Below are 72,089 nucleotides of genomic sequence, written 5' to 3' on the forward strand. Positions count from 1 at the left end.
GCCTAAGTTTTCGAATAAGTGAATTTATTATGAGACAATAATTGTGTTTTTTCTGGATGAATGTGATTCCGTTGCGAAAGTGCATATGTTGAAGTTTATGAAAAAAATGTGAATTTTATTATAAGTGTTATTGAGCATAACAAGTGTTTGTGGTTTAGAGTTATGTGTGACACTCTTGAATTGATATGCATGATATATTACTCTGATTTATGTTATATTTTACGCGGGGTTTAGAAGGGTGTTACACATGTTACTTTTGAACTTGATGCTTGTCTATGAGTATTTTAGTTCTCCTTTTTGCATGAATTTTGATCTTTATTTTCTTGACCTCAACCATGATTTTTGGTTTGAATTTTTACCTTTCCTTAAAAAGTAGGGAGTATTCACATGAAGTCGTGGAACTGTAACAAAGTATGAAGTTCATATTGTTTGTGAAGCTATGAAGAAGAAGTAAATGGTGGATGAAGTTTTCAACATAGCTTCATACTTCTTGTACTTTATTCCTGTTAAGTTCGTGACGACGAATCTAAGAAAAAAAGAAAACATTCAACAAGATGCAACAAAAGAGATAATAAAAAACTATCTAACAAGAAGATGGATGAAGAATAATATCTTATGTATGAAGAACAAGAATCACGACTAATGATGAAGAAGAGAAAAAATGAATGCTAGGGTATACCTGCGAAGGATACAACGATACTGTAAAAAATGAGAGTTAATTCTCTTATATATGGGTATACTATTTTACAATGGTTAAAACTATCAACCGTAGCGATATCCCTTTTATTAATTATTTAAAAATAAATAAAAAAATAAAATGCGTGTTTTAACGTTAAAGGAATAAAATATTTGAGAGCGCTAAGGTTCGAACCCTTGAAAGTTTCATTTTATCACCACGGTTAAACGATTTACCTTTATTATATGCTAACATTTTTTAATTAAAAAAATTAAAAAAATTGCTAGCACCTCAGTTTAGATATGTCGCCACGGTATATTGATGAACCGTGGTGACTTTGGCGTTGCCGTATGCGTGTTTTGTAGTAGTGATAGCATTTGCTTTTGGCCTAGTGGTAAGCACTTAATCCTTCACTCACCATCATAATTATTTGAAAAACTTGACACACATGAAATGATATCAAGTTTCAAAATGATAAAGTTGAATTTGATAGAAACATTCTTCATACTAAACAATTGGTATGTACGAGTTCTACTTTACTCAAGGGGAACATATACTCTTATTATGGAGTTTATGGAGTTTGCCATTGTTAAATGTTTTGACATCAAATGTCCGACTTCTCCCACACGTGGAATCATTCAAGTTTATTGGTATTTGTTTAGTCATAATTGGACTAAGTGCAGCACAAATGGAGAATCAAGAGAAAATTTTAAAATATTAACTTATGGTGACATATTTAAGGATAATTTAGGAACAATATTAGGATTTTTTTCAAATAAAATTGGAGTTTGCACCTCCTTTCAAGATGAATTGCATCGAATCCTGCTTGCTATCGAATACGCTAACCTAAAGAATTAAAGAAATATTTGAATGTATACAGACTCAATGCTAGCTATTTGTGCATTTTGTAATGGAATATTGTCCATTGTCACATTTTAAATAAATGAAAAAATATTTTACCGTATACTTTTCTTTATATTTAAGAAATTTTACTTTTTTAGCTAAATCAGCCAATGCATATATTTTTTTTAATTATGATATTTAATGGGATTCCCTTCTTATTTGTGTTTTCAAAGCTTTTGAGAATTAAATTCATTTTTGTAATCATGTCCAAATGCCATTTTTGTTAGTTGTTTGATGAATTAAATTCTATGTCCCATGTACTTTTTGTTTTTTTTTTCAAATTTTTTTTCTTAATTAAAAGTAATAAAACAAACTAATATTACATAAATTATAAAATGTCATAGACTTAGCAATCAAGTTTTACTTGTAGAAATATAACATAAAAATAAGAGTTAAAAGGTAGTGCACTGACAGTGTAAAATAATTTTACACTGTCATCCAATAAAAACTCATAAATGTGTCATGTCATTAAGTTTTTTTAAAATAAAAAAATGCTTTAATTGGATACATGGATGGTGATTGGTTTACACTCTCGGTGCATCACCTATTTTCTCTAAAAATAATCCTCTAAATTGTCGAATCTTATCCTTAGATTCAATTTTTTTTATTTAATATTCTTTTAAAAATTGGCTATTTTGAAAATATCTGTCACATATATTTAATTATTTAATGCGCGCATGTTAACTCGTTAAGAACCGTGGTGAGTGGTAGCTATATGTCAGAAATTATTATAAAAAAGAAGTTGGCATTGGACCCAAGTTTTTTTATTATTCACTGTTTTCTGGCCACAACTATATATGGTCATAAAATTGTCCAACTCCTTGAAAGACTAGTACTTCAATATCTGAAACTGAAAGAACGTACATGTGTTAAATGCGAAATAATATATATATATATATATATATATATATATATATATATATATATATATATATATATAGGGAGCGTATCCGGTGAGAATTAATATTTATATGAAAAACGAGAACTATAAATATCAATCGTTGGATTTTATTAAAGTTTAAGATTAAAAATTTTTAATATGAAGATCACCTCACTGAATGTTATCTATTATGCTCAATATTTAAACTTTCCATAAGAAGAGATTCTTACTGAAAATAATTCTACTTGATGAGTTAATTATTATTAAAATAATTTTTATAAATATACTTAATTTTAGGATATAAAAATAAAATATAATTCAAATATATTTAATATATTTAATTGAAATTAAAATTATCTATATATATATATATATATCGTATGATTAAATCGTATGATTATTATTAAAAGTTCTCAATTTTCATAATAATTAAAGTTCTCATTTATTATTCATTCTCATATAACTTACCCGTTTTTATAAATAAGTTAAAATTTATTTTTATAAATAAGAAAAGTCTACGGTTGATACAATTATTTTTATAAACGATAATAAGTTACAAATATTTTTATAAACGAGAAAAAGTGTATTGTTGATACAATTATCTTTATAAACGGAAATAAGATACAAATATTTTTATAAATGCGAAAAAGTCTATTGTTGATACAATTATTTTATAAACGGGAATAAGTTACAAATGTTTTTAAAAACGAAAAAAAATTTGTTGTTGATACAATTATATAAAAGGGAATAAGTTACAAATATTTTTATAAACACGAAAAATTATATTGTTGATAGAATTAATTTTATAAACGGAAATAAGTTGCAAATATTTTATAACGTACAAACGGATTCTAATCGCTTAAATTGTATCAAATAAGTGTATTTGTGTTACAAATATTTAAAAATACTACTTTGATCAATGCATAATGGTTGATACATATTATTAGTTATATTTGTGATTTTGTGAGTGATTATGATCTGTAAAGCAAATTTCAAAACTAACATATGAGATATTGCGGAATGTAATATGATTTCAGACGGTACCCGTGCGACAACACAAATTTCTCATTGGTAAAAAATAAAATACAGAGATTGAAGGTTCCCGTAAAGTCTTAATAAATGTAATAATGGAAAACAAAAACAAAAATTAATTAAATGCCGTTTCATTTTTTGACAAAGAACTAATTTTTATCAATTATATTTTTAATTAATTTTATGTACGTTAATTAGACAAAATTATTTATAATTTATATTAATAATTGGAAAATAAAATGGTAACCACAATAAAAATTGTATCAATAACTTAAGAGTAATAATTTTTTATATTTTTTCTTAATTTTATTTTATATTTTAATTCATCTCCAAAAACCGTAAAAATTTAAATAAATTGAAGTTTTTTCATTAATATTTTTGTTCGATTATATATTTTTGTTAAAATAAGTTTACAAATAATTAAAAAAACATGAAATAAATTTTTTACTTAAAATAATCTTTATTTATTTCATGTTTAATACACGTCGTATGTTCTTTCATACGGTCTAGATTGGCCCATACTGAAAAAGAGTACTGTCGAGAATGGTCCATACTGAAAACAAGTCGATCTAGATTGGCCCTCCTCTTGTTCCATGCGCTTATGACAGTAAAACTTCATTTTTTTTAAAAATGAAACAAAAAGATTTTACACTTTGAATTAAAATACCAAAATAAAGCATAATTTAAAAAAAAAACAGAATAATTTAAAAAACCTTATAAACAATGTTATAAGTTGTTTAAATAAGTTATCTTAAACAAAGATTATCATAAAACTTGTGCTATTAGATAAACTCGAATAAGTCAATAAAAATAAACAGTTATGGCTCGTTGATCTTTTAAATTATTAGTCTATTTAGCATTAGTTGAATTTCTTATATGCAAAAGTTCAAATAAAGTAGGCTAGTAGGTCAATAACGCATTCGAAAAGCTAAACTCAGGCCTAAAAATAAACATACGATAGACTATAGGTCAGATTTAGGCTTTGAAATTTTTAATATATCAGGCTCATGCTTGATATAGCTTAACTCACCCCAGCGTATTCTCACCCTTAATTGAAAGACATTCTTTATTTCCAAATATCATTTTTTTCATTCTCCATCTCGCAGATTTTTTTTTTAGAGTTATTTAATACAAGTGAATTTACATGATCATTGTTAATTTACAATTAAGTAATTTATTTTAAATTTACATTAATATTTAAATATATTTTATACTGTATCAAATTGAATAATATTCAATAGTGATGCACACAACTAATTTTTTATCTCACCGGTCATTATCAGGACAATATCTATTTATTTTTAATAAAAATATATTTTTATTTAAGAGACAAACTTTTTCTTTTCAAATATCAAAATTTTATTTACTTTCTTTCTCCATCTAACACGTTTTTTTTTAATTTCAATTTTTGTATAATAATTTAATACAATTGAGTTTATATAATCATTATTTTCTTACAATTAAATAATTCATTTTAAATTTATATGTGTATCTAAATATATTTTATAACATATCAAATAAATTTACTTGTACAGACGCAGTGATATCTTACTAGTATGTTAGAAAAGTACTGTCTAGAGGAAACCATACATAAAACACATATGTGTTCTTTATTATTAGCATTTAAACTTCCTCCGCGTGTTACATGCGCATATGTGACAACAAAATTTCATTTTTTAAAATGAAAAGAAAATAATTTAACATATAAATAAATTTTTTATTTTACGGATGGGCACAGACATCAACATAAATATTAATGGAATAGAGGAATTAGTATAAGAGAGGGATAGAGAACAAAAGATTTTTTTTGCTCTAGCGATAATGGCAATTTCCGGCGACGACAACCTCTTTTCCGGTTCTATCTGGTAGTGTACGATGGAGGCTATTCTCAAGGGTTTCATAAATATTTCGTCTTCGGTTTAAACTCCTGTTCTTAGGAACAAGGACCTTGTCGAGGGGGTTATAGTGGGACCTTTGTTTAGGGCTTTTCATCGACATTCGTTAGGTTCTCTTTATCATGTATGGCAGCGCTATTGAAGATGAGGGGAGATGGTCTGCAATGAAATGGAAACATTTTTGGTCTTGGGTCCCTCAATGTGATGTCTTCACCAAGGTCAAGAAGAAGGAGGATGCAAAGGTAGATTCTATTTTCGTTTCTCATTTCCCTAATAGATGTTCGACTAGGGATCTATTTCAGGTGTTTTGTTGTATTGGAGAGATCTCAGAGGTAGCTATCTCTCCCAGGAGGAACAAGCTAGGGAAACGCTTTGGTTTTTCTAGATTTGTAGACGTCGCTGATCCTCGAATGCTAGCTGTGAAGTTGGATAATGTCATGTTCGATGGGGTAAAAATTCACGCTGATATCCCTAGATTTGTGAGGAGAGTTCTTGGTGACATTTCTCGAAGTAAGTCGAAGCAGGATGGTTTTCATCCTGATTTCCAAGGTAGGCAGCGTAAGTCTGAACATCATATGGTTAGGGGGTCTGTCGCGGTGCAGAGGGACTCGCGTTCGTTTGTTGATGTGGTGGCAGAGAGATTTCCAGAGGCAAATAAAATAGTGAAGAAGAATACCGTGGTATTTAACTCTAAGGAGGAGGACATAGTAAGACTTTCTAAGGCTTTTGTGGGGATGTTACGGTATCTAGGGTCTACTGCAGGGATTCAGCATAGCATGGAGAGAGCGGGATTCTTCGCAATTAAGGTGACTACTCTTGGGGCGACAAAATGCTTGTTAGAAGAATCGGAGGCAGGCACTTTGGCTGAGTTTTTGAAGGAGGGTGATGGCTGGATTGGTTCACGAAAATTTCAAATTGGAAGTGTGAAGATGTGTACTCTTTCAGAGCTGTTTGGATACGAGTATATGGCATTCCTTTTGTGGCTTGGAATGATGAGTTCTTCCAAGCTTTGGCAAATCAGTGGGGATCTTTTATTAGTGTAGACGCTATTACTGTTGAACGATCGTCAATGGAAATGGCTAGAATACAGATTAAACAGGAAATGGGAGCTGCAATTCTGGACGCGGTGGAGGTGATGATCGATGGCCATTCCTTTACTTTGGAGATTCGAGAAGACATATCCCATAGCTGTTTGTGCCCAGATAACTCTCAAACCTAACCTGCTGTATCTGAATCTACGGATTCGGTAAATTCTGGTGAATTATGGTCTAAAGAATTTGAAGGAATAGTGGAAGAATCGGTGGATAGTATAGAAGCATACTCGAGTGAGTACGAAGTTGCTGGTGCGATACACGAAAATATTCAGGCGGACAGTAAAGGGGATTTTTCTAGGGCCAGTAGGTATGTTGTTTCTTCAGCAGGCTCGGTTGCAATTTATGGTTCAGCGGTAGAGGAAAATTGGGACTGTGAAAGAATTGTCGAGGCTATTGCTAATGATTTAGATGGGGAAGTTTCTTGCTCCATAGTCCCTGATTCTGCAGGCTGTAACTTGGTGGGATATTTTGACGAAACGGTGAGGTCGATTGGCAAATAGCTTAATTCTAAGAAGGAAGATTCTTTGGGGTCTAAAAGTAAGGAAGTAGACATGAAAATTTATGTAGCTACAGGCGGTTAGGGAGTTAGAAATCAAGATGCTGAGATTAAAGGTGTTGAGGATATTCTGTTTAAAGGGGTTTGTAGAGGTAAAAAGGTGTAAGAAGAGCTTCTAACTTGGTTACAAGAAAAAATGTGCTTTGTCCTAAAAATGTAAAGTTTAGAAACCTAATGGAGTTAGGGAGTGGGGGTTTTGTGAAAAGAAAAAAATGTTTTACAAACAGGGGGAAGAAGAAAGCTAGTGGTGTGTTTTCTAAGAAGTCGAGGGGAGGTACTCTTTCTGAAACGTTGGAGGTATCATCTATGGTGTCGGGGTTAAATCAACATAGGAGGGAGAAAGTTTGTTATGAAAATCTCTCGGAGAATGATTTAATTGAATCAAACAATGCGAAATAGTGGGATTTTGTGAACAAAAGTGTGGGAGTCAAAAAAAGTGGTCGGCTTTTGAAGAATTGGCTATGAGTAATTTGAAGGACCTGATTATCAAGAAGTTGGGGGTGTCGGAGAACGAAGAGCATGGGAGTGAATTTTTAAGGAAGGAGCTTTCTTTATCATCGAAATGATTATAGGATCTTATAATATTAGAGGGGGGAATGCCCTTAAAAGAAGAAGGATTAGTTCTTTTATTAAGAAGGTAGACGCGGATATCGTTTTGATTCAAGAAACGAAAATAATTAAAATGGAGGATGTTATTGCTTGTAGTTTATGGAGTAACACGAATGTAGGGTTCTCTTTTTCTAATTCGATTGGGAGGTCGAGAGGAATTATAAATCTTTGGAGGAAAGATAGGGTGGAAGTTCTTCATAGTTTTAAAGGAGAGGGGCTCTTAGGGATAAAGGTGGGATGGAAGGAGAATGTTTATTATGTTGTGAACATATATTCATCGTGCTTTCTAAATAAGAAGAAGGAATTATGTGACAATTTGCTAATGTTGAAAAAAACTTATTCGGATGGGGAATGGATTATTGGTGGTGATTTTAACGCGACTAAAAGTTCTATTGAAAGGAAAGGGAGGTCGGATAGGGAGATGGAGACGGGGTCGGAGCTTTTTGCTAAGTTCATTGATAATAGTGGTTTGGTGTATGTGTCGTGAAAATGAAAAAAATTTTACTTGGTATAGCGGAGATGGAAGGTCTATGAGTAGGATCGATCGTTTCATTTTGTCGAATGTTATTGTTAATAGATGGGGAGTAGTTGGTCAACTAGTTGGGGAAAGAGACATTTCAGATCATTGTCCAATGTGGTTAGTGGTGGATAAATTAAATTGGGGTCCTAAACCATTTAAATTCAACAATGAATGCTTACTTTTAATTCATTCTTACCTTTCGTTGAAAGGGAATGGAAGAAATTGGTGGTGGAAGGTAGAGGGGACTATGTTCTTAAAGAAAAGCTTAACCGGATTAAAGAGAGATTAAAAGGGTGGAATAAGACGGTTTTCGGAAGAATTGATTTGGAAGTGGAGGATAGTGTGAGAGACATCAACGGTGGGGATTCAAGGTTGGAAGATTCGACGGAGGAAATGCTTGGTGAGTCTCTCAATGGTAGGAAAGAAGCAAATAAGAGGTTTTGGTTGAACTTGAGGATAAAGGAGAATATGCTTGTTCAAAAATCAAGACTTAAATGGCTTAATGAAGGAGATTCAAATAGTAGCTTTTTTCATAAAGTGTTGAAAGAGAGAAGAAGACATAATCACTTAGGTCTTATTGCTACATAAGGGGGATGGTGGAGAAGGTAGAGGAAGTGAGGGAGGAAGTTAGGAAGCATTTTTCTAATAAATTTTTAAAAGAGGACTCGGATAGAATCCTCTTAGATGGAATTCCCTTTAAAAGTATAAGTTCCAATGATGTTGTTTTCTTGAAAGGCCTTTTCAAGTGGAGGAAATTAAAGAGGCTATAGACGGGTGTGGAAACTCTAAGAGTCCAGGTCCGGATGGTTTCTTATTTTTGTTTATAAAGAAGTGTTGGAGTTTCATCAAGGAGGATTTCTTAAATTTTCTTAATTATTTTCATTCCGGTGGCTTTATCTTTAAGGCGATAACTTCTTATTTTTTGTAGTTGGCTCCTAAGTATCCTAGTCCTCTCTCTTTGGATGACTATAGGCCTATTTTTTTGGTGGGTTGTATGTACAATGTAATCTCAAAGATTTTGGCGGGTAGATTAAAAAGGTTCTTCACTTAATTGTTGCTTCGTGTCAAAGTGCTTTTGTTCCGGATAGACATCTGCTTGATGGAGTGTTGGTGGCTAATAAGGTGGTGGATTTTGCGAAGAAAGAAGGGAAATGATGTCTTTTATTCAAGGTGGACTTTGAGAAGGCGTACGATAAAGTTTTTTGGAACTATCTTAGATATATGTTAAAGAGGATGGGGTTCGGGGATAAGTGGCGGAAGTGGATGGAAAGGTTGGTTTTTAATAGTAATATGTCCGTGATGGTTAATGGGTGCCCGACGAAGGAGTTTTATGTTGAGAAAGGATTAAATCAAGGTGACCCTTTATCCCCCTTCCTTTGTGTTTTAATTGCCGAAGGTTTAGCGGGTCTTATTCGGAAGTCGGTTGATAATGGAACTTTTAGAGGTGTGAGAATTAATGAGAGTAATGTAGTGGATATCTTTCAATTTGCGGATGATACACTAATAGTGGGGGAAGGTAGTTGGAACCAAGTTTGGGCTATTAAAGTGGGTTTGAAGGCGTTTGAGATGGTATCGGGTCTTGGAATCAATTACCATAAAAGTAAGTTGATTGGTTTAAATGTGACTAGTAACTTTATTGAAGCCGCCGCTTTTGTTCTCTCTTGCCAAGTGGATGATTGTTTGTTTCTTTTCCTTGGGATTAACATTGGTTGTAATCCTAGGAAATATTCTTCTTGGATCCCTCTTTTATCTAAGATGAAGAAGCGTCTTGCGGGTTGGAAGAATCATTTTCTTAGTTTGGGAGGAAGAATAACTCTCTTGAAATTTATCCTTGGATCGCTTGCTATTTTCACTATGTCTTTTATAAGATGCCTATAAGGGTGGTTAAGGAGATTACTATAATTCAAAGTAATTTTCTTTGGGGAGTGTTGGTGGAGATTAACAAAAGGAGAATTCATTGGGTTAGTTGGAAGAATGTTTGTCTACCGATAGAGAATGGTGGCCTCGCCATAAAAAACATTTCGGATTTCAATTTGGCTCTTCTTAACAAATGGAGGTGGAGAATTCTAAAGGGAGAGGACTCGCTTTGGTATAACTTGTTGAAGGCCCGTTATGGTGATGTCTCCATGAAAAGCTTTTGTGGAGGTATGTCTTTTTCACCCTCTTCTCAAACTCCCTTTTCTCTTCCTTCTTCTTTTACTTCTTCTTTTACTTCTTCTTCCTCTTCTTCTATTTGGTGGAGAGATTTGCTTGCTATAGGCAATAGTGGGGGGGGGGGATCCTATGAGCACACATTGTTTTTTTAAGGTGGGTAACGGGTTCACCACTCCTTTTTGGGAGGCGAAGTGGAGGAACGATAAGAGTTTGAAAGATGAATATCCGGATTTATATTTTTCCTCTTTATTGAAAAAAGTGTCGGTGGCGGGAATGGGAGGATGGAAAAACGGTATTTGGAAGTGGAGAAATTGTGGCATTTTGGAATCTCAACTTACAAATCTTTCTTTAAGGTCGAATTTTGAATCTTTCCGAAATTCTATTTGTGGGTTCGGTCCAAGTTTATTAATGTAACACCCTGGATTTCCGCTTACCCCGTAGGGCTTCCGGCCTACCAAGCATGTCATCAGCTTAATCAATAATCCCCCTAGGTCAGCTTACAGGCTACCCAAGAAATATTGTTTTTGCCTCCCGCAGGAATCGAACCACGTACCTAGGGGTTAAGTACGTATTCATAGCAATTCCTGCTACCAATTGAGCTAGTAGCTCAATTGGTAGCAGGAATTGCTATGAATACGTACTTAACCCCTAGGTACGTGGTTCGATTCCTGCGGGAGGCAAAAACAATATTTCCTGGGTAGCCGGTAAGCGGACCTAGGGGATTATTGATTAAGCTAGTGACATGCTTGGTAGGCCGGAAACCCTACGGGGTAAGCGGAAATCCAGGGTGTTACATTAAAAAGGCGCCTTTTTAATGTAACAGCCCGAGCCTTCGACGTTCCCGGCACTGTCACCTTACGAACTTCTCTACCCCCCTCACTAGTAGAGTTTTTGCCTTTCGTAGGAATCGAACCTTGTACCTTGGGGTTCAAGTACATGTTCATTCCATTCCCACTACCAATTGACAGTGCCGGGAACGCCGAAGGCTCGGGCTGTTACATAAAAAGGATAGCTCAATTGGTAGTGGGAATGGATTGAGCATGTACTTGAACCCCATGGTATATGGTTCGATTCCCACGGAAGGCAAAAACTTTACTAGAGATGGGGGTAAAGGAGATCGTGAGGTGGCAGTGCCGGGAACGCCGAAGGCTCGGGCTGTTACAATTAGGAAAGGATGTTATTAGTTGGAATTTTTCGGTGGATAGCGTTTATTCTATGGCTTCTTACTATAGGCATTATGCCGGTAAGCACATTCCGTTCGGGCCTTTTAAGAAGATCAATGTTGCTTTGTCTTTAATTTGGAAGTTGGAAGTCCCTTTCAAAATCAAAGCTTTTAGGTGGAGACTTTTTGTGAATAGACTTCCATTAAAGGATTTACTTTTGGTTAGAGGTATAGCTTTGTCTGCGGATAATATATAGTGTGTTTTTTGTGGTAGTGATCCGGAAAATCGGGATCACTCTTTTATGATGTGCAACGCGGTGGAGGCGGTGTGGAGGGAGATTTCTCCATGGATCGGTACGCCTCAGGGGGTTTTGGAAGAAGAGTGTATATCGTGTTTCATGGATTGGTACTCTTTTTGTAAAAAAAAAAAAAAGAAGAAGTGAAAGTTGGTACATTAGGAGTGGTGTGGTTAGCGATTGTGTGGAGTATTTGGTTAAGTAGGAATGGGATTTGCTTTCGCAATGAAGTGTGGAATCTGAATAATACGGTTTGGAACATTAAATCTTTGATTTGGAAATGGTCTTTTATAGAAGAAATTATTCATTCCATTTGTAACTTTTACGAATTTAACAAAGATCCTTTGTTATTTTTTTTTCGTAATTTTAATTGGTCTATAATTTCTTTTGTTGGTGGCTTAAACCCGTTTATGTGTAATTGGATTTTGAGAACATTAATTCTCAGTTAATGAAATCTTGCTTAAAAAAAACATAAATATTAATAATATTTAAACTAAAAATCTAAGTATAAACACTAATAGTAATAAATAATTGTTTTTAGATGATAAGATTACTCTTTCCAAGAGTTGTCAAATATTTTAAACTATATATGAACTTTTCTCAAATATATCTCAAAAATAGTTCTTAATTTAAAAATTTAATAGATTGACTTAAAAACATACTGCTTAAATTATAGTCAGTCATCAACTCTGACCTAGTTTCAAGTTTTACGCTAAAGAATCTTCACGTTCATCCAAGGCTATACATTAATATTTTTCATCTAGAAATTGTAAATGTCCGTGACATCCATGATCTTTAAAAAAAGATCCGGAGATTGACTCCCTGAATGGTATGCTACGAAATCCTTTGTATTGATTCTAAGTATTAGCAGAAGGTATTAATAGAATGAGGAATTGGAAAGTATTGTATCGTTATTGTATTCTTGTTGTTACAATAATATAATACAGTGATATATATACAATTCAACTCTAGTTAATTTGAGTACGTAAATCTCCTATAATAAAGCTATAATAAAGTTGTAATAAAACTGAAATCTCCTATAATTACCTAATCATCAAAGAGTATCTCTATAATTTCTCTTAGCACCCTCCCTCAAACTCTAGTTGGTATGGTGGATGCCAAATGGAGTTTGCTTGATAAATCTTTGAAGCGCGTCGGATGATGTGTTTTGGTGAAGATATCAGTCGGTTGATCCACAGAAGGAATAGAAATCAACCGTATGGTGCCATTATAAATTTGATGGCGTATAAGGTGACAATCAATTTCAATGTGTTTTGTGCGTTCATGAAAAACATCATTATGGGAAATTTGGATAGCACTTCTATTATCACAATGAAGCATAGTAGCAGAAGATTGTGTAACGCCCATATCATTTAACAACCATCGTAACCAAAGTAACTCAGAAGTAGCATCAACAAGAGCGCGATATTCGGATTATGTGCTTGATCGGGAAACAATTGTTTGCTTTTTGCTACGCCAGGAAAGAAGATAGCTTCCTAAGAAGAAACAATACCTTGTTGTTTGCTTTTTACAGTCTGTGATGCATGATCGTCTACTCGAGAAAGCAAGTTAGAGGCATACTTGGCTTGGGAAAGATAATATCCTTCGAGTCTTGGGAAACTTCAAGTCCTAAAAATAACTAAGGGAACCAAGGTCTTTCATTTCAAAATGTTGACTAAGATATTATTGCAATGCTGAGATTCCAGTCTTGTCATCTCTGGTTATGATCATATCATCTACATGAATAAGCAGGATTAAAATACCACTATCATTTCTTCGAGTGAATAATGCATAATCATGTAGACTAGAGATAAAACCAAATTATGTTAGAGTAGAACTGAAATTTGCAAACCAGGCTCTGGGAGCTTGTTTCAACCCATATAAGGCTTTCAAAAGCTTACAGACTTTATGAGGAGAATGATAGCCTAGAGGAGGGTGCATATATACTTCCTCAATCAAATCACCGTGAAGAAAGGCATTTTTGACATCCATCTGAAAAAGCTTCCATTTACGAACTGCAGCAATGGCCAAGAGGCTACGAACAAATGTTATTCGAGCTACCGGAGCAAATGTCTCTTTATAGTTTATCCTATACTCTTGAGTGTATCTTTTGGCTACTAGGCGAGCTTTATAACGTTCTACAGTTCCATCAGAGCCATTTTTAGTTTTATAGATCCATTTGCATCCGATAGGAATCTTATTTGGAGGAAGATCAACTAATTCCCAAGTATGTGTCTTTTCTAAAGCTTGAGTTTCTTCTATCACAGCTTGCTTCCAAATGGGGTTAGTACTTGCCTCTTGATAAGAACAAGGCTCATGAAGAGTTTTAATAGCAGAGTAACAATGGTAATCATTAAGATGAGTAGGTGGATTACTTACTCGGGTGGAATGACAAGGTGCAGGTACAATATCAATACCCGAAACAGATTCAGTAGGAGCAGGTGAAGGTTGACGAGTATTGAGCTCAACCTTGGGAATAAGTTCAGTAGGAGCAGGTGAGGGCGGACGAGTATTAAGTTCATTAGAATTATTTTTATTAGAGCTTGGAAACAACTCAACTAAGGGATAAGTGAAATAAAATGAGTCAGTGCTAAGAGAATGATGAAATGTAGAAGAATAGGAGAACATAGTGTTTTCCCAAAAGGTAACATGATGTGAGATGCGTAATCTGTTGGAAATCGGGTCCCAACAACGATATCCTTTGTGTTTTGTGCCATAACCAAGAAAGCAACACAAGCGAGCACGCGGTTGTAATTTTGTGTGCTGATGATGCTGCAAGAGAACAAAACAAGCACATCCAAAAGGTTTAAGAATGGAATATTCAGGAGACTTACCAAACAATTTTTCAAAAGGAGATAAGTTTTGAAGATTTATGGTGGGAAGTCGATTAATTGTATAGACAACATTAAGAGTTGCTTCCCCCCAAGACATCTATGGACATGAGGCTGAGAGGAGAAGAGCACGAATAGAGTCAGTGATGTGACAATGTTTTCGTTCAGCCCGACCATTTTGTTGGGAGGTGTGAGGACATGTACATTGAACCATAGTGCCTTGCTGACTGAGAAACAGAAGCAGGGAAGATTCACGATATTCCATCGCATTGTATGTGCGAAGAATTTAATATCACAAGAAACCTGTGTTTCAACCATACGCGAAAACAAAATGTAAATTGTAGGTAATTCAGATCAAATTTTCAAAAAAATATATCCATGTAAAACGAGAAAAATCATCAATAAACAATACAAAATAACGAAAACCATTTATTGAAGGAACTGGAGAAAGCCCCCGAATATCTGAATGAATCAAATCAAAAGGACTATCTGAAATAGAAAAATTACGATTAAAGGAAAATGCAGGCTGTTTTGCAAGTTTACAATGTAAACCATCAAAAGACTCAAACTTTATGGATCCTAATAACCCACGGATATTAGAGGTTGAATTTTGCTTGCGAAGGCGTGACCTAGTCGAAGATGCCATTGATGAATTCGAGAATTCACAATACTAGCAGAGATATGATCTTTAGGAAGGTGAAGAGATTGTAGCTCAAATAACCAACCCACCCTACGACCCGTCCGAATGATCTGCTTCGTCTGTGGATCCTGTACATGAACACTAGAGGGAGAAAAAAACATTTAGTCCTTGTTCACACAATTGACCAATAGAAATCAGATTAAGTTTTAAGTTAGGAATGTAATATGTGTCGGTAAGGGTGAGATTTAAAGGGGATACATGACCGGTATGAGTGATGTTCATTGTATTGCCACTGGCTGTGTGGATTGGTGGCAGAGATGAAACAAATGTCGCAGAAGGCAATGATTTAATATCAGTGGTCATATGATTACTACATGCAGAATAAAAAAACCAACGAGAATTATCGTGAGTAGCAGACATGGAAGTATAGGTATTGGAAGACATAACCTGTTTGATTAAAGCTTCAATATCACTCATAAGAATAACAGTCGAACCCTCAGTGGCAGCAGCAGAGATGGAGGAAGATCTAGACTTTGGAACATTCTTGGACTTGGTGAAGCCGTGATTTTGTTTTGGAGGTCGTGTGGGACAATGTTCAAGAATATGACCAATACCATGGTAGTACCTGCACTCTATAGTAGGACAGTTAGCAAATATATGACTGGTGCGATTGCAATTCTTACATGGATGATGATTAGATTTATGGTGTGAGAATCGAGTAGTTACAAGAGCAGCATCCATTTTAGGAGTTTTGTCTAAATTCAGACGCTTTTCTTCAAAAATGATTTCTTGAATAGCAGTGTCCATCGATGGAAGTGGATTTTGATGCAACAGTGAGGCTCGTACGGCTTCATATTCGGGCTGAAGAGCCATAAGGACTTAAATGAGATGAAAATGGTCTTCACTAATTTTGGCCAGAGATATTTGATGCCAAATTGGTTGGACTTGAGCAAGAAAATCATTAACTGATTAATCAGGTTCTTGCTTGGTATTGTAAGGTGTGGTCCATAACTGATAATAGTGTGCAAGTCCAGTGGTTTGGTAGCGGTTTTTCAAGAAATCCCAAATTTCTTTTGCAGATTCATAGTTATTAAACTGAATGGGCAAAATACCCTTTTTGGTCCCATATATTATCCTCGGGGTTCATTTTGGTCCCATAATTTTAAAAAGTTTCATATTGGTCCCTTAACTCTTCAAAAGGTGTCATTTTAGTCCTTTTTGTCATATTAACGACCGATTTAGCGACCAATTTTTCATTTTTTTCGTCGCTAATATGACAAAAAGGACCAAAATGACACCTTTTGAAAAGTTATGAGACCAATATGGAACTTTTTGAAGTTAAGGGACCAAAATGAACATCGAGATTAACATACGGGACCAAAAAGGGTATTTTGTCAACTGAATGTGAATAGATGGTACATACGTGTTGCACAACCACATGATGATCTGGTGATTTTTACTATCCCAATCCTCAAGGAGTTCAACAAATTTTGTAGCAGATTCATCTTTTTCTTGAGTTGGCTTGACAACATCTCCGGTGACTATGCGCCAAAGCTTGCGTCCGAGCAGAAAGCTTTTCATTCCTTGAACCCAAAGATTGTAGTTTGGTCCGGTCAAGGTGGTTGCAATGGGTTTAACAATCTCAAATTTCTCCATGATGCAGAGATGAACATAACAAATCTGCACAGAAGAAAAAAAACAGGCATAACAAAGACAGATAGACAAGCAGATGTTGCAGAAACAGAAAAAAATGAGGATCGATGACCTATGCTCTGTATACCATATTAACATAAGGTATTAACATAATGGAGAATTAGAAAATACTGTATCGTTATTGTATTTTCTTGTTGTTACAATAATACAATATGGTGATATATATACAACTTAGCTCTAGTTAATTTCAGTATGTAAATCTCCTATAATAAAGCTATAATAAAGCTGTAATAAAATTGAAATATCCTATAATTACTCTATCATCAAAGAGTATCCCTATAATTTCTCTTAACACTAAGAATCCAATACTGAGCCATTATTTTCTAAACCAAGAACCTTTATCGTTATCAAAGTTGCATTCCTTGTTTGAATCTAAAAACTTTAACTACTTGTGATTTTTGAATGGTTGCAGTTGCAAAATATCAATTTTCAATTATGTTTAAGCTTCCTTTGTAACATAGTACTCTTGCTCATAAATTTTATTCATAACTTTTTAAAAAAGTTTCTTGATGAGATGATTCATTTTGTGAGGAACACTAAAATATGGTTTTTCTTTCAATATAAAATAGCAAAATAATTAGTATATCAAATTAAAAATAAATAATAATAGTTTTTATTGAAAATAAAAAATGACAATGTTAATGTGACAATTTTTTTAAAGTTAAATATGTTTAAAGTCCCTTTAAACTTAGATATTTTCATGTATAGTGATTTCAAAAAAATTCGTTAAAGATTGGTCTTCCTAATTTTTGTCGTGTATACTCATGGTCCTCCTATAACTTAGCGACGGTTTTTGCAATTTACCAATAAAATTAGCGAAAGTACTTAGCAACAATTTACTACTTAGCAGTTGAATTAACGACGATTTTAGCGACAATTTTAATAGGAGAACCCAAATATGGACGAGAAAATTATGAGAACCATTCATTAATGAAATTTTTTAAAGGGGCAGAAAGTAAAAATAACTTGTTTTAAGTGAATCCGATGAAGATCCGACTTTGAAACACTCTGACCTTCGAGCTTTTTCACATGAGCTTGACCCTCTGGTTAGACGAAGACATTCTTGACGGTGAATAGATAAGGAGAATTGATAGCATTGATACGGTGTCCAAGCAAAATGGAGAAACTCGTTCCTGGAAACCTGTTAAAATCGATAATGACGTCCTTATGATGATGCTTGGACCAGATGATATTATCTTTATGGTTGTAATCTCATAGTTATGATGATGTGTTTAGTCATTTTATTTGTTTATTGTGTTGTTGTTGTATGCGTGGTTGTCTTTATTTTGTTGTACCCGAATATTGTCTTGAATATGAAATGAAAGTTGAATTTAAATTGAAATTTATTTGTTACAACAAATAAATTACATATCAAGACTGACATATAAAAATTATATTGCAGACAACTTATCATTTTGTTTTCTATATCCATTTCGGTTTGAATAAATGTGTTTTTAGGACGACCACTTTTCTTCCTTCGTACTTGCTCATTGTGCCAGATAATGTCCCCTTAATAAGCAGGCCAATAATCCTCCTTTGCTACCATCGAGAAGGTATTGATGTACACATTTAATACGTTTTCGACTTGGAAAACGGGGGATAGATGTCTTCTAGGGTCTAGGAAAGTATGTGAACATGCCACTACGACATGAAAGCAAAGCATACGAAAGGCTTGAAACTTTATGCAATTGCACCAAACTCTACCTAGTTCGACCAGATAGTATCCCCTTGTTCTTCCTTCATTATGATCAGTTGCCTTCTCTACACTGAACCAACCTTTAATACGATCAAACACTGTAACACCATGTGTGTCAGCTTTGGCACTTTCCTCCTGAATAAATTTCATAGAGCTTTCACTAAACAATTTCTCTGATTGTAATATTGACATCCATTTTGAACCTATGATATCGAACAGTGACCCTAACCTAAAATATGTTGCTCTCACCAATGTGGTTATCAGTAGGTTTCTTATGCCTTTGAAGACAAAGTTCATTGATTCCATTAGATTTGTTTTCATGTGGCCCCATCGTTGACCTTTGTCAAATGCCCGGGTCCACTTCTCCCCTGGAATATTATCTATCCACCTTAACGCATCCTAAGAGATTTCGTTGCCATGTGCACGAATATGTCCTACACGACGAACATATTGAACCGTATTTACGACATGTCAATTGTGGTCCTTTACTCACTTTACTCAATATAATCAATTACCATGTTGGTTATAAATTTATTCTCGCATTGGTGGAAAGGTGGAGACCCGAAACACACATATTTCATCTTCCATGCAGCAAATGTATCGTCGCCCTAGAGAACGTGGACATGTTATTGGTTCTACCTATCAATGGTAAGGTTGTTAATGATTGAGTCAACAAAGACAACACCATATGCGAGAAACTTTTGGGTGCCCCTTTATTTGAAGAAGGGTTAAGTGCCAAGGTATTAATCTCAAGTCCCTTAAACAACATTATTCAAGAATTATATTAACAGAAAATTCTACCGAGCAAGAAAAAATAATGAAAGCCCTGTGTTATATTGTGATATTATTTGGTCACTTTTTACTACATTATTCAATTTACTTATTTTATACTATAAACGATATTTAATTTATTTTCACTATTTTCGGTAGAGGTGGTCAGTTCCAGAGATGAACTACAACAAACTCCTAGAAACACAATAGTAGTCTATCGAAATCTTTTGGATCATATTGGACCTGATTTGGTATTACATAGAGACACCTTATTAATTTAGTTTAATATTACCATGAGAATAGCTTAATTTTCCTATACATTTTGTCTGGAGGTCGTATATGGGTCTCAACCATGAGATTAATCCTGAGGATGCTGAAGTTTGGACTACAAAAACAATAATAATCGGGTTCACTACCATGGAGATGCACTAGAGTGACCATGTGAAGCTGTAGTTCGACATGCAACAAGGTATCTTAGATCCCCTATGTGTTTGGGAGAATGGCACCAATTAAGAGTAGATGACCAATGGAGATTTAATTATTTGAGAGACTTCTCTAGATATGCATGTCATCAATGGAGACACCGACGTGAACTGGTCATAAATGAACCAATCTTGCAGCATGATGTTAGACCAACTCGCCGTTATATAAATTGGTATACATCGATTTCATCAAATTTGTTTATATCTCCGCATACCTATTTGATCGACCCACGCTAAAGAGCTTCATCATACACCCAACAACAACCACAACAATACCAAACCCAACAACATTATCAACCCACCCAAACCCAACAACCTTAAACCACCATATCCACCTCAACCCGCCAAAATTTCATGCCACACTCACAAACACATAGAGACACCTCATTAATTTAGTTTAATATTACCATGAGAATAGTTTATTTTTCCTCTACATTTTTTCTGGAGGTCGTATCTAGGTCTCAACCATGAGATTAATCCCGAGGATGCTGAAGTTTGGACTACAAAAACAACAATCATCGAGTTCACTATTATGGAGATCCACCAGAGTGACTGTGTGAAGTTGTAGTTTGGCATGCAGCAAGGTATCCCAGATTCCCCGACGTGCTTGGAAGAATGGCATCAATAAGAGTAGATGACCAATGGAGATTTGATTATTTGAGAGACATCTCTAGAGATACATGTCGTCAATGGAGGCACCGACGTGAACTGCTCATAAATGACCCAATCTTGCAGCATGATGTTAGACCAACTCGCCATTATATGAATTGGTATACATCGATTTCAACATATTTGTTTCTGTCTCCGCAGACATATTTGATCGACCCACGCCAAAGAGCTTAATCATACGCCTAAGAACCAACCCCGCAATAATAAAAATCCCAACAACATCGTCAACCCACCCAAACCCAACAACCTTACACCACCACATCCACCAAAATCCGCCAACAATTCATGCCACACACACAAACACAAAACTAAGAGCATGACTCGGACCGCCACCAACAATATGCTGCCACCACATCTTACCACAACACCGATGACACATATGATACCTTATCATCCTACTATAGCATTCAACCAATGTACAGCCTAAAATCACACCACAGAAGCACCCAACCATCACATGTCTTTCAATCACCACAAGAACCATTATTTCATTTCCAAAACGATTCATCAACCCAATTCTACCAACCAGCCCACCATACGTAACCCAACCAACAAGACCCAACTTCAACAACATGGATACCGATCTCTTTTGGAAGTACCAAACACTAGGGAGAAATGGTCGAGGAGTTGTATGATCTGACTGTTGTCCCGAGACCATCGCTTCAAGCACATTTGTCTGTCTCATACGAATCAGAGCAGACCCCAAACACCTAAGGAAAATCAGAATCAGAGACCTGGAAGGCAAATACAGGGGTATTATTGTTTTACTGGTGGGCATTTGGGTGGAGGGGGTTGGTAAAATATATCCAATCGTTGTGTAATTTCTTTTTTCTAGTAATATGATAATATATTTTTATTTATATTTATTTATTTATTTATTTATTTTTGTTAAAATAAATTAAAAAATAAAGAAAACCAAAACAACTAAGAAGCCACACTAGATGGCGCCTCCCCTTTACAGTCATAGTACATGCGTCACACTACATGACATAATAAAGGTGTATGTGCTATGCAGTATGACACCTCTCCTTTATTTGGAATGCATGCACCACACATAGTGGCCTCTTTGTGAAAAAAAAAAATTAGTTTGAAAAGTGGTTGATTTAATATATTTTCTGAAATAGTGGTTATTTGGAATTTTTTTTGAAAAATGTAGTTATTTGTAAAAAAAAATTATATATTTGTTCAATGATAATATTATTTAAATCCTTGAATTTAAGTTCATATTAAATATATGTGATTCATATCTATTTCTAGTATGCACAGAGTTCTCTCAAGAACTGTTATCAAATATGTTTAAGAAAAATGCTATATTAACACCAAATTTTTACACTATTTTACTAACGAATATGACGAAACATGACATTCATAATTTTGGTTAATGTCTGTAAAAATTTGGTTAATATAATATATAGTTTAATTAATTTGTTTTGATATTAAAAATCGAATAAATAAAATTGGTTAATCGAGTATAATTAACTGATTAATATATGTCATAACACAACAAGAAAATCTTAAATTAGCTAGGGCAAATACACTAGCTAATTCGTAGCTAATCTCTATCAAACAAAAATAGTTGGAGATTTGTTGGGGATTAACTACAATATATGCCCTAGCATGGATTGAGTGGCTAATTATCTTGGCAAAATATTTCTAGCAAAATTCAAGCTGATATTAAATTATTCCTAGCTAAACCACAACAAAGCAGTAGCAAAATTTCGAAGTTGAATTTATACTTCCCAACTAAACAGCTACAATATGACTACGAAAATATCATAACAAATCTCAAGCTAAATATTTAAAACAATTTTACAACTTTTTTTATTTTCTTTTTTAAATAAATCTTAATTAGACTAATTCATACTTTTTATAATTATTTAAATAAAAACTAATTATACTATTTGTAAAAATTAATTTTTAAAAGTATTAAAATTATTGATATTTATTTAAATTAATTAATTTAATTTTTAAATATAATATAATTTTTACTTTATTACTAAAATGAAAATACACTAATAATTAAATAACCCAAAAAATTAATTTTTTTAATATATTTAACAACACTTAAACAATATACATCACAATAATATTCAAAAATCAAGTTTTTAATATATTTAACAACACTAAAACATTATACATTACAATAATATTCTATTTTATTTCCAATTCAGAAATCACAACTCAGGTTCCATATTAACTCCGGTTTTCGAAATAGATTGGAAAACATTCTTTCACCTTGTATCTCCATGAGTTTTTTCAGGTACTTCACTTTGCATGGGTGCTTTTGGCATGGATTGAATCAATGAAAGGATTGGCTCCAACATCGGCGCCAAATGTGTTTGGACAAAAGAGGTCATTGCCTTATCCATAGCTTTCTTAATATCTTCCTCCATGGTTCTGGAATGACTAGTGACATCAACAAATCGGGCAGACATAGTTCTTCTAACATCTAAGCTACGATCCATAAATGTATGCCTTGTCTTTTTCTGGCCAGAAACTTCTACCCACACTTTCGGATCAATCATCGGATGAGTGGAAGAGTTTTCTCCATACTTTTCCACTATAGCCGTGTCATATGACTCCTAAAAACGAATACGAAGAATATATTAATTATGTAACCTACATTCATGTTAAACATTACACATTTAATTTTTAAATTTTAATAACTTACAACAAATAACTTCGACCTTGAAAGACATATTCTCCATCTTTTTTCTTAAGAACTCGAGCATACACGTCTCTAAACGAAACTGTATGTTTCAACTCCTCCTCCTGCAATTCACATTTAAAAAGATCCAATCATGTGTTATATTTAGACAATATCTCTCTAAAACAAACAATACTGCTTACAGTATTTATAAACCACAATTTACATTATAGAGTCCACAGCCTAAACATAAACAAAGGAATATATCAAGTATCAAAAAGTGCTTACACATTTATTTCCATTCAAACCTAAATCCAACATATTAATTTATTTAAGATTTAGCAAACAAAAAAGTAACACAAAAGAAGAACATTATATTATGGGTTCTGCCTAACTAGTCAGTATTGCCAAATTAAGGTCACTTAATAGTGAGAACATATCAAAATATGAAGATTGAATGCTAATTACAGTATGAGAAGCAACTAATAGTTTTAACCCTACCATTCTCACGTATATAACTCAGCTTGAAGGCAAGCTTATTTGACATAGGGACAGTAGTTTATCTACTTAACGAGCTGTATGAAGTACTATTGATCATAAGTGGAAATACCATTAACTAACCTAATACTGAGATCAAGGAAACACTTGAATACAATAACAAGTCATCAACTTTGAATAACTTCAGTTCCTTCTCCCTCAGTCAGCATAACAAATAAACTAAATTTAGTAGCAGATCAGAGATCCAGAGAACCACTAATGAAAATCATATCATAATACACCAATGCTTCATAAGACTGAATGGTGATTACAATCAGAAGAGTTCCAAATAATTTTCAAGGACTCCGAAAACTTAAAGACATCCAAAATATTCTAAATTGGCAGCTCATGGCAAATATGCGTTTAAAGAATTGAAATAGATATTGCTTCGAAACATTTTAAGATGATAAACAGGACAACTATAAACACATAAAATCTCATCAGAACTTACCATCCTTTTCTTATGTTCACCTAAGTTAATAGAACCTCATGTGTGCAACACTGCATCAGGTAAGGCAGCCCTGTTACAACGATTTGCATCGGATTTCTTCTTCCACTCTGGTTTCAACCAAATGTCAACCAAACCGTCCCATACCTCTGCCTTCATTCCTTTGGGACCATGACCCTTAGTGTCGACCACAAACATCGGACACAAACACATCTTTTAATGAAATATAGTTTCTAACATGACAAAGTTCAAGTATATAACAATTTTCTGCTGAAGAAAAGGCAAGAAACTTGAGGGATAACCTCTGTTAAATTTGATGAAAACTCAGTTAAATATGCTCTCAAATTCTCTATCAAGCTCTGGCTATTATATACTGTTGGAAATTAAACAGAAGAGAACTGTTTATAGAATTTCAAGATTCTTTTTCCCTTTAAAGACACATCTTAGTGACTTGACCAATGTGGTTCAAGTTTTGTGGAAGAGATACCTAAGACAGGTCCAGCAATGTAGATATATTAAATTAGATAGTGCTACTGGAAACAACTTTAGCACTAAACAAATAATATTTAGACTACACCGAAAAAGTATACATGATGAATGTATTGTCATGGTGCAACTTTATGACATTAATGATAAACAAGTCGCAGTAGAGAAATACCTCTGCAGAATTGTGCACGTGGAGGTGGTGGTGCTGGACTAGTGCAAGACTGAGAAGGTTCTGGTCGGTCATTACGCTCTCTCCCTTGATTGTATATAATTCTTCTACTAGATTGTCCCATATTGTTGGAAATTTCAAAACTCACTCCTTTACCTTCTTTTACATTATATGCATCAATTTTTTGGCGCTTGAGTAATTGTCGTTGATAATTTCTCTTCTTGATTAATTGCGTCTCTTCATCTTCAATATCATCATAGAGATCTTCAAAATCATAAGTGAATTTATGCTTATGCTTTAATGCATCAACCATCCCTAACCTTTGCCTTTTGTTCCGGTCAATATGCACACCTATATGCATAGAGTTGTATTAAAAATATAATGCAATAAATCTGATCCCATTAATATAGTAATCTTACACTAAAATTAGAATTGTATTAAAGAACCGGATTTCGTCCCATTAATATACCTCGCAAAGGTGAAGAGTGAAGTTGATTGCGACCACTCTCTTGACTCCGTCTACGTACCTCCTCTACCTCGGATTGTCATACTAAGATATCTATAATAGCAGTAATATCAATGCATATTTTCAAAAACTCAGTCACCCACAGTTGAAACTTACTACAGTATTCAAAACATCACAACGGGTAAAATATTCCTTCATATATTCACATCATAGCAATCAATAAGTAAATGCCAATACAAATTTCAAAACTCCACACAAAATTTAATTAGCAAAATAGATTATTCTCAGAACTAAAGATTTGTTAGCATCAAACATCTTAGTATTAGGCAACAGCCATAGATTACTCTCAGAACTTCTCTGTTCATTTTCACCATGCAATTAACCCTATTATTTGAAAAAGAGCAAACAATAAGGAGCTGTATATGTATAATAGCAATAAACAATAACAATTAACCCTCTTATTTGAAAAAGAAAAAAGTTACAAGCTACTATTTGAATCTAAATCATATGATTCTTCATCTTCATCTTCATCTAAGAATTCTTCATTTTCACTAGAATCATTCTCATTTATGAATTGATTAGTAAATGGAACTTTGGTTGACATATATATATCATTTATGTCCACTTCTTCCATTGGGGAATTGGTATCAAATAAGGAAAAATCTTTTGCATTTCGTATCATTTTCCCATCAAATGTTTACTAAGAGGATTAAATCCTAAAGTAAATAGATAAATATACACGAATATAAGCATCTAAGTACAAACATTTCAACTATTTTCTAAACTCATTTTACAAAGAGGAAAATTTTACTTTTGATTAGTAAATTGAAAACTAATGAAACAAATAGCAGTTATCCCTTTCTTATCTACTTTGTGGTATATGATTTTATCTTGTCGCTAACTTTCATGCAAATATATGAAAATGACACTAAAACTTTGTCAATCATTTTCTAGGCAGTAGAGTATAATATATTCACTTCTATAATAGTTTTGATACTTTTCCATCTATGCAAGTTTTACTTTTCACTTTGTATATTGAAATTGTTAGTCTTGTTGTACTCTTCACAAAAACATGTGAATTAAGTAAGTAGTTTCACTATCTTTCACACTTAATGTCTCCGAAATTAAATTCACCTAGCTTGAAAAAAAAGCGGTAATATTAATAACCACTTTTTTTAACAATCACAGTGGGTTTGGTTTTGTGACTTTATGCGCAAAAACAATGTTAATGTTATATGGTGTATAGATTTATAAATAGTAGAAGCATCCAATTTATGATATAAACTAATCCAGTCAAAGAAAGCAAAAGTATAGTGAGTAAAAGCAGAAACACCCAAATCCGAATTGTCATGATGCGAATACGAATTCTGTACAAATTAAAGAAATTAAAATAAAGAAATAAGGAAACCATGCAATGGGATCGGTCTTACCAGGCTAAGGAAAAATGCACTGATCCCTGAGAAAAGCTTACGGTTTCTGTCGACAAAGTCAGCGATTAACAACAATGGCCTTGACTTGCTCACTTGTGTCCAAGGTACCTGCATGATAATATTTGATTAAACCATAATTTTCCAATAATACCTTGTTGATAAAATATCAAACCAAATTTAACGACGCAAACACCATCCACCAAAACCTTGGCCCATTTCATAGACTTGACTACATTGATCAAACACCATAATGATATCCTATTATTATAAGTCATGTTTAATGACAGACCATTTAAATCCATTTCTTTGGGTTAAAGGTTTAGCTAAACATAATATGATTTATTAGGAGTAAATTCCTCAAGAGCCTCTAAATTTTTTAAAACTAAGGTATTCTAAGGTATTAAAAGGCAGCATTTATCGAACAGCATAAACATGTGCACATGGATGTAGTTTATACAATATGATATAAAACTAAGGTATTGTAAATCATGACAGGAACAACTATTATCCAGAAACTGAGTAGTTTATGCATCAGTTTTAGATGGCTCGCTTTGTATAGGAATTTCATGAATCAATTAAACAGGTGGCTCAATTTCTTCTCTACTTTGTGGTGTAAATACAGTATTTGCATTTTTTGGTAAACAATCAACACCAACAATAACAACAAGAACAAAGAGAAAAAACAAAGTTGCTTACCTAAAATGAAGAGATTTTGCCCCAAAGTTTCTTTAATCAAGTTAGATAACTTTCAAAATCAAGTATTGTCAAAATCAATACTTTCAAAATCAAGTTAGAAAACCTAAAACAAATAATCATGAAACAGATTAAAAGTATAACTAGCATTTCAATACAATTAAAAAACAAATAATCAGGAAACCTGATAATAGATAGAAGAGGGTAAAATAAGAGATTCATGAATTTGCAAAGAAAAACACCTCGACGAGAACGTGGAAATCAGAAACGTGGAAATCAGAAACGTGGAAATCAGAAACGTGGAAATCGAAGCGAGAGACAATGGATGCATACCTTGACGAGAACGTGTTATCGAGAGTGAGAACGAGATCCAAAGAGAGAGAGAAATCGAGATCGGAAGCGAGATCCAAATTGAGAGGGAAACGAGATCGGGAGAGAGATCGAGAGAGAGCAAAACCTAGAATCGAGAGAGAGATCGGTAGAAAACGCAGTGTGTTTTATTTTTGGGAGAAGCTGAACGCAAACTTTGATCTGCGACTTTTTTCTTTCCAAATAAAATTAAAATTTTGATATAATAACTAAAACTAAACTAATAAAATATTAAATGAAGTCATATAACAAGTTATTAGTTTGAGATTAGCTACCATTTTATTCCGTAGTAAAATTATGGTAGCAAATCTTATATTTTCTTGTAGTGTAACTTGGTTATTGATTGACCAACCATTAAAAAAAGTAAATCAGCTATAGTTTTTTTTGTTTTTTGAATGAGCTCTCATATATTGAAAAAGGAAAACAGGAAAGAGAAGAAAGTCAATATCCTAAAAAAAGCAAGGGACAAACCCCACTCCATCAATGAGATGTGTACTTATAACAAGACATACCTAATCTATTATTTACAGTTATATTTAAACCTAAAGGAATGGAAATCAGCTATAATTAATTACATATATAAAATTGGTTTATATATATATATATATATATATATATATATATATAATTATATCATAATTTATATTTTATGAGTTTTTAATGTAAAATCATCTTAATTAATAAAATAAAATTGGTTAATAAAATGTAAAAATTAGTTAAGATATTTTATAATTTAATATCTAAAAATGGCTAATGAAATAGAAAAAGTGGTTAGTAAATTATAAAAATAAATAAATGAATAATATACATTTTTATGATTAATGCAATTGTGAAATTAGTTAATGATATTATCTTATATTTGTGTTATAAAATAATTTTTTTAAAAATAATTTCTAAATAATAAATTTTTTTATTTTAAATAAAAAAACACTTTTCAACGCAGTGTTTAGTATAAATATTAATGTCATTTTTGGGAAAAAAAATTAAAATAACCATGTTTGATAAAAAATATACAAGAAAAACCATGTTTTCAGGTAAATTACCAAACTGTCTAGGTTTGGGACTGACTAGAAGTGAATGCGCCAGACCATTTGGCGCATATATACACAACTAGCCAATCCATTTGGCGTAAACCCTAAAAAAATTAGGGCAAATGGGAGTAGCCAATCCAATTGGCGCATGCACTCCTATAACAACACATAGGCGCCATTTCATTTGGCTACTATGTGTTGTGTCTTTTTTTTTAAAAATTTTACTTGTTTCCGGTATTTTCGCACACCGGTTCGGGTATATATCTGATAAATCGATTCTGGAAAGGGTCTGAAAAATATATTTTGGAAAAACAGAAGAATATGTCTGAATAATGTTTGCCTTGGCAATTTCGGTTATTCACTAAAGCACAATTTATTGATGAAAAACGGAGGCAAGGTTACAAGAGGCGGTAAGCGAAACTGATACGTTGCATTAAAAAAAAAATACAGATTATACTAAACTTGCGACGTTGTCGAGCCACGATTAGGGCATCTTTTGATATTGTGCCCCACCTGACGGCAAATGCTGCATTTTCGTTCCATTTTGTCGCGGACGTCCATTTCGGTTCTAATCCGTGTACTATTGGGACGCCCTTTTTTCTTTCGCCGCATTGCGTCGTTGTGCCAAACTACCTCTCCTTCATACTCAGGCCAGTAATCCTCCTTGGCCACCACAGGAAACGCAACACTGTAAACTCTGAGCAATGTCTGAGTCTTGTAAATCGGAGACAGTAGTGATATAGCGTCGCGGTGGGCATACGCACATGCAGCTATGACGTGTGAGCAAGGCATACGAAAAGCTTGAAACCTTCCACAGTCGCACCAATCTTTGTCAAGAAGAACCCTATATTGTTGCATTGGCAGTCCCTCATTGTGGTCAATTGTCTCGCGCACACTGAACGTGCGATTGAATCGGTCGAAAGAAGTCACCTGATGAGTGTTCGCTTTTGCCGATTGCTGTTGCATAAATTTCATGCAACTATCGCTTAATAGTTGACCAGCTTGCCTAACATCACCCCATCTCCTGCCTCTTGTTGAGAAGAGTGAAGCCATCCTAAAGTATGTGGCCTCCACAAGTGCTGTGATTGGAAGGTTACGGATGCCTTTGAAAACGCCATTCATGGATTCCACAAGATTAGTTGTCATATGGCCCCATCGCACGCCATTGTCGTATGCCCTTGTCCATTTGTCCCTGGAAAGATTATCTACCCAAGTACCTGCCTCTGGATTTGTCATTACAATCTCACTCCTATAATGCTGGAACGTGGGTTGGGTCAATGCATAACCAGCATTGACTAGGGCCTTTCTTAGATGTCTGTCCTTGATCTCTCGCATGAAGTTTTGGGCGATGTGGCGAATACAATAGACGTGTTTTGAAGGGGGGTCATGCCATCCGTTCGCTGGATTATTGTAAGCACTCTCTATGGAAGCGTGCCTATCAGAGATTAAACATATGTCAGGCTGGGGAGCAACATGTTCTCGGAGGTTCCTTAGAAAGAAACTCCAAGCCCCCGCAGTTTCACCTTCGACGATAGCAAACGCCACTGGAAATATGTTGCTGTTCCCGTCTTGTGCAACCGCCATGAGCATTGTTCCTTTGTATTTGCCGTATAACCATGTCCCATCAATTTGAAGTATGGGTTTACAGTGTGCAAAACCTCGGACGCAAGGTTTGAACGCCCAAAAAAGCCGATGGAATATTCCGTTTCCTTGGACAGGGTTTCCATCCGGTGCATGCGCGGGCAGTGTCTCTAGAATAGTAACAGTGCCAGGTGCGTAACTGTGTAGCGCATTGAGGTATCGGGGAAGAATTTTGTATGACTCCTCCCAGTTGCCGTAGACTGTCTCAATTGCCTTTGTTTTTGCAACCCACGCCTTTCTGTAAGATGGAGTGTAGTTGAAGGTTGTAACGATGTGTGATATTATATTTTTAACCTTCAGAGACGGATCAGAGCTTACGAGAGGCAAGATCTCCTGACATATAAGATCGGCACTGAGTTTTGTATGATCCTGGGAATTGTTAGGGTTGACACATGTGTGTTTCTGCGTAATCGACCCTATTTTCCATGCATTACTTCTCTTCCTATAAGAGGCCAACAGTCTGAACCCACACTCTGGATTTTTACAAGTGATTACATACCGTTCCAGGTTTGAACGGTCTACTTCAAAATCAACGTTGTTCGCCATGTGCCATTTTTTTATTCTTCTCAGACATGCCTCCTTAGAAGGAAACTTGTCTCCTTCCTTTAATTCTTCGTCATTTTGTATGTAGGGTGTGAAGAAGATGTCTGATGATGGTTCGTCACCTTGGAGGTTCAAGTTACTCATATGTGCTGGAGGTGCGTACGCATGAGCTGGAGGCACCAACGTTTGCTGCTCGTCGTCGGATTCCTCGTTGACCATGTCGTCAAATTCAGTTTCCAGATCGTCTTCTTCCTCGTCAATGACGTCAACCTCGTCTTGCTCGTTGACTGGTGGGTCAATAACTTGTGACTGGACAACATTAGTTTCTTGTGTCTCAACCTGAAGAGTAACGTACAGCTCGATGGAATCCAACCCAGAGTATTCGTGGGTGGTAAACATATCTTGCAAGTCTTCGTCATTGGCAATTTCCATCTCGTAAAACTTGACGGTGTTGTCTTCATTGAAATTGGGACATTGGTAAAAAACGCTTGCAATAGGACCCATTGCAATCTTAGAGTATAGTCGCTGAATGAAGTGCGAAAATGTTGCTCTTTTGCTCAACAACAATGGTACAACCTGAGTGTTTCTCATCACAAAACCGGCTATCTCATGAGAGTAGGTCTCACCGTTCAGATGGGCATGCACAAGGTACTGGGTTGATGAAGTCATTTTGACTGGGAAAGTGTTTGAATGTTCCAAAACAACACCTGCATAGGAGGTTTGACGGCAGAGAAAATGACGTATCCAGTCCTTCGACGATAGTCCGGTTGATAGTCGAAACGCCTTACAGGGGGTGGAGGCTCTGTAGTCCGGTGCGAGCTATCTGGCCTTATTCGGGATCTCATTTTTTGCTTGTGTGTACTAATGCACACAGTAAACCCTAATTTATAGAGGGTCTGAAGTCTTGCCTTAGGTCTGGATCACAATTAGGGTTTCGTATACAAGGCATACACGTAAACCCTAATTATGAAAAAAAAAATAGGGCCTTCTAATGCGCCAAATGGAATGGCGCATTAGTTAAAAAATTCAACTGCAAGTCGCCAAATGGTTTGGCGCATAAGAAGGAATTTTAGGAGAATAAGCCAAATCATTTGGCGCATATGTATTATGTGTGGACCCCCAGGGACCCACCTGGTCCCACATGGTCCCACCTGCATGTTCTGAAACGATTCCAGGAGTTACTGTAAACCAGCATGGAGTTACTGTTAACAAGCATGCGACTGCAAAAATTTCTGATAAGATTCCTGATCAGCTTCCTGCCAGGATTCCTCCTACTCCTGCATGCATGCTACTCGAGCTGTCACCTAGACATGAGCTGCATGCATCCCACCATGCCTTGTCACCGATAGTTTGACTGCATGCATGCCAACACATCCTGCAGAAGAAACACCAAACACTTATGGCTGTGTTGACATGTCAAGCATGCATGATGTTACCGTTTTTTTCCTCATCAATATATAAAGCACTTGGGATTCTGGAGATACATCACCATTATCACTCATCTACTCTTAGAACAATCCTTTTGCAATCAGCTTACGAATTTTCAGCCTTCAACCATGTCTCTCCTAACCATGGGCGAAACACACAGAGGAACCCCCCAGAACATCGCAACCTTCGTAAGTGTATCAGTATTACTTTAAAATCATGCAACTGTCCCTGATAAACTAACTGATTTTTTTGGGCATGCTTACTCTTTTCAGAACGTTCAACGTTTTCGCACTCGTAGTAAACATACCATCGCTCCGGACGACCGCATTATACCATACCTGAACATTGCTGGTTTCGGTCCGATTAGCAGGATCGCCGAGTCTTCTATTGACCACAAGTTTGTTCTTGCTTTGCTAGAACGCTGGAGGCCCGAGACACACACCTTCCATCTTCCAACAGGGGAGTGCACCATCACCCTTGAAGATGTTCATATGCTACTCGGCCTTCCTGTTGATGGTAAGGCAATTAATGGTTGTGTTATGCAGGCGAATAGCTTATGCCAAGAGGCAATTGGAATAGACTTGATAGAAGGAGCCGTTGGTGCTAGGGGGCAAGGTGTTAACCTCAAGAGGTTAAAGGAGCATTATAAAAATTTTCACTTGAATGATGCGTCTCCCCAAGAGACCATACTGCAGAAAACCAGGTGTTATGTATTGTTGCTTATTGGAAACGTTTTGTTCCCGGATAGCACGGGTAACACGGTTAACTTTATGTATCTTCGTTTGCTAATGGATTTTAGTAGAGTAGGTCTGTACAGCTGGGGGTCTGCGGTACTGGCTACCTTGTACCAGTCACTATGCAAAAACGCGGTTGCTGAGTCCTGCACATTCTATGGATGCGCCCTGTTGGTGCAGGTGTGGGGGTGGTGGAGGATGCCCATACTGGCCCCGGTTAACAATGGAAGTTGGGACTTTCCGTATGCCTTGAGGTAATTTTTTACTATACCATTTTCTCCTTACACATTCTACTCCATTCTAACTAAATCATTATTTTTTTGTTGTAGATATTGTGTGAAAAAAATGGACTTCACACGTAATCCGCGGTCAAATATCACAATGTACCGCTCGCTAATTGATCACCTTGGACCCCATCAAGTATTATCTCTAATTCTTTTCTTCTTTTTTATAAGTATTTTCCTTAAAAAAAATTTCCCGAAGTAATGTATAAATCTCATGCATCCAGTTCATATGGCGACCGTATCTCGAGTGTGAGTATGAGCCTAGAGCTCAGGATGCAGAAATCTGGACGACAAAATGCTGCTTAATCCGGTACAACATAATAGGAATGCATCAAAGTGACCGGGTGATGCTTCAATTTGGGATGCGTCAACGGATACCCGACCCTCCTGTTGACTTGGGAGTGTGGCACCTAAAAAGAGTGAACCATCAATGGACACACCAAAACTGGAAGGATTTTGCACCCGATCATCGCCAGATGTGGAAGAACCGTCGCCATTATGTCCTAAACTTCCCCGTTAGTGACCATGAAATGAAACCTTCTCCTGAGTACATGAGTTGGTATCGTACAGCCACAACCCCTAACCTGTTTCTTGCAGCTCCATTCTATTTGAATGATCCCCGTGCACAGAACTACATCTTGCCACAACAACAACAACCGGAAGAAGAACCACAACAACAACAAGAACAACAACAACTCCGGCAACAACAACGACTTCAGCAGCGACAACAACAAAGCCTGCAACACCGCCAACAACAACTCCTACAACAGCAACGACAACAACAACTCCAGGAACAACAACAAATCCAGCAACAACAACAAAATATTTTCAGTACTCCATCCCGTTCCGCACGCAACATCCGCCAATCAAATATGTTCCAATCCCAATCTCAACCATTACAAGGGTATGAAGACCACCATCCTTCCTCGGACCAATATCAGACCCACTCACAACCATTCGGATTTACAACATTTGCTGGGTCCTCAAGGGGATTCGGCCAAAACCTAACTCCCGGTTCATCTAGCCTTCATCTTAGTCCCGACGATGGTCCTCATGGTGAATCCTCTTACCGTGGCGCCCCCTCCGGCTACGCAACACCTACAAACCAATTCGGCTTTAACCAAGGTAGTTCTAGTGCTGCGGGATGCTATGCGCCGGAGGTCTTTTCCCACCCCACTCCACCACCACGAATAAACACATTTGAGGGAATGGGTAGCCGACTTTACAACAGCGGTTTTCCGGATAATTATGGGGGCGTCGACGAATTCATAGACAGCGATCCACGCGACATCCCAGTACCAGCCCCCGTGACACAAACCCAACAAGAAGCACAAAGGGGCAGGGGTAGGGGTAGAGCTAGGGAAAGAGGCGGTGTCAATATTCGCGGCGGAATCAACGATCGCGGTAAACGTGTCATTACAAGACCAGGTTGCGGAACGGATGGCTATCTTGGTGATGGACGTCATTGATCATGTTGTTGTATTTTTCATTAATCTTTGGTATCGTTTCTGAAATTAATTGTAACCGATGTTTAGTTTTTAAATTATATTGTAATCGATGTTTAGTTCTTAAATTATATTGTAATCGATGTTACAATTTTGATTTTCGTTTTCTGCATTACATTTATAAGGCGAAAAAAATATTTTACAAATTTATTTCTGTAAATATCATAACAAATAAAATAAAATAAAAAATTTAAGTTTAATATATTCAACTAAAATGAATTAAAAAAAAATGAAAAAAAAAAATGAAAAAAAAAAAGCCCTAGAACTAAGGCGCCAAATGGTTTGGCTTCTAGGGCAAAAACCCTAGACTTATGCGCCATTCCATTTGGCGCAAACATATTGGATTTTAGGGCATGCCAATTCATTTGGCGCATGCACCCAAAATTTACACTTATACGCCATTTCATTTGGCGCATTCAGTATTCTGATATCCCAAACCTAGACACTTTGGTAAATACCCCGAAAACATGGTTTTTTTCGTATTTTTTTTATCAAACCTGGTTATTTAAATTTTTTTTTCCATTTTTGGAGGTTGGTATATTCTTAATTATATGTGAGAGAAAAAGTAAACCCTGGTGCATATAAATATATGAGAAACCAAGGATCCTCTCACTCATAACTTGCTATCAAAATTTCACAGTACGTACAATGGCTTTTTATCGCACAAACCTTCCCACTTGTTTGTTAGCCCTTGTTTCAGTCATCTTTATTATGTTAGCCACAAATATAAACTCAGTTCAAGCACTGTCTTTCAGTTTCACCAAATTCTACCCTGGAAATTCTGCCATCACCCTCCAAGGCGATGCCCAGATTTTATCCAATGGTGTCTTGGCACTGACCAACAGTACACCACTTCCTCCATCTATAACTCTTCCAACTACCGGTCGTACCTTATATACAACACCTTTAACCCTTTGGGACAGTGTTACTGGCAATGTTGCCAGCTTTGTCACTTCCTTTTCTTTCGCCATAGCGACCGCGGAAGGACGTGCCGCAACCGATGGACTGGTCTTTTTCATTGCACCACAAGACACTGTGATTCCCGACAACTCAGACAGTTTATATCTTGGAGTAGTTGATAGTAAAACTTCAATCAACCGGTTTGTTGGTGTCGAGTTTGACCTTTATGCCAATTCTTTTGATCCCTATAAGAGACATATCGGAATCGACATCAACTCCTTAATTTCCACCAAGACAGTGAGATGGAACTGGGTGAGTGGTTCATTGACTAAAGCAACTATAATCTATGACTCTCCTTCTAACGCATTGACTGTAGTTGTCACTTATGCAAATGGTAAAATTTCTACCATTTCACAAGCGGTTGATTTGAAAGCTGTGCTTCCCAACATTGTTAGGATTGGTTTTTCTGCTACTTCAATAAATGGTGCAGCACACAACATCCATTCATGGTCATTTACATCAAACTTGGTAACAACAACAAGCAGTGTCTCAGACATATGAATAATGTTGTTGCAAGTTATGCTTATTAGCAGCTTGTAATAACTATCTACTATTTCTAAATAAAAACCCTGCTTACTAGCTAGCAGCTTGTGTGATTTTCTTTATTTTAAGCAGTATGTGTGACCTCTATGTACGTGTTTTCTTTTAAAATAAAGACCATGTTTCTATTAATGTTTCTTAATCTACCTTCTCCATTTTCTTTTGTCTTAATTAAGCAACTTGTCATCACTATCAAGGATCCAGGACCTTGAGTACTCAAGCTGGTAAATTAAGTTATATTACAGTTTTTATTTAATTAAATCAATTGACAAAAGATTTTTCAACAATAAAAGATCCTTACAAGTCAAGTTTACATAAAATTTATTTTTAAAAATATATTTACATATTAACTTGAGCAAGCTGCACACAACCATTGAAAAATCATTATAAGAAAAAATAATTTGTTCTAAACCATTGTATTTTATTGACTCTGTGAAACCTACAGACATGGAATTAATTAGTGTTCGTTATATATTCGACTTTTTTTACATGAGACATGGAATTAATTAATGTTCGGTAAATAGTTGAATTTTCTTACATGAATCTGACAGGTAAGAATTGTAAATATTCATTATGTTGAGAATGCTTCTTTAACACAAGATCTTTTATTTTCGTTGGTTAATTAATTACCAAACTAATCACCTTTTAGACTTAATCCTTTTCCTTTTGCAAATTTCAACAGCAGCTATTAGGATGAAAATTATACTTATATTATTAAAAAAAAATACACACAACTGGTAAGATAAAAACACCCAACATACAATATGAACACGAGAATGCGTAATTATCCACTAAAATAAACGGTTACGATGGCAGATACATATACTTTATGATAGGAGGTGCAATTAGATATTTTAATTAGTAATATAATGTTAGTTATTATTGTATTTTGAATGTTTGGTAGAATTGGGCTTTTAGTAGTGTTTGAGTCTTTAAAGTTTAGTATCATTAGAAGTACTATATATTGTAGTCTCATTGAGACATTAGGTATCAAGAATCAAATGAAAAAGTCTTTTACTTTCCTTTATTTTATTTAGTCAATTTTATTGTTCTCCCCTTTTATTTTAGAAAACCCTAGTTCAATAGATCTTGGTAGGGAAATCTTCCTATCAATTGGTGCTTTCATTTTCGATCTCATTCTTCCAATTTAAATGGCCATTCCAGTGTTTAGCGGCGAGGATGATGCTTATGGATGGGTGCTTGACATTGACAAATTCTTTGCTGAAACGGGAATATCATCAGCGTCAAAATTGTTAATGGCTGTCTCTGCGTTGCAAGGTCCTCCTCTACAATGGTGGCTTCAATGGTCTCACCTTCATCTAATGGCAAGCTGGGAATCATTTATTCATCCTTTTCTTTGGCACTTCAAACCTGAATGGCGAGAAATTTTACCACTTTTGGATGAGGAAGAGGAACCGATTGAAGAGTCATCATCTTTTATGAAGCAAAGTGTAGATGCAGATTTCTCAAATTTTTTTGAGGAGTTTGACAACTCACAGAACAAAACATCTCTACAAGAATCTCAAATTTTGTTCTCAGAGGAGTCGGTATTTCCTACAACTACTGAGGTAGAACCAGTACTTGCAAAATCTAATTTCACAGATTTCCTTCAAAAATCATCGTTAACGGAGAAACCATCAAGTTTCGATCACACAACTCAACTCACATCAGTCTTTGATTCTTCATCAATGTTCATGGCCAATGCCCCCTTCAAGGTAAATGCGTTTCGGGATGATGCAAACTTTTCAGTTCCCCCAAAACCTCCAGACGCTGATTCAACAATGAAATCTCCCCCTTCTCTAACGTCTTCCGTCATGTTGAAAGAGAAGAAATCACCCTTAGCACCGCTGACGTCGACAAAACCAGCATCTTCCATGGTTGAACCAAATTTCAAGGATTGGGGTTTTATCCGGGACTGTGATTTGGAGATTACGCCAAAATCCCTAGACTGCGATTCAAAGAAGATAATCTCAAGTGCCCTTCTACAAATTGGTACTGCACCCTCCATTTGTAGCATACAACGTGAGAGCTTCATCTTCATGAAAGAAGATACGAAATTCAGCAATCATGCTTTCAATCCTCCACCGCAGCCGCCGCCGAAACCACCTGATCGAAGTGTTTACACAGAAATCATAGATGTTGAATCTTTAATACCTTTTGTGGGAGAGCCTCAAATCAACGACAGAGGGTTTCATGATGATGCTGATTTTGCGATTCCGCCGAAACCACCGGATCATATTTTTGCTGGGTTTTTGTATTGTGGAGAAAGTAAATTCCAAAGGTACGCCAATAATTTGTTCTCAATTGTCGCCCTCCACTTGTTTGTTAAAATGCCTTCATCTATTTTGCAAAGTCATGAGATGAGAAACTACACATGGAACCTTTTGCCTCCCTCTCTCAGAACTCTTCGACTGATTATAATGCATACAGAAAATCTGGGGATTCCACCAAAACCGCCAGATTCTAAAGTGATAACTAATGAATTGCGGCGGCCAGTGGAAATCCGACTCCGTCCGCTATTGCTTGCAGAAAACTTGCGTCACATGCTCATATCTCCGCCCTCCTGTGCAATTCCAATTCCGTTTAACTCATTGGGTTTTCTTGTTTCCAATTCATTCCTAGCATCAGGTAAGGGGAGTGCAACAGAGACTCTCTACGGTCAAGTTTTTGGAGCTGGACAGATTCAATTGTTGGGTGTTTATATGCAACGTTCGCGGATAATTTTAATTGTGACGAGTTTATTTCTATTGCCGATATATATTTTTGCTACTACGGTTTTGAAACTTCTTGGCAAACAGAAAGATATGATTGATCTTGCTAGAAGTTTTGCATTTTTAGTAATTCCTCAATTTCTTTCACTTTACTTCAATTTTCCAACACAGAAGTTCCTTCAATCTCAAATAATTGCTGTTGATTCCATCACTATATGCATGAAATACAATGGATGGGAAGTCATGATCTTCATCCTATCTTCGGAAATAAGGATGAAGATATTTATAGGAGCTGCTAGAGGATTGTATTTTTTGCATACTGCGGAAAAGTCTGTTATTTATAGGGACTTCAAATCCTCCAACATTTTGCTTGATGGGGATGTCAATGGTAATTCACATGTAACCAAAAGGATCATGGGGACTTATGGTTATGCAGCCCCTGAGTACATGGCTATAAGTCATCTTTATGTGAAAAGTGATATGTATGGATTTGGTGTTGTTCTTTTAGAAATGTTAACAGGTCTACTGCAGAAATGTTATGCAGCCCCAACTAGGCTAGCAAATGAGATGAATTTGGTAGAATTCACAAAGGGATCTCTACATGACAAAAAGAAGCTCAAAAAGATAATGGATCCAATATTGGATCAACAATATCCATTAGGAGCAGCATTTCTTATCACACAACTTATACTCCAATGTTTAGAAGCTGAACCAAAAAAAAAAAAAGTCTTCTATGGAACAAATAGTGTTATAAGTCCTATTGAGTTCCTATTGTTAGTTAATGTAGCATTTTAGAACCTTGAGGACAAGGTTCAAGTGAATCCCGCGGCAATGATAGGAGGTGCAATTAGATATTTTAATTAGTAATATAATGTTAGTTATTATTGTATTTTGAATGTTTGGTAGAATTGGGCTTTTAGTAGTGTTTGAGTCTTTAAAGTTTAGTATCATTAGAAGTACTATATATTGTAGTCTCATTGAGACATTAGGTATCAAGAATCAAATGAAAAAGTCTTTTACTTTCCTTTATTTTATTTAGTCAATTTTATTGTTCTCCCCTTTTATTTTAGAAAACCCTAGTTCAATAGATCTTGGTAGGGAAATCTTCCTATCACTTTAGTACACACCCAATCTCATATCCATACAATATATATTTATATATTTTAATTTATATTATCACATAAAAAATGTATGTCTATCTCTTTAAAACAATACATTACAATTAAACTATTATACATATATGTGATAGTTTATTTCATAATTCAACAGTAAATTTTTGTAATTTTATATTAATTTTATTAAAAATTTAAAATGATAAGATATTTTTTAGGTTTTTTCTAGGTTGCCTTGACAAAAAGACGAGTAAATTATCCATTATGACGTGGAACCATTTATAAATAGACATGTGTAAATGGAAAAATAAAATTTTACTCTTGAATTAATAAAACGATATTAAATAGTCGTGTGTGTAAGATTAAGACCTTATTTAATGTATGTATTATTGAAATATATGTGTCGTAATTTGATTGGATATATATTTTTTATGAGGTAACCTAGGCCTCACCTATTTTTTAATTAATAGATTTATTTTTATTAGAGTGGCGAGTAATGTGTACCCATACGGGTATTAGATACTTATAGAGTACAAATATAAGTATAAAGTTTGATGTCCACTCGAGTATGAAATTAGATATGAATTTGATTGGAAGAGCGTACACGGGTGTTTTCAAGGACTCAAGGGACGCGCCTGAGATTAAGCGTATATTCCTGGAGGAAGGCATTTTCTCTATCAGAGTTACGCTGCTTGGCCCAAACCTTTGTTTGCTTGAAGATCTTGTTTTTGGTGAGGTGGAGGTTTTCTTTTCAGAAAGAAGATGTTGGTGGGAGCGTTGGTTCAACAGCTTAAAACCTTGGGAACCGAAGGATGTTGATGAGGATAGATGGGCTTGGCTAAATATCTCAGGCATACCGTGCCATGCTTGGGGGTTCAAGTTTTTCAACCTTGTGGCAGATTCTTTCGGCTCTTTTATGAAGAATGATATTCAGACTATCAACAAAGTTAGAATGAACAAAGCAAGGATCCTCATCAAAACTAAGAAGCTTTCTCTCATCAACGAAGAAATCCATGTGTTGATTGACGGTAGTTCTTTCAGAATTTTCGTGAGGGAGTTTCACTCCTTCTTTTTGGACTCAGACGGGGTGAAGGTTAGCAGAGATGATGACGGAGGGTCTGAGTTATCTTCCCCGACGGAGGGTTCCTTTTTCGGCGGCGAAGATGAAGAGACGTGTGCTATACCTGTAGGCCAGTTACCTAAGAAGTCTTCGATAGCGACTGGTGAGGGGGAAGGAGAGAGTAGTCGTGCAGAGGTTGGGGTGTCAGACCTGAAATCTAGAAGCACCAAGGAGAATATCACGAAAGAGGCGTTAAAGGTTAACTATGTCGCTTTTGATAAGGGCGCTAAGATGGCTAACGTGTTTAATGCTACCCATGCATTAAATGCTAGAAATGATGCTTCTGCGAATAACAAGGAACGTTTAAACAAGGTTTTTGTTTTAAGTGATAGCCAGTCAGCAAATTGTGTGGATGCGGGGCCCGCTAAATTGATTTTGCTGGATGGATCTAATGTTGGGCTGGGGGAAGAAGTGGGTACAACTAACGGCCCACCTTCTTTTGATCTGGCTTGTAGAAAAGCCGTGTCAACCAAAAACAAAAAAGGGGACAAGAAGATAAATACAAGGAAAAAAGACTTGTGAAGGATCTGGGGAAGAAAGTGGAACTTCAGCCATTTTATTACGCGTGTATAGCACCAAGGAAGACTTCCACACCTTCCGCTCAACCGCCGGCGATTAATCAGGCAGAAGATGACGACGAAACCTCTAACGGTACGTTTCAGCATTGTATTTCCCATACTGATTCCGAAGTGATACGATGCAATAAGAGATTAGGGAATCCTTCCTTTTCGGAGGTGGGCAAACATCTTTGGAATTCTGTGGTCAAATTAGGAGTATCGGGAGTGAGGGATGACGGCGAGAGTATAAAAAAGATGTCTCTGTTGGAGAGTAGAGGTTGTGAGGAAGCGAAGGGGATGGGGGTAGACACTGCTGTGGAGCCATGAATTTTTTATCTTACAATATAAGAGGAGGAGGGTTGGCTTCTAAGAGAAGAAGGATTGGTTTCTTACTGAATTCGAGCAAAATTGACATCTGCTTCCTGCAGGAAACAAAATTGCCCAGCTTCAATGATGGGATTGCGAATTCGTTGTGGGGTGGATCTGACTTAGAGTGGACTGTTTGTAACTCGATAGGGGCGGCGGGTGGCATGGCTATTCTTTGGAAGAAAGGTTCCTTGGAAACCATTTTCAGTTTCAAGGGAAGCGGCTATGTAGGCTTAAGAGTCTTGTGGAAAGGTATAAATATTAACTTAGTAAACATTTACGCTCCGTGCAGCGCTTCAGCAAGGAGAGATTTATGGAGGTCGTTGATTGTATTACGAGATAGAAGCCCGAATGTTGAATGGTGCCTTGGTGGAGATTTTAATGAAGTCACGGGGAGTGCGGAGAGATTAGGGGGAGGAGGTTCTTTCAATAGGAGAGGCATGGAGGATTTTCGTGAGTTTATTGGTCGTATGGAGGTTGAAGACATTCCGTGTGTGGGCGGTAAATTCTCTTGGTTCAAGGACAATGGGAAAGCTATGAGTCGGCTTGATCGATTCTTGGTGTCAAAACCTTTGGTAGATGTTTGGGGAGTGGTGGATCAAAGGATAGGAAAGAGGGATATCTCGGACCATGCGCCTATCCTATTGAACTCCGGTTGGATCGACTGGGGACCTAAACCTTTCAAATTCAACAATGCTTGGTTCAAACATGACGACTTTTTAGCCTTCATTAGAGAGGAATGGCCGAAGATGGAGGTTAAAGGTCGGGGGGACTTTGTGTTATATGAGAAGCTAAAAAGATTAAAAGCTAGCCTAAAAGTGTGGAATAGGGAGGTTTTCGGTTGGATAGACCTTAAAGTGGATAAAGATGCGGACATTATAAACGATATGGATGTTTTGTTGGCGGACCGTTTTGGGGGCAGCATTGACGACTTGGTTGAGACAAGAAGGAAAGCTTCTTGTGATTTGCGGAAGGCGTTAAGTTTGAAAGAGAGTATGTTAAGACTTAAGTCTAGACAAACGTGGTTGAAGGACGGGGACAAAAACACTCGTTTTTTCCATAATTTCATCAAAAGGCGGTATAGAAAAAATGCTATTTCGGTGTTGGAAGGGAGTAAAGGCAAGGTCGAAGGAGTTGATGAGGTGAAAGAGGAAGTGAAAAATCACTTTGAGAATTTTTTCAAAGAGGATGACTTCTTTAGGGCGATTCCGGATGGTTTGAATCTTAGATGCCTAAGCGAAGAAGATAGGAAGTGGCTGGAAAGGGATCCTTTGGAGGATGAGATTAAGGAGGCGGTTTGGGATTGTGATGGGAGTAAGAGCCCGGGACCGGATGGATTCACTCTTGAGTTCTTTCAACTACGTTGGGAAACGGTTAAGGGAGATGTTTTCACTTTCGTGAAAGATTTCTTCCTTAAAGCAAGACTTATTAAAGGTTGTACATCTTCCTTCTTAACTCTTATTCCTAAAGTCCAAAAACCTCAATCCCTCTCAGAGTATAGGCCTATTTGTCTTGTGGGGAGTATGTATAAGATTCTAGCAAAAATTCTAGCCATTAGATTGAGGAATGTTGTTGGAAAGTTGGTTTCTTGTAATCAAACGGCCTTTGTGCCGGGTAGAAGTATAGCGGATGGGGTTTTAGTTGTGAATGAGGTTCTTGACTTTGCTAAAAGAAGCAAAATGGATTGTGTGGTGTTAAAGGTGGATTTTGAAAAAGCCTATGATCGCGTAAGTTGGAAGTTCTTAGCTTATGTGCTAACCAGAATGGGTTTCGGCAACATTTGGTTAAGATGGATGGAAGGAACCGTTTTTTCTAGCGCTATATCCGTTCTCATCAACGGAAGCACCACGAAGGATTTCATGGTGGAGAAAGGCTTGCGACAAGGGGACCCTCTATCCCCTTTTTTGTTCGTTCTAGTGATGGAGGTACTCACGGCTTTGATGAACAAGGCTATTTCTTAAGGAGATTTCCAAGCCTTCAAAGTTAATGAAACGGAGGAGGTTAGCATGCTTCAATTCGCGGATGACACCGTAATTATTGGGGAAGGGGACACTTCAAATTTATGGAGCATGAAAACGATTCTTAGGGGTTTTGAAATAATGTCGGGAATGAGAATCAACTTTCACAAGAGTAGCTTATACGGAGTGAATGTTAGAGAAGGGTATCTTGAAGCGGCTTCCATTTTTCTTTCGTGTAAGGTGGATAAGTTACCCTTTAAGTTTCTCGGCGTTAGAGTGGGTGATAGTCCGAGGAAGCTTTCCATGTGGAGGGAGTTGATCAAGGCTTTGAAGAATAGATTGACGGCTTGGAAAGGAATCCATTTAAATATGGCCGGTAGGGTGTGTTTGATTAATGCTGTGCTAAATGCCTTACCGATCTACTCTCTTTCTTTTTACAAAGCTGCTTCGAAGGTTGTTAACAAAATTACCGCCATCCAAAGAAAATTCCTTTGGAGTGGAAGTGATTTCAAAAGGTCTATTAATTGGGTGAGATGGGAGATAGTTTGTAAGCCAATTGATGAAGGAGGCCTAGGAGTGAAAAATGTGGAGGTTTTGAACGTAGCGCTTCTTAGTAAATGGAAGTGGAGGATCCTTACGGATGAGAATGTTGTTTGGAAGGGTATTCTCGAAACTAGATACGGAAATGTGAGGAAGAAGGTGTTAATTGGCGATACTTCCGTTATCAAGAACTCGGACTCAATATGGTGGCGAGATCTCATTATTTTTGACAACTTTGATCTATTGCTTTTTCAAAATTTCACAGGTGCTGTTAAGTGCAATATTGGAGACGGAAAGGACGTACCGTTCTGGTACGGTTGTTGGGTTGACTCACGGCCCTTGATGGTGCTATTTCCAGAATTATTTGCGATGGATAGGGATGACGGAAAGTCGGTGGCAGCAGCTGGAAGATTTACGGAAACAGGCTGGCAGTGGGATTTGAACTCCCTATCGGCTGGCAGCATCAGTAGCAGCGCAGCCAGGAAGCAGCTGGAGCTCACGGAATTTATTGAGCAAGTTACTCCTAGGAGGGGTGTCAAGGATTCTTACAAATGGAACATTAACAACGACGAAGTTTTCACGATAAAGTCTTGTTTTATCTGGTTTTTCTCTAAACTGTCTGGGCCTTCTCTTAGTGAGGAAGTGATAAAGGCAGCAGCTTTCATTTGGAACCTTAATGCCCCCTCAAACTTCTTGTTCTTTGGTTGGAGAATAATCCATGATAGAATTGCTACCAAGGATAATTTGATTAAAAGGGGCATTTTAGATGCTAATGACTCTCTATGTGTGTTCTGTTCGAATTCGGAGGAATCTTTATTTCATTTACAAGGGGGCTGCAGTGTGGTGTTTGAAATATGGTCGAAGGTGTTCTTTTGGATAGGAACCATCTCTGATTTTTCTATGGAAGAATTTGTGTCTTTTCCTTTCTACTACTGTAAAGTGAAGAATTCAGTTCAAAGGAGAATTGTGGGTGTCATAAGGCTTGCGAAGTGTTGGAGCATTTGGATGAGCCGTAATAATATCATATTCCAAAGCGGGAGTTTTAGCTTTCTCGATTGTATGACGGTGTTAGTTTCCCGATCTTGGACTTGGTTACTTACAAGCCTTAAGTTAGTTCCTTCTTGTAATTTTCATGAATGGCATCTAATGCCGTTATGTTGTTTTGAATAGCGGCTTTTTAGCCTTGTATTTGGGAGGAGCATCCCTTTTGCTCTATATCAATACCATTGCCTATTAAAAAAAAATGAATACGGAGACAAGTATTATAGTACCCTATTCATACCATATCCATTATCACCTCTAATCGCTACCAATATTTTTTATACTACATAAATTAATTAATTAATTAATTGACTTCATATAATCTATACACAATTTTATATTACATAATAAAATATTCAAGAAGGTAGCATCAACTGCATGCCACTACTACAAAAAAACACATTTAACCTTGGAAGCGAAGGGGATTTAACCTCAGTTACAGAGGCGAAGTAACGAAGGACATCATGAAATTTTTTCACTCTACCCCTCCGTTTTTGAATAACCGATATGAGATTTGAAATAATCAATGGTTCATTCCCCATCAATAACTATTTTATATTTTCAAAACTAATGTCAAATACCTATTGGTTTATGACCAAATTCGAGGGAAAAAATAATTTTTTTACATACAAATTACATTGTTTATACATAATATTAATAAATTAATTTGTTTGCATAGAATATTACATTGTTTACACAGAATATTAAAGTAAAAATATATAACAAATTTTGAATCTGATTTATCGCCATCTCTATTAGTAAAGATCAGATTTTGGATCTTCATTTCATTGAATGTTGGAAAAGAACAAATGTTGGATCCAAGTATATTCTCAATGGCTTTTGCAAGCATTTGTTTCAGATATAAAACAAAAGAAAGGTTAGATAAATAAAATTAATATTAAGTTATATGACTATTTAAGATCACAAACCTTGGAGTTGTCCTTGGAAGAGTTTATGGCCTTCTTTTATCACGGGGAGAAAGTGACGTGCAAAATGAAAAGGACTATTATTGCCGTAATTTGGCTAGTAACGGCTTGAAGTCTATGGCTGCACTATAACAGCGCCATTTTTAAGGGAGTCGTCTTCAAATTTGATGAATGTATGTCGGCAATAGCCCTTGGATCTTGGAACTGGTTATACTCTTTTTGTAAAACTGCCGTAATTTTGGTTTAAGGATTATTTGATCTAAGTCGTGTTTAGGTTCGAGATTAGCATGTGGTAAAATCTCTTTAGGATCTTGGTCAGTCTGTGATAAAACAAATATTAGATTAAATCTTATTCCGTGGCAAAAGCTTGTATAAGGTTTGAGATTAGACCGATATTAAAATCTCACAAGTTATTGGTTAGCCCGTACAAAACCAAAATTTAAGGTTCATGAGCTCAACGCATGATAAAAGCTTGCAATATTTAAAAACTTGAAGACTAATTACACCAAGATTATTGTTTGTGGAAAGAAGACTAAACTCTTCAATCTATCGTGTGTAGAAGAGACTAACCTTTTCGATATGGCGTTAGGAAGAGATCACTCAAACCGCCATATTGCGAAGTCTTGTATTTTTTGGTTGGAGGTCAACCATCTTTTCTTGTATATGAGGGTTTGTGAGTACATCCTATTAAAAGCTCTTAAGTTTAGTGAAAACTCTCAAGATATGTTCTTTGGGAAAAGAGTAGGTTATTCTGTTTTGACTGAATCTCTATAACTCTCGATGTTCTACTTTTTCCTATCATTTTAATTTCTGCATTTTATTTCCACCGTTAAGAGTTTAAAAATATTTTTAAACTCTAATTTTACTCTACCAAGTTTTTCAAAATTATTTTTTTATGAACCACACAATTTAGTGGAAAGGTTTAAACCTGGTGATTTGTCTGAGTGTTTTTTGTTGTTGTAAGGAATGGCTTTTTTTTCTCCTTTGGTGGAGACTCTTCTAAAGAAGATGAAGAAGGAAACGTCCTTTTTGTTATAAAAGCGCATATGCAATGCTGAAATATATTATAGAGTTGATCCTTGTGTTTGAATTTTTTTATTGTAATTCAGTTTCTTTAGTGATTAAACAATATGACTCTTTAGAATGAGGAGGAGAAGAAGATTGAAAGATATGTGGGTATCTCCTTTTCTTGATTGACACATCTGTAACTAAATTATTAAACTGACCTGCAAAAGACGTTACCTAACTCTTTCAATATAATATCAAGTAATCAAAATCCAAAAAGAACAAATTGGCATAGTTCTCTAGTCGTAGTTCGTTATAAATAAAAAAGGAAATAAACACATATGTAGAAATGTCTTAAATTTGGCGTTATTCCAAAGTTAGCTATAATGCATCTCTTATGGTAGAAATTTGTCTCTTTTCTCGTGGATATGCATGCTTAAATGTACAATCCATTTTAGTGATAAGGACTCATGAACTTTAGAAATTTTTGGATTCATTCAAGTGTATTTGATATGTAGCAACACATGCGGAATGTATAAGATTTTAAAAGCAACAAGACAAACATGTCATTTTAACCAAAGGGAACATGTCTCCTATATATTTATAAACATCACAATATTACCGATGTTACTAGTAACTAATCAAAATAGATAACTCAAACAATTCTTGTTTAAATAAATTTTCTCCGACCTTAAACAAAACAATTCTTGTTTAGTCATTTTATTTGTTTATTGTGTTGTTGTTGTATGCGTTGTTGTCTTTATTTTATTGTACTCGAATGTTGTCTTGAATATGAAATGAAAGTTGAATTTAAATTGAAATTTCTTTGTTACAACAAATAAATTACATATCAAGGCTGACATATAAAAATTATATTGCAGTGCTGTAGCGGGGAAAATCTGATATCGAAGCCATGGGATTGACTCGAATCAATATTCCGTTTTGAAATCGCCACCGCGCTTTATTTTTTCAAAGGAAAAGGGAAAAGAACGTAAAACCCAAAGTTTTGTTTTTTAAAACAAGAAAGAGAACTCAGGTTCGGGTGTTGATTATATGAGGGGAAGGTTTAAAGCACCCCTCATATCCGTGGTACTCCACGGGAACCTTTTTGAAAATCTGTGTTGTGTGTGTGCTAAAAAACGGTTTGTTTTATTTTCAAAATAAGCTCGGCAAAGCGTTAAGCTTTGGGCCTACATACCTCCTCGGTGCAATGGAGAAGTCAGAGCTAATGTAGTTCCGCTTTTGGGAAAAACGTTTTTAAAACGAATAAACATTTTGTTGTCGTTAGAGAGAAATACTCAGCCATTGATCTTGAGCATGAGAACAAACAAGTTCTTTGCATCGCCAATGAAAGAAGGGCTCCAACTCGGATAAAATCAACGAGTATGCCACTAGCTCTCTCACGCGGAAAAGATCTCGTTATTATCAATCAATTTCAAAATCGTGGGGTATAACCACTCGTTTCGACAATTAACGGTGTCTAAACTTTTGAAGAAAAGCCACTAAGGGCGAAAGATATTTTTAAGAAAAAGGTTTTGAAAAGATTTGCAAACATAAGAATATTTTGGAAAAAGGGAGAAGATTTTGAAAATTTAAGAATGGGAGGAGATGAAGAGGCTAACCTAATTGCATAAAATAAAAGCTAAGGAAAGAAACGGTCTAACCGAATAAGAAGCCAACACTTGACATTAAGAGCCAAGGTAGTTTTCCCATCCTTTGGATTTATCAATACCAACACATTAACACTTAGGGATCCAGATGAACTTGTTGTCTTAGCACCATTTTTCATTAAGCACATTAAGATTCTGACGAAAATTGGGCAGAGTAACGGCTGTTTTCGGGTAAAATCCTTATATCAATGCCTTGGAATTAACCATCAAAGGCTTTCAAGGAAATACCTGCACACATAAACATACAACAGAACAATGCCAGACAGACAGAACAATCACAGGATAGTAATAGAATGAGTCCAGAGGTACTAGGTCCATAAGTCCGAATCTCCAAAGCGCTAGGGATAGTAACCGATAGTCCAAAGAGAGCCTTATGTATTTTTTAGATTTTGGTTATTTATTAGTGTTTTAGCGGAAAAATAAAGTATGGTCCAAGTGGACAAAAGAAAAATAACAGAAGCATAAACATATGTCCAAGTGGACAAAGAGAAAATGACGGAAAGTAAATATGATGAAATGATAAAGTAAAGCAATAAAGCGAGAAATATAAAGAGCGGTATAGTAAAGGTGCGGAAATTAAAGTTAGTTGTTAAGTGTTAAAGATAACCATCTTGAAACTTGTCAAGTATGTTATCAAAGTTGGTAGGAAGATCTATGGTGAGTGAATGATGTACTCGGATTTAAATTCAATGGGGTTTATCAGAAGCTTGATAGAATCATAGCGACTACACGATAAAAACCTCCACAAGTCTTAAATCAACCGCATACAATTCTCTTCCATATTTGATCTTTTTTATTCGGGACACGAAATATTGCGCTATGTTAAGCAGATCGCCAAGTGATTTATGTAGAAATCACCCTACAACGAGGCCGGTCAAAACTTTATGTGCTAATGCATGCGAGAAGAACGATATGTAGATCGCCTTCCGAAAGCAATACCGCACGAAAAGAAAATAGGTAACGATCTAGTCTTTACTAAGAATCCATAAGAATTCTCAAAGTATTAAGACTTTCATCGATCAAAAGAAAAAAAGGAGAAGGAGAAGATAAAATGCATAAAGATAATCAACTCACACTATCATTAATATCATTCATCTAATATTATGGATTATGTTCTTTCAAACCTATCAACATCCTAGATCCAATGATATTAATGAAATGGAGGAAGAAGAATAAAATTCATAAAAGATAATCAACTCACACTATCATTAATATCATTCATCTAATATTATGGATTAGGTCATTTCAAACCTATCAACATCCTAGATCCAATGATATTAATGAAGTGGAGGAAGTAGGAAGCCAAAACAAGCATAAAAAAGGCAAAAAACACATTCTGCCTTACTGGAAATCGATTTACCCCTGTAGGAAATCGATTTCCTGAATGCAGAGTTCAGTTCTGGGCGCAAAAAACAGAGTGGAAATTGATTTCCCTCTGTAGGAAATCGATTTCCTGCGCACAGTTTTCAAAAAAACAACATTATGAACTTTGAAACTTGATTTAGGCAAACATACAAACACCTTATGATCACATATCCATAGGAGCACGAATTTTCCATCAAATCACCATCAAATAGCACCAATATAGCATCAAAGATGCATTGAACACAAGCAACAAAGATCTACATCTTAGAATTGAGAAATTTACCAATTCTTGAATTAAAGTGTTGAAGTAGCTTCAAGAACAAGCACAAAGTGTAGATCCTTCAAGTATGGAGATGAACAATCAAAGAAAAGAGTGAAATGTAGGAGGCTTAGTTCAAAATTAGCAAGATTCAATGTGAATCTTACTAATCTTATGAAAATGAACTTTGGGTGAGGGTTTTGGAAAGGGTGAGAAATGAATTTGCAAGCAATTTTTTGGCTCTCCAAGCTTGAGAAATGAGAGAGTAGAGGGCTCTATTTATAGAGTTGGAGCAAGAGTAGTGGCAAATTGGTCTTTTTGTGTTTGGTGATTAACTTGTGTTTAATTGGTGATTAAAGTGGCAATTAAATGGTAAAGAGTGGTAAAATGGGGTTAAAGAGGGTTTAATGAATGAGTTAATTTTGATGAGGTGGAAAATTGATAAAATGATCAAATAAAAAGGTGCCAAAATGATTTCAAGCTTCCCTCTTATATTTTTTTGAATTTTGCGCACAGGAAATCGATTTCCCACAGGGGTAAATCGATTTCCACCTTCAAATTTTCAAAAATTGTTTTCTTGCACTGTTTTGATTTTTGCCCGATCTTTCACCTGTAAAATATAAACAAAAGAGACAAAACATATATTTTTGATTTTTTTGGTTAGTATAAACAAATAAAAAACTATAAATGCTCGATAATTCCCCTCAGAGATAATCACAGTATCAAAGATAAAGCTTCACAATGGTGCTCTTGATTGATGATTGAATGCAATTGATGTATGATCTTAGGGTCAAAAATTGGGGTATGACAGATGCCCCTATTTAAGTTTCTTCGATTTGGAGATACGATGATTGGAAATCTTCGTTTTGACAAAAATCGAAGAGACTTAAATATATAAAACACAATTTTTGAGCCTAAGATGCAATGCAATGTTAATGAATGCATGTGATGATAATAAAGCATGACAACACTGGGGGAATAACAAGTGATCCACTGGGGAAAACAAATGTCTTGCTATAACTCCGCTTGGGGAAGCAAATGTCTTAGAAGTTCCACTGGGGAAGGCAAGACTTTGTTGGAGAGACGGAACTTTGGTGGGAAAAGAAACTTCTCTGGGGAAAACACTTCGTGTCAGAGAGGTTATAGCATCCTCTTTCACTGGGGATGAGAAAAAGGGAACATCCTCTTTCACTAGGGATGAGAAAGTATGCATCCTGAATTAGAATGCCAATCTTCCGTTAACAGAAATCACACCATCGTACCACTGATGATTGAAGAGATGTACCGCCGTACCACTGACGATAACACATACCCACGTTCCACTGTAGGCATGAAGAGAGATATACCACCGTACCACTGATGACATGAAGAGAAATATACCACCGTACCACTGATGATATGAAGAGAGATATACCACCGTACCACTGATGATATGAAGAGAAATATACCACCGTACCACTGATGATATGAAGAGAAATACATCGACGTACCACTGACGATGAAGATAACAAAATACACCAACGTTCCACTGAAGGTGAACTACCAACGTCCCACTGGAGGTAGAAAGAGATGTATCGCCGTACCATTAACGATAACACATACCCACGTTCCACTGAAGGTATGAAGAAGAAATACATCGACGTACCACTGACGATGAAGATAACAAAACACACCAACGTTCCACTGAAGGTGAAGAGAAATACATCGACGTACCACTGACGACGAAAATAACAAAATACACCAACGTTCCACTGAAGGTGAACTACCAACGTCCCACTGGAGGTAGAAAGAGATGTATCGCCGTACCATTAACGATAACACATACCCACGTTCCACTGAAGGTATGAAGAAGAAATACATCGACGTACCACTGACGATGAAGATAACAAAACACACCAACGTTCCACTGAAGGTGAAGAGAAATACATCGACGTACCACTGACGACGAAAGAGGTGTACCGCCGTACCACTGACGATGGAGATAACAAAATACACCAATGTTCCACTGAAGGTGAACTACCAACGTTCCACTGGAGGTAGAAAGAGATGTATCGCCGTACCATTAACGATAACACATACCCATGTTCCACTGAAGGTATTGAAGAGAAATACATCGACGTACCACTGACGATGAAGATAACAAAATACACCAACGTTCCACTGAAGGTGAACTACCAACGTTCCACTGAAGGTAGAAAGATATACATCGACGTACCACTGACGATGAAGATAACAAAATACACCAACGTTCCACTGAAGGTGAACTACCAACGTTCCACTGAAGGTAGAAAGAGATGGTGTACGAAGATGACATAATCAGGCATGTCCCAAGCTGAACACCAAAGCAGAAACTGCTAGCAATCTTTCGATGGCTTCAGAATATATGCTACCCAACACTAGGGAACATTGAAGCTGAGAGAACACCATAGTTGAGTTCTAAACCAAACTCGAACCAGGCCAAAGGTGTATTGAGTGTAATACGTTCTTCTGCATATGAATACATCAACATATCCATTCCTTGTAATGCACTCATGAATCAAAGTAAAATTCTTTTATAATTTTCAAAAGGATTTTGTTGAAATCAATTATCTCTTTGTTTCAAAAATTACTATCAACAATAAATGACATTTTGAGAGATATGAAAGAAATAAGATTGCCAATAAAAGATAAAGGCTCAAACTTTTTTAATGGAATGGTAGCCTGCAAAAGGCAAGACCCCATGGATTATTACAAAGTTTGGAAAGTGATAATTTTGTGGAAAAGGTACATTGAAATGTAATGACCCCATCCTCTCTCTCAACTGGGAATTCCTGAGCAAAGGCTTCTGTTGAAAAGTGTTGAACTTCTTCATGATAACAGATGACTGCTGATGATCAAGTCTTGTCTGATGTAGTTACTTGCCATGAATCCCTAACTTTTGCCTGGACCGCCCTTTCGGGTTTTCAGTCCACCGGGTATTTTATTCTGTTTATGTCTCTAATTTTTGCCTGGATCGCCCTTTCGGGTTTTCAATCCACCGAGACGCTCTTTTTTGCCTAAGCCGCCCTTTCGGGTTTTCAACTTAGCGAGCTGTTCTTTTATTATTTAGGCGAAGTATTTCTTGACTACATCAGCATTCACGGGACGTGGGAGCTCTTCTCCATCCATAGTTGCAAGAATTAATGCACCGCCAGAGAAGGCTTTCTTAACAACATATGGTCCTTCAAAATTAGGAGTCCACTTGCCCCTTGAATCGGAGGTGAAAGACAAGATCCTTTTGAGCACGAGGTCGCCTTCTCTGAATACACGAGGTCGAACCTTCTTATCAAATGCTTTCTTCATTCTTTTCTGGTATAACTGACCATGGCATAAAGCCGTCATTCTCTTTTCTTCTATCAAATTCAATTGATCAAACCTGCTCTGACACCACTCAGCCTCAGATAACTTGGTTTCCATTAAAATTCTCAATGATGGAATCTCAACCTCAATAGGGAGCACTGCTTCCATGCCATAAACCAAAGAAAAGGGAGTTGCCCCTGTTGAAGTACGAAAAGATGTACGGTACCCATGCAAAGCAAATGGGAGCATCTCATGCCAGTCCTTGTACGTAACAACCATCTTTTGCACAATTTTCTTAATGTTCTTATTTGCTGCTTCAACAGCTCCATTCATCTTTGGCCTATAAGGCGAAGAGTTGTGATGTTCAATCTTGAAACTTTCACACAATTCTCTCATCATGCTATTGTTCAGATTCGAGCCATTATCAGTGATGATCTTGCTCGGTACACCATATCTGCAGATGATGTTGTTCTTGATAAATCTGACCACAACTTGCTTTGTCACATTAACATATGAAGCAGCTTCTACCCACTTGGTGAAGTAATCGATTGCTACCAGGATGAATCGATGTCCATTCGAAGCCTTGGGTTCAATCATGCCAATCATATCAATACCCCACATAGAGAAAGGCCAAGGGGAAGAAATAACATTGAGAAGTGTCGGAGGCACATGAATCTTGTCAGCATACACTTGACACTTGTGACACTTCTTTACAAATTTGTAGCAATCAGATTCCATTGTCAACCAATAGTAACCTGCTCTAAGCATCTTTTTAGCCATCGAATGTCCATTGGCATGGGTACCAAAAGAACCTTCATGAATTTCATGCATCAACATGTCTGCTTCGTGTCTATCCACGCATCTGAGCAAGACCATGTCATAATTCTTTTTATACAAAACATCAGCATTGATGAATAAACTGCCAGCCAATCTCCTCAAAGTTTTCTTATCTTTATTTGATGCCCCAAGTGGGTACTCTTGAGTCTGGAGGAAGTGCTTAATATCGAAATACCAAGGCTTTTCATCTGTTGCCTCCTCAACTGCAAATACATGGGCAGGTCTATCGAGACGCCTGATTGTAATTTGAGGTTCCTCATTATGGAAATTCACTTTGTACATGGAAGACAACGTGGCTAAAGCATCAGCCATCTGATTCTCATCTCGAGGGATGTGGTGGAATTCAACTTTGTTGAAGAATGTCAATAACCTTCTGGCGTAATGTTTGTAAGGAATTAAACCAGGATGACGAGTTTCCCATTCTCCTTTAATCTGATTAATCACAAGCGCAGAATCTCCATAAACATCAAGAATCTTAATTCTCAGATTAATGGCCTCTTCAAGTCCCATGATGCAAGCTTCATACTCAGCAATATTGTTTGTACAGTCAAAACATATCCTTGCAGTGAAAGGTACATGTGAACCTTGCGGAGTGACAATAATAGCGCCAACTCCATGGCCATGAACATTAGAAGCTCCATCAAAAATTAAACCCCATTTGGATTCAGGATCAGGCCCTTCTTCTGGCAACGGTTCATCCCAATATTGAGATCTCAAATACATTATATCTTCATCTGGGAAGTCCATCCTGATAGATTGATGATCATCAATTGGTTGGTGAGCGAGTTACTCTGCCAACACACTTCCTTTCACAGCTTTTTGAGCTCGGTATTCAATATCATATTCTGATAGCAACATTTGCCAGCGAGCAATCCTTCCAGTTAATGCAGGTTTCTCAAATACATACTTAATTGGATCCATTTTGGAAATCAATAGGGTGGTGTGGTTCAACATATACTGTCTCAGTCGGCGAGCAGCCCACACCAAAGCACAGCAAGTTTTCTCAAGCAGCGAGTATCTTGTTTCGCACTCGGTAAACTTTTTGCTAAGGTAGTATATTGCATACTCTTTTCGACCAGACTCGTCATGCTGACCCAACACACATCCCATTGAGTTTTCAAGCACTGTGAGGTACATAATCAAAGGTCTTCCCTCAACTGGAGGGAGCAAAATGGGAGGTTCAAGCAGATATTCTTTGATGTTGTCAAAAGCTTTCTGAAAATCTTCATTCCACACACATCCCTGATTTTTCTTTAACAGCTTGAAGATCGGCTCACAGGTAGCAGTCATATTGGAAATGAACCTGGAGATATAATTCAGACGTCCGAGGAAACCTCTCACTTGTTTTTCAGTCTTTGGTGCTGGCATTTCCTGAATTGCTTTGACTTTATCAGGATCTACTTCAATTCCTCTCTGACTGACAACAAAACCCAATAACTTTCCAGAACGGACACCAAAAGTGCATTTGTTTGGGTTTAAGCGGAGACGATACCTTCTCAAACGCTGAAACAACTTTAACAGGTCTTCCATGTGCCCCTCTTCTGATTGGGACTTGGCAATCATATCATCCACATAAACCTCAATTTCTTTGTGCATCATATCATGGAAAAGAGTAGTCATGGCCCTCTGATATGTCGCACCAGCATTCTTCAACCCAAAAGGCATCACTTTGTAACAGAATGTCCCCCATGGTGTGATAAAGGTTGTCTTTTCCATATCTTCAGGTGCCATCTTAATCTGATTGTATCCTGAAAAACCATCCATAAAGGAGAAAACTTCAAACTTTGCAGTGCTATCTACCAACATATCAATGTGAGGTAGAGGAAAATCATCTTTCGGACTGGCTTTATTCAAATCTCTATAATCAACGCACATGCGAACTTTTCCGTCTTTCTTTGGAACAGGCACAATATTGGCAATCCATTGAGGATATACAGAAGTGACAAGGAAACCTGCGTCTATCTGCTTCAAGACCTCATTCTTAATCTTTTCTGCCATATCAGGATGACTCCTTCTTAACTTTTGCTTGACAGGAGGACATTCTGGTTTCAACGGCAAACGATGCTCCACAATATCTGTGTCCAGTCCAGGCATATCTTGGTAGGACCACGCAAAAATGTCAACATACTCTTTAAGAAGCTCTACCATCCTCTTCTTAACATCTTGACCAAGCAGTGCCCCAATCTTGACTTCTTTCTTATCCTCTTCAGAACCCAAGTTGATGACTTCTAATGGCTCTTTATACGGCTGAATGGTGTCTTCCTCGTGCTCAAGCAGTCGGGAAATCTCATCAGGAATACATTCATAACTCTCTTCTTCCGCCTTATACACAGGACACTCGAAGTTAGGAGAGGGCGCAGGGTCATTACTTTCAACGGTTTTATTGATTAATCTGCACAAATGATTATTATTTCAGGAAAAGGAAAGATATATGCAAACATGTAATCGTGCAGATTATGGAAAATGAAAACATTTTTTTAAGGTTTTTTGTGTTACCACTTTCCAGAAAAAGCAAAAAGATAAAAAGCATTTATATGCAGAAACAAAATGACTTTTATTGATGATTTTAATGTTTAAAACAAACAGAAAACAGCCCCAACAACTTCACTTTCATCTTGGGCAGAATGAAAGGATTTTGAAAAACATAAAAGCAAATTACTTTGAGACATGAGTACACTCAGGAATGTCAATGGTGATCCAGTTCTTAATCATCTTTCCATGGGTCACAAAGTTTGGCACCTCTGGCTCTGATTCACCTTCAACAATAGCGTTCACCTCTGGAAGAGTCTTCCCAGGACATTTATACACCATGTTCACAGCAGACGCTTCATGAGTTGGCAACGGATTGTTCTGCACATTTGGACCAATATCACGGAAAGAGAGCATTCCAGAACGGACGAATCTCTGAACTTCATTCTTCAGGGCCCAACATTTTTCCAAATCATGCCCAGGAGCATTCTGATGAAAAGCACAAGTGGCATCAGCCTTGTACCACCAAGGGAGTTTCTCTGGAACAGGGGGTGGTGACCTTGGTTGAACCAGCTTTTTATGAATTAGAGCAGGATACAGTTCAGTGTATGTCATAGGGATAGGATCAACATTAACTCGAGGGTACGGATTCCGCCTTGCTGGTTGTTGATTAACAGGAGCTACAGGCACTGAATTCACAACAGGAGTTACTGACGCCACTTGTTGAGATTGATTCCTGAATCGACTATTCCTCCCATGAGAAACAGCATTGGCATCTGATTCTTTCTTCTTCTGGAATGAAGAACCATACTTCTTCGCACCACCAGATGAATTGTCATTTCGAACCAAACGACCTTCTCGCACAGCTTCTTCCAATCTGACACCCATACCCACCATTTCAGTGAAGTCTACAGGAGCACTAGCAATCATCTTCTCATAATAAAACGGACCAAGAGTCTTCAGAAAAATCTTAGTCATCTCTTTTTCTTCCACCGGAGGAATCACTTGGGCGGAAACCTCACGCCATCTTTGAGCATATTCCTTGAAGGATTCCTTCTCTTTCTGCATCATAGCTCGCAATTGATCCCTATCAGGAGCCATGTCCACATTATACTTGTATTTCTTCACAAACGCTTCAGCTAAGTCATTAAAAGTGTGGATATGGGTGCTATCAAGGCCCATATACCACTTAGAAGCAGCTCCAGTCAGACTGTCTTGGAAATAGTGAATCAACAGACGTTGATCATCAGTGTGAGTGGACATCTTCCTTATATACATCACCAGGTGTGCCTGAGGACATGAATTTCCTTTGTACTTCTCAAATTCAGGCAGCTTGAACTTAACAGGTACTTTCACATTGGGAACAAGGCAAAGATCATGCACATTCTTTCCAAATAGTTCTTTCCCACGCAAGGCTTTCATCTCTTTCTGCAGTTCTTCAAACTGATCTTGGAAACCATCCATTCTGTCATGAATTTCACTTGGAGCAGCATCATAAATGGGCTCTGGGACAAAAGGACCAGTATGAACAATAGGAGAGGTGTTGACCATAACAGGAGTCAACGGGCGAGTCATCTCAGGAACAGACAAATAACCTTCAGGCATGCCCCAGGGGTATCCATTAGGCATACGTTGCTGAGTAGCACCAACAGGAATAGCAGGAATGGTTGTGGCAGCAATTTCAGAAATCACAGTGGTCTGACCCTGGGCTTGGGCATTGGGGGGAGGAACTTGATTCTGATTCTGATTCTGAGCAGCCATCAATGTCTCAACCAGAGCAGTGAGACGATCCACACCAGATCTCAAAGTAACAACCTCTTCACGTAGCTCACGATTCTCTTGTTCAAGACCTTCCATCTTCTTCTTGCAGTTAGCTCGAGTATTATACCGGTGAGACAGCTTGATTCTGTATGAAGAACACTGAATAAGACCTCGGGAATACTTTCGGAAGCAGGACCAAAATGCAGAATGATGCATGAAATGCAATGCAAATGTTTTTATTTTGGTTTTCAAGGAACTTTTAAGACATTAATTGCAAACATTAGCAAAAACATCATAAAACATAATAATATTCTTTCATTAATCATGGAAAAGCATACAAAAGGATTCAAAGATCCAGAATTACAAAACAAAGGAAAAATCTAAAAACTAGAAGGGAACACTTCTGATGAAGATCCAACTCCTCTCTGCAGCTTCCTACGGAGCTTCTCCAATTCATCTTCATAAAAGGCCTTCAAATGAGCATTCTCGACCATCAGCTTATCAACAACTTCCTTCCATGCAACTGACTCTTCTTGTGGTCTCTTTCGCTTTTCACCATGTTGTTGAAGCAACTCTTCTTGATGACGAATCTGATCTTCCTTTTCCATCAACCAACCATCTTGGATATCAAGCATTTCATCTTTTTCTTTCAAGTGTATCTTCAACTCTTTGTTCTCAAACTCCAAAGCATCTCTTTCCGCTCTCAACTTAGCCACGAGCTCTAGATGTTCTTCACTACTTTCAACAGGAGTAGTGGAAGACAATGGCGGAGTAACGAGTAGAGAAGGCTCCTCGAGTAAATAAGGCATCTGAAAAGTATGAGCTCTAGCTTGAACCCAATCAGTGTAGTCTTTGAGAGCAACACATTGTTTTGTTCCCAAAATGTCTCTTCCTATCAACATGGTGCCAAGCACGCACAAACCGATTTCTCATATCCGAATTTCCATCTTGATTAAGATAGAAGATTCCTGACACAAGAATACTAGCAGGTCGTTCCTTCATAGGATAGCAAAATTGACGCCTTGCAAGAATGGGGTTGTAGGTAATCCCTCCTTGTATACCAAGAAGAGGTACATTAGGGAATTCTTCACAACTATCAATAATCTCACCAATGTCATAAGCAGGATTATACCAATGGATATTCCCATTAGTAAGAGGCATGATCTTCTGAGACCATGAGAGACCATCAGGATTGTTTAGGAAACTCTTAGCTTGAGGTAAGTGCGAAATAAACCACTTATAGAGCAAAGGAGTACAACAATTGATAAGTCCACCTTTCTTATCATTCCTATGGTGAATGGAATGATAAGTATCCCCAAGCAAAGTAGGCACAGGATTCCCAATCATGAAGATCTGAATAGCATTAACATCGACAAAGTTGTCAATGTTGGGAAAGAGTATCAAACCATAGATGAGCAAGGCCAGAAATGTCTCAAAAGCAATCATACTTCTTTTACTAGCCAACATAGAAGCCTTTCCAATCAAGAACTTAGAAGTCAACCCCCAAATTCCTCCTTTTTTGGTCATGTTTGCTTTTACATCTGATATTTTTAAATGAAGGAGTTCTGCTATCTCATCAACCTGAGGCTCTTTCTCCAAACCACTAAACGGTATGTCATCCGTAACGGGCAAACCAATCCAATAAGAATACTCCTCCAAAGTAGGCATAAGCTGATAATCAGGAAAGGTGAAACAATGATAAACCGGGTCATAAAACTGCACAAGAGTCTCAAGAATTCCTTTTTCCACTTTAGTCTTCAAGATAGAGATCAATTTCCCATAACGGCTTTTGAAGTTGTCAAGATTAGGAACCAAAGTTGCTAGCTCTTTCAATTCCTTTGCACTTGAATTTCTGAAAGTGTACTTCTTGATGCTTCTCTTTTGATCCATGGTACCTGTTATGTTTACAAAAAATGTCTCTAAGTTCCTTGAAAACCATTTGTGAATGTCATTTTTATGAATGCATGAATGCATGGTTTATGCATCAATCACAATCAAGAGCACACAAGATCACATCAAATCACACAAAGATCAAACAGTCCAGGTTCAAAGGTTCGACGTCACGAGCATGGAGCCATGGGTCTACCCATCCCACAAGGCGTGATCTAAGGAGTTTTGTACCTGCCAATCGGGTTCTACAAAGGTTCCCAGAGTTTTCAATCTTCTATCGGATATTACCGGCACGCACAATTGCTCATTGGCGCCAATAATATGCCTAAAAAGACCTCGTCTGAGCGTAGTATCGCATGACAACAAGCTCAAATTGGTACTTGATCTTGTTTCTGCACTACATCCTAAAAAGGCTTAGATTGGTTAAAAGGGTTCTAGGCCATTCAGCTTCTACGGACACTCACTATTGAAAGTAATAGCGTTATCACGATGGTTCGTAACAACCTCTACTACCTTCCATGAGGCCTCCACTGATTGGGGTTCCACCATATGACGCTCATGGTAAGGATTGCTCCTGACATGCGACTATTGGTCTTACCACCTCCTATCTCAAGTTACTCACCAAAGTTCGGGTTAGAACTTTGTCTCATCACAGAGGAACCATCGAGCACCAAAAAGAAAAAAAGAAAATAACAAACAAAGCACACAACAATATATACAGATAAAAACACACAGATAAATAAAAATAGGCTTAACACACTTAAAACTGGTTCCCCAGTGAAGTCGCCATTTTTCTGTAGCGGGGAAAATCTGATATCGAAGCCATGGGATTGACTCGAATCAATATTCCGTTTTGAAATCGCCACCGCGCTTTATTTTTTCAAAGGAAAAGGGAAAAGAACGTAAAACCCAAAGTTTTGTTTTTTAAAACAAGAAAGAGAACTCAGGTTCGGGTGTTGATTATATGAGGGGAAGGTTTAAAGCACCCCTCATATCCGTGGTACTCCACGGGAACCTTTTTGAAAATCTGTGTTGTGTGTGTGCTAAAAAACGGTTTGTTTTATTTTCAAAATAAGCTCGGCAAAGCGTTAAGCTTTGGGCCTACATACCTCCTCGGTGCAATGGAGAAGTCAGAGCTAATGTAGTTCCGCTTTTGGCAAAAACGTTTTTAAAACGAATAAACATTTTGTTGTCGTTAGAGAGAAATACTCAGCCATTGATCTTGAGCATGAGAACAAACAAGTTCTTTGCATCGCCAATGAAAGAAGGGCTCCAACTCGGATAAAATCAACGAGTATGCCACTAGCTCTCTCACGCGGAAAAGATCTCGTTATTATCAATCAATTTCAAAATCGTGGGGTATAACCACTCGTTTCGACAATTAACGGTGTCTAAACTTTTGAAGAAAAGCCACTAAGGGCGAAAGATATTTTTAAGAAAAAGGTTTTGAAAAGATTTGCAAACATAAGAATATTTTGGAAAAAGGGAGAAGATTTTGAAAATTTAAGAATGGGAGGAGATGAAGAGGCTAACCTAATTGCATAAAATAAAAGCTAAGGAAAGAAACGGTCTAACCGAATAAGAAGCCAACACTTGACATTAAGAGCCAAGGTAGTTTTCCCATCCTTTGGATTTATCAATACCAACACATTAACACTTAGGGATCCAGATGAACTTGTTGTCTTAGCACCATTTTTCATTAAGCACATTAAGATTCTGACGAAAATTGGGCAGAGTAACGGCTGTTTTCGGGTAAAATCCTTATATCAATGCTTGGAATTAACCATCAAGGGCTTTCAAGGAAATACCTGCACACATAAACATACAACAGAACAATGCCAGACAGACAGAACAATCACAGGATAGTAATAGAATGAGTCCAGAGGTACTAGGTCCATAAGTCCGAATCTCCAAAGCGCTAGGGATAGTAACCGATAGTCCAAAGAGAGCCTTATGTATTTTTTAGATTTTGGTTATTTATTAGTGTTTTAGCGGAAAAATAAAGTATGGTCCAAGTGGACAAAAGAAAAATAACAGAAGCATAAACATATGTCCAAGTGGACAAAGAGAAAATGACGGAAAGTAAATATGATGAAATGATAAAGTAAAGCAATAAAGCGAGAAATATAAAGAGCGGTATAGTAAAGGTGCGGAAATTAAAGTTAGTTGTTAAGTGTTAAAGATAACCATCTTGAAACTTGTCAAGTATGTTATCAAAGTTAGTAGGAAGATCTATGGTGAGTGAATGATGTACTCGGATTTAAATTCAATGGGGTTTATCAGAAGCTTGATAGAATCATAGCGACTACACGATAAAAACCTCCACAAGTCTTAAATCAACCGCATACAATTCTCTTCCATATTTGATCTTTTTTATTCGGGACACGAAATATTGCGCGATGTTAAGCAGATCGCCAAGTGATTTATGTAGAAATCACCCTACAACGAGGCCGGTCAAAACTTTATGTGCTAATGCATGCGAGAAGAACGATATGTAGATCGCCTTCCGAAAGCAATACCGCACGAAAAGAAAATAGGTAACGATCTAGTCTTTACTAAGAATCCATAAGAATTCTCAAAGTATTAAGACTTTCATCGATCAAAAGAAAAAAAAGGAGAAGGAGAAGATAAAATGCATAAAGATAATCAACTCACACTATCATTAATATCATTCATCTAATATTATGGATTTGGTTCTTTCAAACCTATCAACATCCTAGATCCAATGATATTAATGAAATGGAGGAAGAAGAATAAAATTCATAAAAGATAATCAACTCACACTATCATTAATATCATTCATCTAATATTATGGATTAGGTCATTTCAAACCTATCAACATCCTAGATCCAATGATATTAATGAAGTGGAGGAAGTAGGAAGCCAAAACAAGCATAAAAAAGGCAAAAAACACATTCTGCCTTACTGGAAATCGATTTACCCCTGTAGGAAATCGATTTCCTGAATGCAGAGTTCAGTTCTGGGCGCAAAAAAACAGAGTGGAAATCGATTTCCCTCTGTAGGAAATCGATTTCCTGCGCACAGTTTTCAAAAAAACAGCATTATGAACTTTGAAACTTGATTTAGGCAAACATACAAACACCTTATGATCACATATCCATAGGAGCACGAATTTTCCATCAAATCACCATCAAATAGCACCAATATAGCATCAAAGATGCATTGAACACAAGCAACAAAGATCTACATCTTAGAATTGAGAAATTTACCAATTCTTGAATTAAAGTGTTGAAGTAGCTTCAAGAACAAGCACAAAGTGTAGATCCTTCAAGTATGGAGATGAACAATCAAAGAAAAGAGTGAAATGTAGGAGGCTTAGTTCAAAATTAGCAAGATTCAATGTGAATCTTACTAATCTTATGAAAATGAACTTTGGGTGAGGGTTTTGGAAAGGGTGAGAAATGAATTTGCAAGTAATTTTTTGGCTCTCCAAGCTTGAGAAATGAGAGAGTAGAGGGCTCTATTTATAGAGTTGGAGCAAGAGTAGTGGCAAATTGGTCTTTTTGTGTTTGGTGATTAACTTGTGTTTAATTGGTGATTAAAGTGGCAATTAAATGGTAAAAAAGTGGTAAAATGGGGTTAAAGAGGGTTTAATGAATGAGTTAATTTTGATGAGGTGGAAAATTGATAAAATGATCAAATAAAAAGGTGCCAAAATGATGTCAAGCTTCCCTCTTATATTTTTTTGAATTTTGCGCACAGGAAATCGATTTCCCACAGGGGTAAATCGATTTCCACCTTCAAATTTTCAAAAATTGTTTTCTTGCACTGTTTTGATTTTTGCCCGATCTTTCACCTGTAAAATATAAACAAAAGAGACAAAACATATATTTTTGATTTTTTTTGTTAGTATAAACAAATAAAAAACTATAAATGCTCGATAATTCCCCTCAGAGATAATCACAGTATCAAAGATAAAGCTTCACAATGGTGCTCTTGATTGATGATTGAATGCAATTGATGTATGATCTTAGGGTCAAAAATTGGGGTATGACAAGTGCTAGACCCAATATTCGGACAATTTTTTCGATTGTGTCCGGGTTGACGACATGTACTGCATAATCTTATCATTTAGTTTTCCCTATCCATTTCGGTTTGAATACATGTGTTTTAAGGAAGACTCTTTTTCTTCCTTCGCATTTGCTCATTGTGCCAGACAATGTCCCCTTGATAAGCAGGCCAATAATCCTCCTTTGCTACCATCGAGAAGGTATCGATGTATACATTTAATACGTTTTCGACTTTGAAAACGGGGGATAGATGTCTTCTAGGGTTCAGGAAAGAAAGTGAACATGCCGCTATGACATGAGAGCAAGGCATACGAAAGGCTTGAAACTTTCTGCAATCGCATCAAACTCTACCTAGTTTGATCATTAGTATCCCCTTGGTCTTCCCTCATTATGATCTATTGTCTCATGTACAATGAACCAACCTTTAATACGGTCAAACACTGTAACACCATGTGTGTTAGCTTTGGCAGTTTCCTCCTAAATAAATTTCATAGAGCTTTAACTAAAGAATTTCCCTAATTGTAACATTGACATCCATTTTGAACCTATGGTATCGAACAGTGACTCCAACCTACAATATGTTGCTCTCACCAATGCGGTTATCAGTATGTTTCTGATGCCTTTGAAGACAAAGTTCATTGATTCCATTAGATTTATTGTCATGTGGCCCCATCGCTGACCTTTGTCAAATGCCCGGGTCCACTTCTCCCCTAGAATATTATCGATCCACCTTAACGCATCCTAAGAGATTTCGTTGCCATGTGCATGAATATGTCCTACACGACGAACATATTTAACCGTATTTATGACATGCAGGTTTTGGTCATTTACTCAACATAATCAATTACCATGTTTATTATAAATTTATTCTCGCATTGGTGGAAAGATGGAGACCCGAAACACACACATTTCATCTTCCATGTGGCGAATGTATCGTCACCCTAGAGAATGTTGACATGTTATTGGTTCTACCTATCAATGCTAAGGTTGTTAATGGTCGAGTCAACCAAGACAACGCCATATGCGAAAAACTTTTGGGTGCCCCTTTATTTGAAGAAAGATCAAGGGGCCAAGGTATTAATCTCAAATCCCTTAAACAACATTATTCAAGAATGATATTAACAGAAAATTCTACCGAGCAAGGAAAAATAATGAAAGCTCTGTGTTATATTATGATATTATTTAGTCACTTTTTACTATATTATTCAATTTACTTATTTTATATTATAAACAACGATATTTAATTTATATTCACTATTTTCAATAGAAGTGGTCCGTTCCAGAGATGAACTACAACAATACTCCTAGAAACACAATAGTAGTCTATCGAAATATTTTGGATCATATTGGACCCGATGAGGTATTACATATAGACACCTCATTAATTTAGTTTAATATTACCATGAGATTAACCATGAGGATGCTGAAGTTTGGACTACAAAAACAACAATCATCAGGTTCACTACTATGGAGATGCACCAGAGTGACCGTGTGAAGTTGTAGTTCGACATTCAACAAGGTATCCCAGATCCCACGAAGTGTTTGGGACAATGGCATCAATTAAGAGTAGATGACCAATGGAGATTTGATTATTTGAGAGACTTCTCTAGAGATGCATGTCGTTAATGGAGGTACCAACGTGAATTGGTCATAAATGAACCAATCTTCTAGCATGATGTTAGACCAACTCGCCATTATATGAACTGGTATACATCGGTTTCAACAAATTTGTTTATGTATCCGGAGACCTATTTGGTCTACCTACGCCAAAGAGATTCATCATACGCTCAACAACCAACCCCACAATAATACCAAACCCAACAAAATTGTCAACCCACTGAAAGCTAACAACCTTACACCACCACATCCACCCAAATGCACCAACAATTCATGCCACACACACAAACACAAAACCAAGAGCATGACCTGGACCGCAACCAACAATATACTACCACCACATCTTACCACAACACCAATGACACATATGATACCTCCCCATCCTACCATAGCATTCAACCAATGTACAACCAAACATCACACCACCGAAGCACCCAACCATCGCATGTCTTTCAATCACCACAAGAACCATTGCTTTGTTTCCAAAGGGATTCATTAACCCTATTATACAAACCACCCACCAACACGTAATCAATCAACACAACCCAACTTCGACAACATGGGCACCAATCTCTTTGGAAGCACCAAAAACTGGGAAGAAATGGTCGAAGAGTTGTATGATCCGACTGTTGTCCCGATACCATCGCATCAAGCACATCTGCCTTAAATGAATCAGATCAGGCCCCAACACACCTTAGGAAAATCAGAATCACAGACCTCAAAGGCAAATACAGGGGCATTATTGTTTTACCGATAGACATTTGGGTGGATGAGGGCGGTAAAATATATTCAATCACTGTGTAATTTCTTTTTTTCTAGTAATATTATTAATAATATATTTATATTTATTATTTATTTATTTGTGTTAAAATAAATTTAAAAATAAAGAAAACCAAAACAACTAAGAAGCCACACTAGATGACGCTTCTTTTTTACAGCTATAATGCATGTGTTACACTACATGTCATGATAAAGGTGCATGCGTCATGCTGTGTGGTGCCTCCTCTTTATTTTGAATGCATGCACCACATGACACCTCCTCTGTGGATTTTTTTTGTTTAAAAGTGGTTAATTTTGTATATATTCTGAAATAGTGGTTATTTGTTTTTTGTTTTTTTTTTGAAAAAAGTGATTATTTGATAAAAAAATTTATATTTTTTTTATGATAGTATTATTTAAATCCTTGAATTTAAGTTCATGTTAAATATATACGATTCATATCTACTTCTAGTGTGTAGTGATTTCTCTCGCCTCATTCTTTTATTGTCATGTATATAATATAATATAATATTTAATAACTGTTCTCAAATATGTTTAAGAAAAATGGTATATTAACACTAAATTTTTACACCTACATCGTATTTTATTATTCATGAATACGACGAAATGTCTGACTGACGTTTACAATTTTGGTTAATGCAATATATAGTTTGGTTAATTTGTTTTTACATTAAAATTCAATAAAATAAAATTGATTAATTAAGTATAATAAACAGGTTAAGATATGTCATAACTTGGTTATTGAGTGACCAGCCATTAAAAAAAAAAAAATCAACTATAGTTTTTTTGAATGAGCTTTCATATATATATATATATATATATATATATATATATATATATATATATATATATATATATATATATATATATATATATATATATATATATATATATATATATATATATATATATATATATATATATATATATATATATATATATATATATATATAAAGGGGATACATCTTTTTGGAATGGCCTATTTTGCTTCCTAAAATACCCTTTATTTTCTTTTTTTAATAAATAAAATAAATACAATGATAAATAATAGTGTTGTCAATAACTACCACCAGTTATTCATGAGAAGGGTTTTAAAGTTAATAACTTCCATAATTTATAAATACAATATCATTTACTTTAAAGAATGAATACTTTTACACTCATATTAAATGAATGATTGGCCACAAAATTGAGATCGAGTAAGATTCAAGAGTTTCTACACAAAAATTGTATTCAATATCATGGCGGAGATATATGTACAGGGTAATATTTTTTCTATTCAATTGTCCATTTTCTTATTCATCATTGTTTTTTTATATGACTGCAGTAACAATTATTGAAGACGTAATTGTTTGAACAAAAAGAAGAAAATAAACCGGTTTTCTTAATATCTGAACAGGAAGAAGAAAATAAAACAAAGACAGTCACACTACCAAAAAAAAGCCCTATTGTGACACTCATCTATAGTGATGCCCTTACTATTTGTCACTAAATACTACTTTTACCTACACTAAAATTTATCCATCACATTTGCCCATACCTTTACCTACAGTAATATTTGTCCATCACAATTTCTCATCTAAAAAAATAGTACATGTAACTCAACAAATAAATTAATAATTTTTTATTAAAAAATATGGTATAACATAAATTTAAATATTTTTATGATATTAATTAATTTTATTTTACTAAACTTAATTTTTAGTTAATCTTAATTCTTAATTTTTATTAATTAATTTGTATTTAACTATTTTAGATTATACTTTAACTATATTATTTTCTAATCTTAACAGAAGAAGAAATCATACTTAAATACTTTATATTATACTTTAACTATTAATTTGTATTAATTAATTTCGTATATCATAAATTTAATTAAAAATCATTTTCAAAAATTAACAAAAAAAAGTGACGATAACAGTTTTTGGAATCTCTCTTTCTCACCATTTCATTTTCTATTCAACGTAAACCTAACGTTTTCTCAAACTTTAATCGATCGGATCAGCTGAACATCAACGCCGCCGATTGCTGCCGTAGCTCCGACCATCTTTTCATCGTCATTCATTCTTTCTTCTTTTTCGCCGTCGACATTTCCTTTCCATCTGCACTTTACACCACTAGGTTTGGTTTCGTTTTTGTTTTTCCAGATCTAGTAAATTATCTTAGAAATTCGCCGGAAAACCACTTTACACCACTAGATCTGAGTGACGTAGATTAGGTTTGGTTGCGTTTTTGTTTTGTTCAATGTGTTTTTCAATTAATCTTTTGTTTGTAGGGAAAATGGAAGAAGAAGAAGATGAAACCTTATATATTGGTGATGAAATTTATGAGGTAATTTTCTTTACATTTTTATTCTTAATAAAAAATTATTTAGATTTTGTGTTTTTTTTTATGAAATTAGGTCTAAGATTGGTATAGTTTCTAATGTAAATTTGATGTACTTCATATACTTTAGGTGCTAATTTGATGTCTTTCATATACTTTAGGGACTAGTTGTTTCATACACTAGATTGATATAGTTTAGAGGAAATTTTAAGATATAGATTGTTACTGCAATTCTACCACTGATTCTAGTTTTTAGAATCATTCCAAGCGTGCTTTCGAGGGTGAAGAAGACAATGATTTTCCTTCCCGAACTGCTTCTCTTAACGCTGATGAACTCGACATCTCGAAACTTGAGTTGCCTTCACAACTTGTTGATTCGCTCCGTGAGAGGGGGATTACATAACTTTTTCCTATTCAGGTGCGTCACTGAAACCTAGCATGCTAATTTGCTTAATTTAGTTTCACAAATAGTTACTGATTTTTGTTTGTTTGTTTGTTGTGTAATCAGAGAGCGGTGTTAGTGCCTGCACTTCAAGGTAGAGATATCATTGCTCGTGCAAAGACTGGAACGGGGAAGACACTGGCTTTTGGAATTCCTATTATCAATGGCCTCGATAATGGCGAGGATTCAGATAGTTACAGTAACAGGTAATCGACACTGGTGATTATATTTAATTTATTCAAATTATTACTAATGTTGATGTGTCAATATCGATGTCGTGTTTGTACTTCAGAGTAGATAAATTCAAATAAGTCAATACATTGATATTAATTTTATGTCATGTGCAATAGCTAGCGATACTAGTCTAATAGTTTTTGATTATATTTATGTTTCATATGTATGTGTTTGTTTCTTTTTTGTTAGGCGACTTCCTAGAGCTTTGGTACTTGCACCTACCGGGGAGTTAGCAAAGCAAGTGGAGAAGGAGATAAAAGAATCTGCACCTTATCTCAAAACGGTTTGTATTTATGGAGGTGTTTCTTATACTTCTCAACAGGGTGCACTTTCACGTGGGGTTGATGTAGTTGTTGGAACGCCCGGTAGACTGATTGATCTTATCAACGGGAACACACTTAACTTGAGCGAAGTTGAGTATTTGGTGCTTGATGAAGCTGATCAAATGCTTGCTGTTGGGTTTGAGGAGGCTGTGGAAGTCATTTTGGAAAAGCTTCCAGCTAAGAGACAGAGCATGCTTTTTTCTGCAACCATGCCTAGTTGGGTGAAGAAATTGGCCAGAAAATATTTGGACAATCCGTTGAAAATTGATTTGGTATGTTGTTCTTACTTCAGGGTTCGGGTTTTTATCCTCTAAATATACATAGAATATAGCAAATTGATAACTGTTTGTTGGTAGATGCACCTCCCTTTTTTCTAGGTAGCCTTAATAAGACCTTAAATGCTCTCGCATGTTAATAAGATGTGAACTGACTGATAACAGGTATCCATGGATAAGGAAAATGGTTCTTCTCAGAAAGCTGAAGACTTAAAATTGAAGGAAAAGCGGAAACGAGAGCGAGAGGTAAGAAGTGTTTCCCAATCTTGTTTTACATACGAATCAACTTGTTTTGTTACATATAGAAGGTAAATAAAATTGCTTGTATGCTTTGTTCTGACTTACATGTTTACTTGATGGAAATATCTACGATGCAGAAAAATATGCCTAGAAAGAAACTTAGAAAATTGGAAGCAGCTAGGGAGATGTTGGAAAAGCCTCAGCAGAAATCTATTAAATCTCGAAAGAATTCCTTTTCAAGGACAGAAGAGATGTGGGAACTATTCCAGACTGACATGAAGGATAAAAAGTCGAAACAGAGGGGTTCTGGAGTAGGAAAGAAGCCCCAAAAATCATTCAAAAGCAAGTCAAGGTATTAAATTCAGAGATGATGTTTCAAATACAATTACAATTGAAACCATCAAAAGTAATTAGTAAATAGTCATAC

At 36.2% G+C, this 72,089-nt stretch overlaps 3 protein-coding genes and 1 long non-coding RNA gene across 9 annotated transcripts; 3 read left to right on the top strand and 1 right to left on the bottom strand.

The window, feature by feature from the left end:
* Positions 1-7,718: 7,718 nt before the first annotated feature.
* LOC131650978 (uncharacterized) lies at positions 7,719-8,753 on the top strand. The gene is made up of 3 exons (XM_058920676.1): positions 7,719-8,119; positions 8,223-8,282; positions 8,375-8,753. Exons 1-3 carry the CDS (start codon positions 7,719-7,721, stop codon positions 8,751-8,753), a joined length of 840 nt encoding a protein of 279 aa, XP_058776659.1.
* Positions 8,754-9,464: 711 nt separating this feature from the next.
* On the top strand, positions 9,465-10,043 carry LOC131650985 (uncharacterized mitochondrial protein AtMg01250-like). Its single transcript, XM_058920680.1, has one exon. It carries the CDS (start codon positions 9,465-9,467, stop codon positions 10,041-10,043), a length of 579 nt encoding a protein of 192 aa, XP_058776663.1.
* Positions 10,044-22,615: 12,572 nt separating this feature from the next.
* On the bottom strand, positions 22,616-28,019 carry LOC131643792 (uncharacterized). 6 transcript variants are annotated; one of them, XR_009296293.1, is made up of 8 exons: positions 27,789-28,019; positions 27,459-27,561; positions 26,763-26,870; positions 25,336-25,425; positions 24,870-25,217; positions 24,215-24,698; positions 23,251-23,351; positions 22,616-23,161 (listed from the first exon to the last, which is right to left on the bottom strand). It is a non-coding gene; the product is annotated as an uncharacterized LOC131643792 (long non-coding RNA). The 6 variants fall into 6 exon arrangements; XR_009296294.1 differs by adding an exon at positions 23,848-23,914 and having other exon boundaries at positions 24,215-25,217; XR_009296297.1 differs by having other exon boundaries at positions 24,215-24,388; positions 27,789-28,018.
* A 7,570-nt stretch (positions 28,020-35,589) lies between these two features.
* On the top strand, positions 35,590-36,622 carry LOC131614004 (non-seed lectin-like). Its single transcript, XM_058885637.1, has one exon. The coding sequence runs from the start codon at positions 35,639-35,641 to the stop codon at positions 36,449-36,451; it is 813 nt and encodes a 270-aa protein (XP_058741620.1). The 5' UTR covers positions 35,590-35,638; the 3' UTR covers positions 36,452-36,622.
* The last annotated feature ends 35,467 nt before the right edge of the window (positions 36,623-72,089 follow it).

The sequence above is a fragment of the Vicia villosa genome, linkage group LG1 (assembly GCF_029867415.1).
Source record: "Vicia villosa cultivar HV-30 ecotype Madison, WI linkage group LG1, Vvil1.0, whole genome shotgun sequence".
In the NCBI taxonomy this organism is placed as follows: Eukaryota; Viridiplantae; Streptophyta; class Magnoliopsida; order Fabales; family Fabaceae; genus Vicia; species Vicia villosa.

Bases quoted from the DNA above. Each gene is read 5' to 3' on its own strand.
- LOC131650978 (XM_058920676.1), top strand. From the start codon at position 7,719: ATGGAGGATGTTATTGCTTGTAGTTTATGGAGTAACACGAATGTAGGG. The intron at 8,120-8,222 runs GTATGTGTCGTG...TATTGTTAATAG, and splicing joins ATTGATAATAGTGGTTTGGT to ATGGGGAGTAGTTGGTCAAC. The intron at 8,283-8,374 runs GTTAGTGGTGGA...TTTCGTTGAAAG, and splicing joins TCAGATCATTGTCCAATGTG to GGAATGGAAGAAATTGGTGG.
- LOC131650985 (XM_058920680.1), top strand. From the start codon at position 9,465: ATGGTTAATGGGTGCCCGACGAAGGAGTTTTATGTTGAGAAAGGATTA.
- LOC131614004 (XM_058885637.1), top strand. From the start codon at position 35,639: ATGGCTTTTTATCGCACAAACCTTCCCACTTGTTTGTTAGCCCTTGTT.